At 35.5% G+C, this 70,976-nt stretch overlaps 7 protein-coding genes and 1 non-coding gene across 12 annotated transcripts; 3 read left to right on the top strand and 5 right to left on the bottom strand.

Moving 5' to 3' along the window:
• Positions 1-2,812: 2,812 nt before the first annotated feature.
• On the bottom strand, positions 2,813-4,216 carry LOC125807559 (U4/U6 small nuclear ribonucleoprotein Prp31 homolog). The gene has a single exon (XM_049487297.1). The coding sequence runs from the start codon at positions 4,214-4,216 to the stop codon at positions 2,813-2,815; it is 1,404 nt and encodes a 467-aa protein (XP_049343254.1).
• Positions 4,217-7,932: 3,716 nt separating this feature from the next.
• On the top strand, positions 7,933-16,162 carry LOC125808471 (autophagy-related protein 18f). The gene is made up of 8 exons (XM_049488178.1): positions 7,933-8,768; positions 12,279-12,743; positions 12,821-13,249; positions 13,451-13,687; positions 13,780-14,598; positions 14,699-14,865; positions 15,409-15,735; positions 15,925-16,162. Exons 1-7 carry the CDS (start codon positions 8,532-8,534, stop codon positions 15,731-15,733), a joined length of 2,679 nt encoding a protein of 892 aa, XP_049344135.1. The 5' UTR covers positions 7,933-8,531; the 3' UTR covers positions 15,734-15,735; positions 15,925-16,162.
• A 2,013-nt stretch (positions 16,163-18,175) lies between these two features.
• LOC125808489 (probable galacturonosyltransferase 12) lies at positions 18,176-21,153 on the top strand. Its single transcript, XM_049488192.1, has 6 exons — positions 18,176-18,516; positions 18,787-18,842; positions 18,997-19,152; positions 19,587-20,177; positions 20,420-20,722; positions 20,811-21,153. The coding sequence occupies exons 1-6, from the start codon at positions 18,294-18,296 to the stop codon at positions 21,093-21,095; spliced, it is 1,614 nt and encodes a 537-aa protein (XP_049344149.1). The 5' UTR covers positions 18,176-18,293; the 3' UTR covers positions 21,096-21,153.
• Positions 21,154-24,158: 3,005 nt separating this feature from the next.
• On the bottom strand, positions 24,159-27,864 carry LOC125808511 (transcription factor ILR3). The gene is made up of 5 exons (XM_049488201.1): positions 27,560-27,864; positions 25,732-25,794; positions 25,055-25,132; positions 24,816-24,978; positions 24,159-24,634 (listed from the first exon to the last, which is right to left on the bottom strand). Exons 1-5 carry the CDS (start codon positions 27,694-27,696, stop codon positions 24,374-24,376), a joined length of 702 nt encoding a protein of 233 aa, XP_049344158.1. The 5' UTR covers positions 27,697-27,864; the 3' UTR covers positions 24,159-24,373.
• A 2,201-nt stretch (positions 27,865-30,065) lies between these two features.
• On the bottom strand, positions 30,066-35,727 carry LOC125808480 (kinesin-like protein KIN-14N). Its single transcript, XM_049488185.1, has 17 exons — positions 35,391-35,727; positions 34,817-35,071; positions 34,583-34,727; positions 34,392-34,501; positions 34,165-34,284; positions 33,877-34,080; positions 33,183-33,392; positions 33,021-33,095; positions 32,738-32,884; positions 32,532-32,670; positions 32,318-32,427; positions 31,743-31,904; positions 31,453-31,652; positions 31,171-31,252; positions 30,973-31,077; positions 30,786-30,890; positions 30,066-30,534 (listed from the first exon to the last, which is right to left on the bottom strand). Exons 1-17 carry the CDS (start codon positions 35,442-35,444, stop codon positions 30,355-30,357), a joined length of 2,403 nt encoding a protein of 800 aa, XP_049344142.1. The 5' UTR covers positions 35,445-35,727; the 3' UTR covers positions 30,066-30,354.
• A 5,632-nt stretch (positions 35,728-41,359) lies between these two features.
• Positions 41,360-41,432, bottom strand: TRNAA-AGC (transfer RNA alanine (anticodon AGC)). Its single transcript has one exon. It is a non-coding gene; the product is annotated as a tRNA-Ala (tRNA).
• A 722-nt stretch (positions 41,433-42,154) lies between these two features.
• On the bottom strand, positions 42,155-43,414 carry LOC125808523 (21.7 kDa class VI heat shock protein). Its single transcript, XM_049488207.1, has 2 exons — positions 43,081-43,414; positions 42,155-42,440 (listed from the first exon to the last, which is right to left on the bottom strand). Exons 1-2 carry the CDS (start codon positions 43,391-43,393, stop codon positions 42,181-42,183), a joined length of 573 nt encoding a protein of 190 aa, XP_049344164.1. The 5' UTR covers positions 43,394-43,414; the 3' UTR covers positions 42,155-42,180.
• A 2,052-nt stretch (positions 43,415-45,466) lies between these two features.
• LOC125808434 (formin-like protein 5) lies at positions 45,467-50,990 on the top strand. 5 transcript variants are annotated; one of them, XM_049488153.1, is made up of 7 exons: positions 45,467-45,793; positions 46,562-47,643; positions 47,730-47,929; positions 49,248-49,483; positions 49,713-50,630; positions 50,685-50,781; positions 50,900-50,990. In XM_049488153.1, exons 1-6 carry the CDS (start codon positions 45,638-45,640, stop codon positions 50,754-50,756), a joined length of 2,664 nt encoding a protein of 887 aa, XP_049344110.1. In that variant the 5' UTR covers positions 45,467-45,637; the 3' UTR covers positions 50,757-50,781; positions 50,900-50,990. The 5 variants fall into 5 exon arrangements, with proteins under 5 accessions (XP_049344110.1, XP_049344102.1, XP_049344124.1 ...); XM_049488145.1 differs by having other exon boundaries at positions 50,685-50,774; XM_049488167.1 differs by having other exon boundaries at positions 49,713-50,568; positions 50,677-50,774.
• The last annotated feature ends 19,986 nt before the right edge of the window (positions 50,991-70,976 follow it).

A 70,976-nucleotide genomic window follows, 5' to 3' on the forward strand; every position in this document is an offset into this window, starting at 1 on the left:
CGAGTTGAGCACCTCCGTGAGTCTTAAATAGAAGATTAACCGTATGGACTTGTAAGGTCATGCCATCTGCAATCTAACAATAAAAGACCAACATACAAGATCACTCATCCTGAAAGGTCACCCAAACCTAATCTATTTCATTTAAACACAAAAACAAATGAAATAAGAAGAGTAGTGATGAATGTAGTACATAGAGAAATCAGTTAAATAGTATCTATTAACTCAAACACTCTTACATAACATCAAAAACCAAGTGAGCTGATACTATTATGTTGCTCACCTTGTCAGCAAATCCATATCCACTTCCCTTCGAGGAGCTACCAGATGACACCGGACTGATGGAAAGCAGTACAATACCAAGTGAGAATAACAATAATCAAATCAAGCTTGGCCATAAATTTTATCTTCAAATATGTGCTTAAACTTTCATTCTAAAAACTTCAAACAATGTTGAGCCTCTCTAATACCTGCTGGGACTATCAATATCATCTCTTTCTTCCAGAACTAAATCGAGCCTATCAATTCGCACAACTATTGGCTCTGTTTGCATATTGAATACTGACGGAACCTTGAGTTGAAAAACCAAAAAAAAAAGGGCAATTAGAACATAATAGACATCAAATTTCTGATTTTTCATTCCGTAAATTATGAATCTAGCAATTCAAACATCAATAAAGCGAAAAACCACTAACAATGATCTTCAATTTTCCAACTTTTGCCGTTGTAACATTCAATCTCCGTGGTAATCCCGTGCACGCATGCATAGCATCCCCATTTATATCTACCAAACAAATCAATCACCAATTTTTCAGCTCTATAATTAACCAACAACCTTCAAATAACATACTCTCTCTGTCCAGCTCGAATTTTACACATGGATAGCATGATTTGAAATCATAAATTGAAGTTTTATTTGGTTATCTTATATATTTTCTCTCTACAATAATACAAAATAAAGCAAATATACTATCACTAAGTTATTCTAATAAAATACAATATTTATTTATCAAACTCTAATTCAATAAAAAAAAAAAGTTGAACATAGTTTTTAATATAATCCTCCCATAAAATACCTACAGTCTTTCACATTGAATTTGCATATCTCGATCATATGATTGATAAGGCGAACCAACATTGTTACTTAGGACTATTTGTTGCAAAATAATGAATTTGGTGAATATAAATAGAAAATTAAAAATTAATTTGAATAATGACAAATTTTATATATGTTGGTGGAAATAATAGTTACATAATAAATAAATAAATAAATGGTTAGTATTTTTTTTTTTTACAAAATATAAACTTGTGCATCGATTTTTATATTTAAAATTTCCAAATCATGTTTTTTAGAAAATTTGAAATTTAATGTCATGATTTTATATATGACATGTCGAAACGCCTACTTAGTAACTACAAGTTATATAATTGAGAATTAAAACATGTTAAATCTCGAAATTGGAAGGGAATAAGTATCAATTAGAAGAAAAATTCAACCTAAATTGAAAAGTTGCGCCGTATGTCCCTTCAATTTGAACTGATCTCGGGTAACCAGTAGTTCAATGTATACTTCAACGCTCTTGCCAGTATCGACTCCATCTCTCACCAGATATAACACACCTTTAACAGAACGGGGAAGTTCACCGGCACCGGAAAAAGACGGCGGCGTCCTGGTGGTGTGAATGTGATCTCTCTCTCTTCAGACGGAGAAATGGATATATGAATTAGTGAACGGAGGAGTCGGTGGCACGTAGGAATCACATGCGATAGAGATTCGGAGGGAGGAGACGTGACTGTAGTATTATTCCTTCCCGTTCCTATTTATATGTTGTCTAGATAAATATATTTGTCATTTTATAAAATTCAAATTATTCTTTCCGTCTAAAGTTATTAGCTTTCAGAATATGAATTTAAGGAAAACTAAATGATTAATTCAAATTCATTGTCAATTTAATTAATTAAAATAAATTAATTTTGTACATTTATTAAAAATTTGACGCAAAGATGAACATCACCTTGTAAAAAGCTTAGTAGATGCAACTTGCAAGACTATAAAGCTATAGTCTATAGTCTTTACTTCTTGCTTTGATAACAATGGTATATAAACTCGAGTTCATTTAAACTATGCATATATGATAAGTATGTTTTTTTTATAATTGTGGTGTGTGGTAATTTTCTATCTACAAAAGCAAATATCGTCTTCCTTCTCATTTTACCTTATGTTTACTTGCACCAGTAACAATTGATATAACATCAATTAAAAGAAAAGAAATGTCCACTAGGACCCCTATCATCACCATTTACATGCTCGTAGGCAAAAGAGACCTTTCTTTGTTTCTATTGGCGGGATCAGAGACCAATGTCTCTATATGTAAGACCCTTTCCTGAAAGATATCAAATAGGTCAAGTGATTTGAATCCACATCAACATAACATCAAAGGAGGAAATGCGGTATAAGAAAATTGATCACCTCATCAGGCTAATAATGAACCTGAAGATTGCAGCTTCGATACTATACTCACATAATCAAAGGAACATTGCTCTCTGGGATAAACTCGTCAATCTACTTTTTTAGTCTAGAGAGCAACATCTAATAGAACATCTCTGAATTGGCCAAATAATCAAAGTCAGGAATCAAATAGTGTTTAATCGGATTGAACGTGAGAAGATAAAACTGGAAAAACAGTAGTATTAGATGTTAAAACAGTAATTTCACAGTAAACATAAAGCTATAAAGTAACTCATTGCTAGTTTTAGTTATAGGCTAATGTCAACAACATTGTCTACCAAATGAAACATGATTGAGCTTGCAATCTCAAACACCAAAAAGGGACTTTTGTCTCTTAATCTTCGAAAATGTTCCTGTCTCAGAAAAATAGGTGCTTTGAGTTCCGTCTGAATATGCCTGAGGATTCGATAGCTCAATCCCTTGTACTGGAGTGAAGGCAAAACTCGAACTCATCAGGCCTGATATGGCTGCTGCACCACTGCTTCCATAACTCTTCACCTTGGAAATCTTCGCTATTTTCTTGTTCTGACGAGCTGATACACGCAACTTGCCACTTCCAGTCTGACCAAGCATACCATAGCCCACCCCTAATCCATCCCCTAACGAGCTTTCTTCAGGTACCCCGAACTTCACCCTATTCCTCAGCTTCTGCGCGTCTGTAACCTGATATCTATCTTTCCTCTTACTATGCCGAATACCACCTCTCTGCTTCTTAGACCTAAAATCAGGAACTGGAAGAGGCTTTGGCAGCCTTGCAGGAGGTAGCTCTTGCAATTTCTCTATCGTTTTACAAATCTCTTCCTTAAAATTGAATATTCCTGCTTTGTTCAAGTCCATACGTGCTGCTAGAATAGCTTTATTCGCCAGCATTCTACAAACTTTCACCCTTAACGAAGGAGGTGTACTCTGAAATATATCTGTTTCCTCAATATAACAAAATCGCGAAGCACTAGCTGTGGAAAACCCTGCTAAATTCTTCCTTTTACCACCTAGATTCCTCACATTATCAGCAGGCATATTCGCCAACAACGATAAACCACCAGCAGAACACATAAGCTTCGCAGCAACTGCACTCCCAACAACACCAGACAGATTAGGAGCAATATCATTCATTCGACTCTCAACAAAATCAACAACCTTCTTCTTCGACGAATCAAGAGCTAGGGTTCTATCACATGCTTCCAATGTCCTCTGTAAAACATCCTCCGGCAACGGCTTGCCACTAGTAGTTGACGCCGTAACAGAAACAACCATGATAATAGCTGAAGGTAACAATTCCTGCAAATCAACAAGAGTCAGATCCGTTTCGTTCCCAATTTTTTTAACAACCCTAGCATAATCAATTGGATTATTAACAAGTAAATCTAACTCAGGAAACTTCAACCGATACTTATCACGAATAAAATTGTGGATTATAGCAATTTCATCCTCAATTTCAACAGATAATGCGTTACAATCTACTATCAACTTATATTCGTGATCATCTTCTTCAACAATAACATCACCTTTATTCGCTGAAATTATAGCATCTTCAACTTTCTGCATTATATCAACGTATTTACGTGACTTTTGCAGCATCGAAACATTATCTAGATCGTAATTGAACGCCTTTCCATGAACATCATGCGTATTACCGGACAATTCGTCTAATTCCTCCAAATCTGCCATGAACGAATCAGCAAGAGTTGTCATTATTCGACGAGTTGTCATTATTCGATTTGTTACTGCAAATTAAACACAATCTGTTCTGATTATCACTCAAAATCGCAAAAACATTAAACCTAAAAGCTATTGATTAATTTTGGTTATTGGGCTTTTTATAGGAATATTTTGTTTCCGAGTTTGTATAGGAATAGTGTTTTTTCCGAATTTAGTTAGGATTTTAGAATAATTTGTGTATCTTGTTTGTAATCTTAATTAGCCTCTTTTAAGTATTATGTTAGCAGTTTGGTCCTTTAAGTTTGTCAAAATTTAACATTTTTGATCCCTGTCAAACATTTACCAAAATTTAATAACATTAACCAGAATTGTGGGGGAATATAAACACTAGAAATCTCCGTCAAAGTCTCAAAAACTACATCAGTCACAAAAAATAACATACTCAATATATATTTTTTATATGTCTTAATTAGTGAGTAATTATTTTCAATTGATCGATTAAATATGTAACTTATCTGGATGAGAACTCTTTGAAAATTTACATCATCAGATGATTACCTAATAATTGATATTACATCATTAAAGATTGAACTAAACGGATAAGACAAGTTTACAAAGACGTATGGAAATAAATGTTACGTATACTTAATTTCAAACTAGAAATTTATAGAGCATTGACATGTATATGTTGCTAAAAACATTTTTTCATGCCCTTTTGTCCACCCTTTTGTATATCATTGACATTATGAATGTCCTAGATAGAAGTAGATTCACGTGAAAACATGTGGTGCACGTGTATTTATTAGCTTCAGGAAAAAATGTGTATATATAAAATAAAGTATATACAACGTGATGAGCTAGTTGAATTAGTAATTTTAGATACCAAATAGTTAATATATACTATGACAAGATACTTCATCCGTGACCGTCATAAAAAACTTATTATATTTCGTTTCTCAATAGTTAAACTACATGCTAAGAGCAATATTTTAAGATGCATTTTTCACCCTATTAATATGAGAAGAATCGTAACTTATAGTAATACTTTTCGCATAATTTTAATATATATATATATATATATATATATATATATATATATATATATATATATATATATTATGAGTAATAGTCATAGTATATCTAATTTGGGTAAAAATCCATTGCATTGTCTTTGATAGTTGAAAATTGGAACTAGTTAATTACTAGGTACAAAAATAAATTATGTTAGTTGGGTCATGGGTACTAGAAAACTCAATTTGATATTTGCATATATTTAGACTATAAAATATAATGGAATTATTACATTTTTTATGAGTTGATGTGTAGACATGTAGTCATTAAATTAATACAAATTACTTGTATAATTTGACAACCACGTGTGAGTCAAATTAGTTTTGCTTTGAACAAAGTCTTAAATCTCCCTCTTTGTTTGAAATTTCAACAATATTCATCCAATTGATTAACAATATACTCCAATAGATCATTTATTTTGGTTTGCACCAATTTATTCGATGCAAAAAAGAAGTAGAGTAGTTGTAGCAGTATAACTTTATTTTTTTGGTTTGCTATTCTATGTTTGAAATCTGCATTGAGATTTGACTAAATTCAAATCCCCGCGATCAATTTTTTAGAAGCGACACTCCCAACATAATATTTTTCTTTATCAAAAAGTTCAACCCTGCTAATTAGAGTACTGATTTATACAAAATACTATAACCAATATTTTATTGAATTACCAACTTTATCCCAATTACCACTTAAGGTTTATTTAGGAATAATCCAGCATATTCTTATGAGTATTAAATCTAGATCCCGATCTTACACATTATTTGTAACACATTTTTTTTATTTTACCAAAAAGATGATTTTACATTAGAATATATTAGTATTGAAATTTTATGGCACATGCACCCGGAAAAATGACAGATTTACAGATCCAAATTAAATTACTTTAAAATTTAATTTTGAAAATTTTAATAATATACCAATAATAATAATAATACAAGTTACTTCTTTTAATATTAATATATGATTAAAAAAAGTACATTGTAAAATATTAATCTAGAAGGACTATGTTTTTTTTTTAAATCCTATGTTTTACATTTATTTTAAATCGAAATACATTTTAAAAATTAATTTAGAAGGAGTATGTTTTCTGTTTTTAATTCTATGTTTGGTATCTATTTTAAAACGTAATGACGTTATTTTAAGTGATTTCTATTTTAAATAAAGAGATATTTACCATGCATCACAACATCGCCTTTAAGGGCAAAAATAAATATATTTACTTCACTTATCTTATTATCATTGGTATTATATATATATATATATATAAAAAATTTTTTCTTTTATATATATATTTTTTTTATGTTTAACATATATTTTAAAATCTAATAACGTCATATTGAATAAGAATATTTTTTTTATGATAAATGAAAAGATACTTACTATCACAACGATGGCCTTTTAAATGTGTGTGTAAATATATTTACTTCTCTTGTTTTATTGTCATTGGCATTATGTAATTAATTTGGATGACTTCGGGGTAAAAATGCTTTCCCTCAAGGTCAAGGATGGTAAGATATTTATTTTCAAGACAATCACTTTCCTTAAGGATGGTAGGATATTTATTTGATGGTGCTAGTAAATATTTACCTTTCTTGTCTTATTATTGTGTTATTATAATATATTAATTTAAAATAAAATAATTTTTATCAGTCCACTTTAATATATTAAAATATTATTTTAATCTTTTTACTTTTTATATTAACTACCAATTTTCTAAATCATTTTCCAATTCTATTAAAATGTCAATATCATGAATATTACAATAGAATATGCTCTTCAATGTTAATTAATCTCTTTATTTTAATTTAATATATAATTTTAATGAATAAATAATCTTAAACTAAAAATATGCTTGTATTTTTAACCTCATGATCTAAACACATCATGTGAAAAAAATGAATCAAAAAGTTGTAAAAAGTAATTTTTTTTCTTTTATTTTTTAAATAGTTAAAAAAATAAACAAATTGAAAGAAGAGAAGCAATAACATCTTCATGTTTAAACTGATATTCATAATTGTGGTAAGTGGCGAAGCCAAAATTTTCAATAAGGAGGTTCAAAATCTGAAGAAATAGACATATGAAATAGCCGAAAGGAATTCAACATCTATTATATATACCTAAAAAATTATTTAAATCATGCATAAATAATATAATTTTTTGCCGAAAAATCCTAACAATAAGGTGCCTCCGCCACTGCGGCAACTAAATGAAAGGAAAACATTGATATAACTAATATGTGACTAATATATCACGAATTCAAGCTATGAAAATAATTTCTTTATCGAACTATCGAATAAAGCTAATACAATAAACTTTGTAATTTGTTCTTTCTTTGAATTCTGTATGATAAAATCTTAGTACATCGAACTGTCTCTTCAATCAATGACTTATATTATCTTGAGCTAAGTCAAACCAAGGAAAATGGAAGGACTTTCTGCAAATTTACGTTTTCCCCAAGTCACCGTCTCCGTTATCTTTTTCTAAACGTTTAACTTTTTACTGTTTACAGCGGCCACCGGCGGTGAAAAGACCGACGGACGAAACGTGAAGGGAGGTTCCTTCTGTTGAACAACAAATAAAAAAGGAAATATAATAATTAAAATAAATAAATAGCATTTATTAGTAAATAAAATAAAATATATGTAAATCTGTATATATATATGTAAAATTTTATAGAGAGAGAAAGAGAGACGTATTATTTCTTCAATCATCTTTGTTCATTATCCGATCCTTCAAAAATCATTTCTTCATTCTCCAGAAAAAATTACTATTATTATTAGCTTAATTTGTTTTTAATTTTTAAAAAAATTAATTTGGGAATCTATTTCTCTTTCTGTTGAAGTATTGAAAACCCTTTACGATTCAATTTTTTCAGAATCATTTGATCTAGATTTGTACATATTCTTTGTGAATTCTTTATACCCTTTGTAAAAAATAAACAAAAACAAAGTTTATTTGATTGATGAATTTGATGTACAGGTAGATAAAGATTGCAACAAAAGAGGTTTTTGATAAATTTGTTGTGTTTTGAAGTTAAAGTTTGGATTTTTACTTGTGGGGTTTGGTAGTTGTGTTGATAGTGGAAGTTTTGGAAGAATACAGATTTGGGGTTCAATTACTGTTTTGCTATTCTGTTGTAACTTGGAAGGAGAGGAAGCGGTGTGTTTTATGCAGCTTTGGGTTTTGGATTTTTGCGATGTTGGAAGCAAAAGGTATGGACAGGTGTGAGATGTAACGTTTTCTTCTACCTAGGGGTTATCAAGAACAGTGATATATAGGTGTGAAGAAAGCTAAGGTTATGATCAGAAGAATAGAGAATAGGAGTTTTAAGAATCAGAAAATGAGGAATGATGAGCAAAAACCACCTCTTGAAGGTGGGAATGTTGCGTTAGGAAGGAGCAAAAATGGTGTTTTTCCGGCTTCGTTTCGAGCTTTATCAAAGATTGTGTCATCTGGTGCTTCTACTGTTGCTTCCACAGTTAAATCAGCTGCTTCAGCTATTGCGGAGAGGGATAACGAGTCGAGCCATGATCAGGTGCTGTTTTGATGTTCTTTTTGCCTTTATGTAGTTTGTTGGTGTTAGATATCAGGGTTTATAGCTTTTTTTGTAGAGAAAGATTGAAGCTTTATACTTGTTAAGATGGGTTTGCTACTTGTATATTTATAGTTGAATGTCATGAATAGAAATGCAGTTGGTTTATGCAGTTTTGAGTTCAAATCCTTAATGCTGTGAATGTTATGCTAGTTTTACCCTAGGCAAGTAACTGGTGAGAATAACTAGATCCAGTATATACCTGTTGTGGTGTCTTCCTACTCTTTTTAAGTTAGTTTTCTTTTCACAAAATTTAGCTCCAAGTTGAACTACAATCTCTACGAAGTAGGGGTAAGGTGTGCGTATACTCTACCGTCCCCAAATCCCGGGATTACATAGGGTATGTTGTTGTTAGCTCCAAGTAGAACTTATGTGGGTTAAGTTTCTTGGGTTGCATATCATGTGCATTTTTTCTTTTTGCCACAACAAAGGGAATATAATTAGAAATGTATCATGATTATATCCTTATATGGATCAGTAGGGGAATGAGATCTGAAAGTCCATATTCACTGATCTGCTATGTATTTTGTTTGTTTTTTCATGACTCAGTCTTTCTCGTATGACCAATACAATTTTTTGTTTTTATTGATAACCGTGGTGTCCAGGCCAGCTTGCTTGCACCTCAATTAATTCCACGGGTAATTGTCACCTCCCACCATCAACAAGTACTAGGTAACTCTGTCCACCTAGGTTAGGAGCCTAGGACAAATGAGAAGAAATCACCTAGTTATTTTTGTTTACTTAAATCTATGTTGGCTTCGAACCTAAGACCTCCAGATTCTCAACCCACTTCATTGACCACTAGGCCACAACCTTAAGTGCAAATATAATTAGCACTGCATCATGATTATATCATTATATGGATCAGCAGGGGAAATGGGATCAACTTGAATGCTGTATATGGTGTATATATGCATATTTGGTGGCCCCTTTCCTTAGTAGAAAAGAAAAGATATGCATATCCCAACTGGTCTATGTGTAGCATTAGGGTCTTTGTGGGAGGCCTGTTTGAGCATGCATGCTTATTGAACTAGAAATACAATTTTCTGGATGCATTTGTGATCAGGGAATATGAGTAATTTCAAAATGACCTTTTCCTCAATTTAGTATCATAGGTCCATAGGAGTTGGTCGTTGGGACACACAAATAAGTTTGTCTGGTTCTTCTTATCTCGTTTTGAAAAGCATGTTAATGCTACAAGAGGTTTTGTTCTTGTAGTGTTTCCGGCTTTCAAGCTATGTGACGACATATAATCTTTTTATTTAATGTGGTGTTTGGCTCTTTCGTACAGCTTGTTAAGGTTGCTAACTTTTTACTTTATTTGTGGAATTCTAACTTCGGTTTTGTCGTGTTTGTCTAAGATCCCGCCTGTGTTTTGTCTGGTTGTTGTTCCTGAATGAATGATCCTTATGCATAATTGGACCTTTTTCTTTTTGTTTTTTTTTGTTGTTGTCGTATATCCAGATTCCTCGAATCATATTGTTTTTTTTCGTCGTTGTCGTATCCAGATTCCTCGAATCATATTGTTTTTTTTCGTCGTTGTCGTATATCCAGATTCATCGAATCATATTTTCTTTTCGTTGTTGTCGTTTATCCAGATTCCTCAAATCATATTTTCTTTCGTCGTTGTCGTATATCCAGATTGCTCGAATCATATTGTTTTTTCGTTGTTGTCACATATCCAGATTCCTCGAATTATACCATATGTGGCATACTTCTGTTGCAGTTAGGAATTTAAAATGAATTTTCTTCACTGTCTTTTTCCTGATAAAAAAAAAAGGAACTTAAAATGCATATCACATGTCGCTTGAGCTTTATTACTACAAATACAAGTACTAATCATATAAAATGAGGATGGGAGTCTGAAGATGGATGGCACAAAATCATGTTGCCATGTCCTTGTAATTTGGGTGGGTTTGAGTGTGGGGGTTGCATGAGGGGTCAAATAAAGGTAGTCAAAGTTTGACCGACCTTAAAGAAGTTTTTGGGCACCAGGAGGGTGAAAAAGAAGCGCGAAAGAGACATGGTATTAATGAAAGGAAGTGTGAGCTTTTGAGATCTATGACCTTAATGATATGAGATCTTCACAGAATTTAAGATGTTAACGTGCTTTTATGAAAAGATTTAACCAAAAATAATGCAAAGATTTAACCAATTCCCCTCACCCCATGCACAAAAAAGGTAAGTTTTTGCTATCTGGAGCAACCAGAAGTTTGAATTGATGTAGGTTTAATGCTTTATTTCATTGACAAGTAATGTAGGTTTAGTTTCCGAAGAGGATAAAGCAAGTTGCCTGTGATCATGTAATTTGCTTTTTAAGTAACATGTGACTATGTAATCAAATGCATTACAACCTAGGGAACTTGTGTTTTGGTGCTTGTAGCTTGTGAATTTCCATCGAGGCAAATGTTTACCTTCCCACCACTCAATTCAAATTACAAAGATCCTTCTGTGCGTAGAACAAAAAGAAAAATAGAAAGAGGTATTTGTGGGCAATAAAATAAATTGTATAAAGGTTCTTTGACGCAGATGCCAAACTTTAGAAACCAGTCGTAGGGTTGGAAATTGAGTATTTGATGGTGCTGTTGGAAAAGCTTTTGGGTCTGATTTCCGATGGGAAGGTAGAGTGTTATGTGCCAGTTGTCCCTCATCTGATAAAAATAGAAATGTTAATGGATTTATAGGCTAAATGGGCTCTCCCACCAGTCAGGCTAGTCTTTTGGGTTGGGCTCTTCTGTTTTTGGTATCAGAGCCGATCGATCCATGAATGTGGCCACGACTCGGAGTGGTGGTCTGGACCCAAGAGGGGTGCCAGCGGTGATCACTGGGTTGGACAAAATGAGTTTATAAGCTAATGAGATCTCCCACCTATAGGACTAGTCTTTTGGGTTGGACTCTCCTATTTGGTCTATAACATAGAGCCATGACGCTCCGGAAAGGACCAGTAGTGGCTTTTACAATGTGGAATCTTTTATGGAACTTCGGTTGATAGCAGCAAGAGTAACTTTAGCTCAAGGAAATTTAATTAAAATCAGGGGGCCCTTGGGGATATCCTCTCTGGTGATAACCTTGGAGAATATTAATGCTGTTGTATTAAGTGTAGATTAACTTGATGCCTTGATAAGATGAGGAGTTAACAATAATTGTGACTCTCTTTTTCCGCAATTTTAACTGTGGAGTCTGGTTTCAAAGATATGGCTAAGATGCCATGAGAGTTCTAGAGCAATTGTCGTAAGGAGCCTAATGCATAATACCCATCTAATATACGTATGAAATAGGTTGTTGGATATCAAAATTTTAGATCCATAGAAATTTATGGGTTATTTAAAATATTTATATTGCTAGTGCTTAGAGATGATGTTCGTTGCATTGCTATGTGAATGAGGTCAACACTTTGATGCTCTTTCAAAGGGAAAGGTAGCGTATCTCATATTCCTCTTCTGCAACACACAGGTTCTCTGGGCTGGGTTTGACAAGTTGGAATGTGAGAGAGGCACAACAAGACAAATTTTGCTCCTGGGGTGTCGTTATGGCTTCCAGGTTTGGGATGTTGAAGATGGTGATAATGTGTACAACTTGGTTTCCCGGCATGACGGCCCTGTTTCTTTCATTCAAGTGTTACCAAAACTAATAGCATCAAAGAATTGTGATGACAAATTTTCTGTTAATCGCCCAATGTTGATACTTTGTGCCGATGTATCTTTTTCTGGTGGTAGTAGCAGTGGGGAGAGCACAGAAACTCCTTGTAATGGAACGTTCCAACATTATCATAACCAAGCAAGAACCACGTTTGTGCCAACTGTTGTTTGGTTTTATTCCATGAGATCTCACTCTTACGTGCATCAATTGAGGTTCAGAACAGTTGTTCACTTGGTGAGGTGCAGCTCACGAGTGATTGCAATCTTACAAGCAGCTCAGGTATGTGACATGATATTACAAAGTTGTACTCAGGTTTATCTGGATAGACATAAGAGTTAAGTTGCTTTTATTTACAGATACACTGTTTTGATGCTGCAACTCTAGAGAGGGAATATACTATTGTCACTAATCCTGTTGTCACGGGGTTTCCTGCGTCTGGAAACATAGGTGTGGGACCTCTTGCAGTAGGTCCCAGGTGGATAGCCTATAGTGGAAGTCCAGTTTCAGTTTCGAATTCTGGTCGAGTTAATCCACAGCACCTTACTCCTCCTGCTAGTTTCCCAAATCCAGCGCCAAATGGGAGCCTTGTCGCTCATTATGCAAAGGAATCAAGCAGGCAAATTGCTGCTGGTATTGTGACTTTAGGGGACATGGGGTACAAGAAGCTGTCGAGGTACTATTCTGAGTTGCGACCAGATGGTAATTGTTCTCAGCCTGGGAATGTTTCTGTAAAGTTATCAGGAGCTCCTAACGGTCATTTTCAAGATGTAGACAGTGTTGGAATGGTATGAGTTACTCTCATCAACTTTCTTTCAAAGATGTTGGTTTAAATACTCGTGGCCATTTTAAGGCTCTCATGCCGTGTCTACTGTTCTGTGGACATTTATGTATGCCCATAATTTCCCCTTTGTATTTTATTATATATAGTGCTGGCTTTGACCAGCATTGGACTCTAATCTAACTTGTCTGATCTTTTGCATCTGTAGGTCATAGTCAGGGACATTGTCAGCAAAACTCTTATTGCTCAGTTTAGGGCACATAAAAGTCCTATTGCAGCTTTGTGCTTTGATCCTAGCACTACTCTTCTGGTGACTGCTTCAGTTCAAGGTCATAACATCAATGTATTTCGGATAATGCCTGGACTATCTGAAAGTACTTGTGCTACTGATCCTGGATCTTCTTATGTCCATCTTTATAGGCTGCAGCGTGGACTGACTAACGCGGTAAGTATGCCCATGTTACTTTCCCTTCTTTCTTGAGTTTGTTGCTTTTTGAGGATTGAAGTCAATTATAATTTCCTTTTTAAACATCTCAGGTCATACAAGACATAAGTTTTAGTAATGATAGCCGGTGGATTATGATAAGTTCTTCCAGAGGAACTAGCCATCTTTTTGCGGTATCTCCTTCAGGTGGATCAGTTGATTTTCACACATCTGATGCACGTCGTAGTGCTTGCGCTAATAGCTCTGGGGTGATGGCAAAGCCTGCAGTTCAGAGGGCTGTAAATTCTCAACAAAGCATTGGTGGATCTGGTTCACCTGTGACACTTTCTGCTGTTGGCCGAATAAGGAGTGGAGGTAATGGTTGGAAAAATACTCTAAGTGGTGCTGCTGCTGCTGCAACTGGAAACGTGAGCTCTCTATCTGGGTCCATTGCTTCAGCTTTTCAGTACTACAACAAAAACCATAACCAATATACAGATCCAGCCTTTCTAAAATCAAATTATCACCTGCTGGTTTTTTCTTCCCCTGGCTGCGTGATACAATATTCTTTACGTATGTGTTCTGGCCTAGATTCTTTTACAACCACCACTCCTGTGGTGGCTACAACATATGAGTCAGGTGTTGAAGTTGATACAAGATTAGTCGTAGATGCAATACAGAAGTGGAATATTTGCCAGAAACAGAATCGCAAAGAGCGAGGTGGTAATATTGATATATATGGTGAATTTGGAGACTCTGATAACAGTAAAATATTTCCTGAACGAATGAAGGTAGAAAATGGTCTCTATTCCAAGATTAGCAATACAACCACAGAAGAAAAGAGAAGTTCTGATGAAAGACATCATATGTATATATCCGAAGTGGAGCTTGAAATGCATAAACGTCAGATTTCATTGTGGGCAAAACCAGAGGTACTTGCAAGTATTTGTATGGTATCACAATCTTTCAGTAAATCTCATGCTGCCTTTGCGTAATGGTTGATATCTACTTTGTGGTTTTGTTGTTCTGCAGATCTATTTTCAATCATTTGTTGCAGATGTGGTTAAGATAGGCGATGTTTATGCTTTTGGAGGAGAGACTGAGATAGAAGAATTTCCAACTCATTTAGTCGAGGCGAGATCAAAAGATTTAGTTCCAGTTTTTGATTTCAGTCAAGCTTCCAAGACCCAACAAGGGAGGTAATCAATCTTTTTTTTTTTTATGTGAATGAGTCGCCCTTGTTATAGAAAGTTGCCCAACAGTTTGGGTTTCTTTGCAACAACAACATACCCAGGGCATGGGGAGGGTAGAGTGTATGCAGACCTTACCCTACCTTGTAGAGATAAAGAGGATGTTCTCAATAGACCCTCGGCTCTCAAAGTAGTTTGAAAAAAGGAATACGGATATGTAAGCAGTAACAACAACAAAAGAAAGTGCTAGGGGAACATATTGCAAATCGAAACAATGAAAACAACAGTCAGTTAATACTAGAATTGAAGAATACGATAGCAGGAGAGTAATAATAGCAAATACTGATCAGGGGACTTGAAGTTTGGGTCTGCTTGATGGTCTTTAAATTGTTTTGTAACATGCATAAGCTGATTTTATGCCTTCTGGCAGGGCAATGACTGTTTTGTTGGTTAGCCATTAGTTGTTTACTGCTTCATTTTGTAATGTTTTGCCTGTACTTGTTGGAAATCGGAATATGGTTACTGTTTCTGAAGTTAGATGTTTGTTATTAGGGTATCTGTTAACAGTGACAATAGCCAACAGTCACTTCCTAGGCTGGAGGTCTCCGAGAACTGCAATCTTATGGCTAATGGTGTTAATGAATTGCATCATTCCATGAATGGTCCCAGGAGCGAAGTTCACTGTGGCCGAGAAGTAAATGGGTTGGATGGTCTTCCAATGACAAGTCAAACTGCTAATGGCTTTGTAAATAGTAGTGAGAGCCCTAAAGCGGATGCCGAGCTAGATTTTGTAAATAACATGAAGTTTGTAAATAATAACCTAGATGGCACAGAAATGGAGGATCATTTCGACGATGAAGTTGACTGCGTTGATTGAAGGTAACCGATTTTGCTTTTTACTTGTTTTCATCAACGTCCTGCTTGCATTTTCAAGTTCTACCACACTCTCCTTTTCTTGTATTTAAGAGAGAAAGAGAGTGCCAAACCTGAGTTCAAATTACACATTGCTCGTCTCCCTTTTACATCTTCTTGCCAGTTGATTAATTCATTGTCTTCTTATTTTCTCAGGTGTTCGTTATTCGTTTATTACGCGGAAGGTTTCTGTAAGTGTTGATATTGTGGGGGGTGGAAAATGTAGAGAAGAAAGAGGTTTTAGGCTCCTTCATTGACCCAATGAACAAAATGTGGATGCTTTAACTTTGTATTGTAAATATTTAGATACTGAAACTTATCCAATAAATTAGCTGTAATATGTAAATAATTGCCTGGATCTTGCAACTTGTTGCTTTTGTTTTATTATATCCTCCTTCACCTTATCTCCAGTCCATTGTTTACTAAGTATATATATCTCGAGATGGATTTAAGTTATATACACTGTTGGATAGGTTGTGTGCTGCATTGCAATTCTACCTCATCGCGAGCTGAGTAGTTTTGTCTTTTTGGTTTAGCATGAATATAAACTAGAAACTTTTTCCGTTAAAGGAAGATAGAGATCAGACTTTCTAAATGAGATTGAGTTTCGTGAATATGTAGTGTTTCTTACAGTTAAAGAGCCTGAAATACTACTATTATCAAGTGCTTGATGTTTTTAAAAACAAGATTTATTATTTTGATCATAAAATCACTTATCAATGAATCTAGAGCATTGAAGATTTACTATTTTGTAGTTGCTATACACTTGTTTTTTTCCATATTCTTTACTTGATTCGGAGGTCTATTGGGAACACTCACATTACTTTCGCAAGATAGGGGTAAGATTGAGTACACTACCCTCTCCAAACTTTACATGTGAGATTACGTTGGATTTGTTGGTACAGACTACAGACCAATTCACAAAAAAAGTTATCTTAAATTAAAGGTCCAGACCAAATGATTGATGAATTGACAAAACCTCCAAAAAAAGAAAATGGATTGATAATTCCTTTTGGTTTTATAATAATATTTCAATTTTGATCAAAGTCGTTAAAATACATTAACTAATAAAAAAAAATGTTCTTTTTCTTTTAAAACTATTAAAAATTAGCTAAACATGTCTGAAAGAACTAAGAGGTCGATATAGTTTATTAATTCTTTGGTGAAACTGTTTTTTGTCATAGGAAACTGATTTGAAAAGAATTGAACTAATAATAAATCTCAAGTTGATTCACCTTTTAGTATAAGTCAAGTTTTATTAAGCCCTTAAATGAATACATTGTTCATACAACTTTCCAAACATTCCCGGAGTGTGACGTAGACATGTCTAATTCGTGACCTAGAGGTCATATGGATATAACTTTATTGTTATTTTAAGTATAATCGAATTAATTAACTAACCAAATAATATTATTAAAATAGTCTAATGTTTTCCAAATTAAGTTTAGCTCCAACAAACCAACTACTACTAAGGCTGTCCCCACCAGTATTTAGAATTTAGAGTAACAATAAGAAAAACAAAAAGAAGAAAGACAGTGTGTCATTTTCCAATTTAGAAACTCTGTTCAAATCAAATGTGCCTAAACTTTCACATTGTGAAAAATAAGCTTCTATTCTTTAACAACTTACATGTGGAGGCAAAGTGAAGCAACACCAAACTCTTCTCTTCTTTTATTCAAATATATAAAATAATAATATATCTTCATTTATTATAACTTTTTTCCTACTTACAGTCTAGTAATATCGTAAATGGTCACTCAGCTTTCATTTTATTGTATTGATAAAGTTACATATCACGATAGTTATCAAATTATGTTTTGTAACTGGAAAGTCATTCAATTTTGTCCGAGTAATACAATGTCATTAGGAAGAGATAAAAGATGCATTTTATATGGTACTTAGACAAAGTTGGATGACTTATTGTGATTCTTAGGTAACGTTGAATGATTATTTTTTTAATAACAAAAAATAGTTTCGTGACTTTTGTGATACTTGAGTACTTTGGTATGACAAAAAGTTAAGTGAACATCTACGAAATCAACTCTTGGAAAGATCTCTTCATACGAGGGATACGAGTTAAATTCTTGCTAATGGTCTCATCGAAAGGAGTAGTAGGTGCTTGTAGCTCGCTCGCAAGTTTACTATTAGTAAAAGGTAGTGTTATGTCTCTTTCCTTCAAACAACTAAAATTCTTGAGTTTTCTTCACTATGAAAAATCAATATAAACTTTGGTAAAAAAAGAAAGGCTGCAAGACTGTTATGTAACCTTCATGCTAAGCAAGGTTAGGTGATTGAAAACAACACTATCCCCCCCCCCCCCCTCCCCCACCCCTCCTAGTACTTCCTTTTACATCATATCTCTACAGGGGTATTCTGCATTCTACTCAACTTCTTCTCTGAGTTATTACTTGCCTAATTAATCATTAGGCCAAAAGTACTAACATTTTTGTTAATAGCAAAATTTCAAGAACTTTTCTTTCTGCCTATTTTTGGGCAGATTGATCAATTTTTGACTTTGTTATTGAATGTTAAAAGCAATGCAGCTTCACATATCACCAAGTTTAAGGCATGTTACTGTTGTGCCCGCTAAAGGTTTCAAAGAGTTCATTAAAGTTAAAGTTGGCTCCAAAAGATTATCGTATCGTATGGTGTTCTACTGCCTTCTGTTCCTTACATTCCTTCTCCGGTTTGTCTTCGTGTTAACAGCTATAGATACTATTGATGGAGAACGAAAATGTTCGACCTTAGGTACTTCTCTGTCTCTCTAATTCTGTATACAGGATTTGGAACATATATGTTAAGTTTGTATTCTACTAAGTACTATCTCTTACAACATATAGTAGAAGTAATGCTAAGTTTATCGCGTGAAATGTACGTGTTACAATGGAAAGAAATAGCAAACACATAGTAAGTTTAGAGAGTTAAAGATGATCAGAACAATGCTGCTCAATATTGTTCCTCCCTTTGTTAACTTTAATGAACAGAAAGGCTGAAAATTGTTCTGCAATTTGGATTCAGGTTGCTTGGGAAAAAAAATTGGACCAAGGATTTTGGGGAAACGTCTTGAATCAACTGTACGCTTCTGAGCCGTGTATCTTTTCCCTTGTGCATAATACTGTGACATTCCCCTATCGAATAGTGACTATATTTCCTTAGTGATGTGCTTGTTTTAGTATCAAATATTGGAATTGTATAGTCTTGTTTCTTATATTATTCTGCATTTGTTAGGTTCCTGAGGTGATATACCGAGTATTGGAGGAACCTTCAGACCAAACTGATACACAAACAAGGCCTGAATCTCCTCAAACATTAGAAGAATTTATTGCAGAAATGAAGGATGGAAGACCAGATGCGAAAACCTTTGCTGTCAAGCTTAAAGCTATGGTATATTTACTCTTATCATGCCTTCTACATCATATATAGGAATAATATGTATAATTTAAAGTGGCACATTATGTCATAGGCAACAAACTTCTGTTGACAAAGAACTAGTAGTGAAGAAAAAGGCAATAAGATATCCATATTTAGGTACTATAGGCCAGAGGCGGATCTAGGATTTGAGGTTTATGAGTTCCTAAAACGACCTCAAGTTAATAACACAGTACTAACTGTTGTCAGAGTCAAATATTAATGGATAATTGGTAACCTTCTAAATATATATACAGAATTTGGGCAAAAGCTGTTGGGATCACGTAAACCCGTAACAAGGCCTTTAGATCCACAAAAGGGAATCCTACAAGAAATCTTAGTTTAAACAGTTTCTCATAATGTGCCTTGTGTCCAGGTCAAGGCCTGATTTTTGTCTATTCTTTTTGCAGGTCACTCAGCTAGAAGAGAGGACAAGAACTGCCAAAATCCAAGAATATTTGTATCGGCATGTGGCATCTAGTAGCATCCCGAAACAGCTGCACTGCCTTGCTCTCAAGCTAGCACATGAGCATTCAACCAATTCCAACGCCCGTCTTCAGTTACCATCGCCTGAGCTTGTCCCCGCCCTTGTTGATAACTCGTACTTCCATTTCGTCCTTGCTTCTGACAACATTCTTGCTGCTTCTGTCGTTGCATCATCACTCGTGAGGAATTTCATCCGCCCTGAAAAAATAGTTCTTCACATTATCACAGATAGGAAAACATACGCACCTATGCAAGCTTGGTTTTCGTTGCATCCTTTAACACCTGCTGTCATAGAGGTTAAAGGGTTGCATCATTTCGATTGGTTCACGAAGGGGAGAGTCCCGGTTATGGAAGCTATGGAGAAAGACCAAAAAGCCAGGTCACTGTTCAGAGGAGGGTCATCTGCAATTGTAGCAAACAAAACTGAGAAGCCTAAAATCATTGCAGCAAAATTGCAAGCCCTCAGTCCCAAATATAACTCACTGATGAACCACATAAGGATACATTTGCCCGAGGTAAGCCCTGAATTCTACTACATATATATACATGTAACATCCATGTATCCGACCCCAACTTGTTTGAGATTGAGGCATAATTGTTATTGTATGTATACAAGTACCATCTATATATCCAATCCCAACTTGTTTGAGACTGAGACGTAGTAATTGTTATTGTATATATAAATGTAACATCCGTCCCTGATTTCCTGATGACTAGTAATGATTGATTATACTGAGAAGTATGACTTTCTTTTCAGCTATTTCCCAGTCTCGATAAGATAGTTTTCCTGGATGATGACATCGTGATTCAAACGGATCTTTCACCTCTATGGGACATTGACATGAATGGAAAGGTGAACGGGGCAGTTGAGACGTGCAGGGGAGAGGACAAGTATGTCATGTCAAAGCGATTCAAAAGCTATTTAAACTTTTCTCATCCATTGATAGCAGAACACTTTGATCCAAGTGAATGCGCGTGGGCCTATGGCATGAACATTTTCGATCTAGAAGAATGGAGGAAAACAAATATAAGTCGCACATACTACTACTGGCTCCAACAGGTAAACTACAACTAACATAAACAAAAAAAACTCTGTTAGTTCGAAAAAATCCCAAATTTGTTATCTGATACAACTTTTTTTTATTCAGAACTTGAAATCAGACCTAAGTTTGTGGCAACTAGGGACATTACCTCCTGGTCTAATCGCATTTCATGGACACGTACACACCATTGATCCTTTCTGGCACATGCTAGGACTCGGGTACCAAGACAATACAACCTTAGCAGAAGCTCAAAGTGCTGGTGTGATTCACTTCAATGGTCGAGCTAAGCCTTGGCTAGACATAGCATTCCCACAACTTCGACCATTGTGGACCAAATACGTTAACTTCTCCGATAAACTTATCAAAAGTTGTCATATTAGAGCGTCTTGAAATGAGCTGGCAAAAAATCGAGTATTGTTGATAAATGAGAGGACTAAGTAAGGGGAGAGTTCACGAGAATGGTAAGGCGTCCAATTCCTGATGAGAAATGGCAGTAGGCCTGATCTTAACACACTGGAACTCTTCACGATTACTTGAATTTCTTGTTCTCTGATGTATTTTATTTTGCAGTTTAGATTCTATACAGTATTATCCATTCTTTCAACCAAAAATGCTTAAACAGATAGCATAAAAAGACACTATATTTTCCAGTTTTACGGGTGTTTTCCAGGTATATCATGCAGAATTTGTTCGACAATTATGTGAAATCAAAAAAAATCATTCAAGAAATTACAACCTACTTAGTACATATGTTAATGCTCCCTAGCTCTAATTGGTAAAATTATTTCTCTAATTATATTTAGGTAATTGGAACATTGTTCTTAATCAACAATCGTGATATCAAAATTTCATATATTCAAGAAATTGAATTAAAAACATTACTAGTAATTTTGCTCCAAAAAACCTACATAACCTATATAACATCAATCAAACATGGCTAAAATTACTAAGTTGCTTGTCTTGTATAGTCAAAAAAATATTATTTCTACAAATATCAAAACATATCCAATTTTTAGGAATAGAAATACATATGACTAGTAGAGTTCAACAAAACTCATCAATGCTTCTAATTATACATGGAAAAAATGGAACTTCTACTAAAATTACACTCGTTCTAAATCTTCGAGTTAATATCTTAAAAGGTCATTGAACTATAGGAAATTATCGAGCAAAGTCATTGAACTTTTTTTTATATCAATAAAATCACTAAACTTAAGACTTTTATCTTTAAAAATCATCAATGTACATTTTTCATTAAAACAAATTTTAGATGACAAATTAAATTATTTTTTATGTCATATAATTATAATTATGAACTCTACAAATAAACAAAATCAGAAAATTTATTAATTTTGAAAGGATAAGTCTCTAACTCTATGAGACGAGAAAGGAACGGTAAATCAGATCCCATAATACACAGGATGCTTGGCATCAATTAGCTGCCTGAGTAATTAGGATCAGCCACTGCATATAAAATAATAATAAACAACAAAGTACGAAAATAAAGATGCCAAGAAAGTTAGCAAAAGTCTGGGCAATTCATTATCTTTGAACAAGACGTCGATTCAGATCGAATTTGTTTGAAAATTCGGCCGATGCGTTCAAACTGATGGCATAGAGCGAGAGAGGAAAAAAACTCGGTATAAAAATAAATACAGTAGATTTTATAATTTTTGTATGGGTAGAGTCCATGATTACATGACATAAAAATAATTTGATTTGCTATTTAAAATTTATTTTATTGATAAATGTAATTGAGTGATTTTCTAAAATAAAAGCCTTAAGTTGAGTGATTTTATTGAAACAAAACAAAGTTTAATGATTTTGCTAGATAATTTTCCATAGTTCAGTGACCTTTTAAGATATTAACTCTAAATCTTCTGACTCTGTTTCTCGTTCAAAGCATCAACGAACTGCTAGAGACAACCTTTGATGATCTTGTTGCTTCCGGTGCAAGTAAGATTTAGCACCAAGTTTATGACTAGAGGACGATGAATTCGATCTTGGATCGAATTTCTTGCCACAACCAATGCACATAATGATAGTTGTACTTGTTGTAGCATAATATTTGCACCATCTGCTACATCTTGGACATTGTTTCTTATCAACTTTTGAATTAGCTCCACGTCCAACACGAACACGGCCGTCATGAGAACAGTGGTTGCGACGAATACTTGATCTTTCACTTTGATTCAACCCTGAATCTGGCAAATTATCCCATGACGATATTTCACTAATTTTATTATAATGCATAAAGTCAAGTTGTTGAATTTTAGTGGCACTTTCTTCTACTTCCTTCTGATCAGATTCTTCCAACAACAGAGAATTATGGCACGGAAGAAAATACAACAATTTTTCCATCAATGACATTGTTGATACGTAGAAATTAAAATCTCTTGACGTTCTTCAACCTTCACGTTTTGGAAATTGGTAGAGTTATTATGAAAAAGTGAATTAATATTTGCATTAAGGGATGCAATATATAAGAAGATATTTATTTTAAATGCTTTCCGTTTAGTTTCGGATTAGGAATAATTTTGGAAACTTGTTCCATAACTTAATTACTAGAATTAAGAAAAGTTACCTTAATTAAGTTTAAGTAATCTTTAGGAATTCGGACAACTACCATAAATTTTTCTTTCAATACTTTTTTTTTCACAGGGGCAATTGCACTTTTTGATTTGGTAATAATTCTTGTTGGCGGCTAAGCATATGTTTAATCTTTGATTAATTAAAAACTACCAAATAACACTAATAGTTCTATCATATTATTAATTCTCTTTATACTTTAAAATAATTACTCCATCCGTCTCTAATTACTTGTCCACTTTCTTTTTTTAGTTATTCCTAATTATTTGTCTATTTTGACAAATCAAGAAAGGATAAATATTTTTACCTATTATATCCTCAATTAATTACTTAGAAAAATGTAGAACTTCTTGACAATCTTAAATTTTTAATTCATCCACTTCACAATTAATAGGGGCAAAATGATAATTTCACTATGTCAATAATTGATTTCTTAATAGGTATGTCAATTCAAAAGTGGACAAGTAATTAGAGACCGGGAAGTATGAATAGCCCACTAAAATTACATATACATATCCAATTCCGCATTACATATACAAGACAAATTAAAACTTCCACTAAAATTACACTCGTTTGAATCCTCTGATTATGTTTCTCGTTCAAAGCATCAACGAACTGCTAGAGACAACCTTTGATGATCTTGTTGGTTAATGACCCGAGGACGATCGAATTTCTTTCCACAACCGATGCACATAATGTATTATAAGTCACAATAATTGATAATTCAAAACATTTAAAACATCTATGAAAAATTTACGATAAAAAATACACTTATTTGAATCTCGAAATCCGAAAAATGTCACATAAAATGGGACGAAGGGAGTAATTCTTATTTGTTGGGTGATATTTAGCTAATCGAACAGAGAAAATGTAGATACAATTTATAGTTAAATTTATTTAATTTTACACATAAAGCAAGCATTAAACCGTTATAAGTTTCAAAGTCACAAGTTATCTATCATCCACCAAATACAGTAAGGGTTGTTGAGCCAAAACTAATACAACCGAAGGACATTGACTAGACGATTAATTTAACGGGACAGTGAAGGCAACCTTTGTAGGCTTTAAGCTGCAACAAGTTAAGCAACTGGAGGACGGAGGACATGGTCCTGTGAAGTATCAACAGCAGCAGGAGGCATGAATTGCCACATCGCGACACCAGGGTAACTCATGATTGGCACCAGCTTGCTTCCTGGAAATTGACCATGAGCAGCAAATGCAGAAGGTATAGCAGGAGGCAAGAAACTAGGTTGCGCACTTGTAGTCTTTAGTTGTTGCTCTAGCTTCTCCTTTTCAGCTTTCAGCCTCTGTTTTTCATCTCGAAGCTCGGTTTTCTCAACCTACACAAGTTAACACATGCTCGAAGTTCAGGAGCAGAAGAGTGAAGTGATGTTTTAGCTTGTCTTGTCCCCATTACAAAATGGAAAAGCCTTGGTACCCTTAAACAAATGGAATGGCAGATGCAAGATTAAGAAAAAGTGAATTTTCTACTAGGAGCATTGCGAGGGAATTAATACTAGCCTTTAACTCCTTGATCTTTTCTTGCAGATTCAAGTTTGAGTCTTTCAACTTTTGAGCTTCATCACGTAACTGGGTCACCATGCGAACAGCATCAACAAGAATAGCGGATTTGTCTGTTTTGGGGGGCCTGCCAGGCTCAAGGAGTGCACCCAATTCCATGAACCTAATAAGTAGATCAATTTTAGCAATTTAGGATGAAATAAACGGAGAAGGTTTTATGGAATGGGTTGTGAGATCACTTGTCATTCAGCTTATCTCTTCGCAGTTTCTCTCTGCAAGCTTTGGAACTTGTTGGAGCACATGATTCAACCCTTGCCCTGTAACAATTACCTAAATGGTGAGAGAAAATAGTGAACAGATATAGGTCAAGACATCTGACTTTCCTTTCAACAGTAAGATTGAGGTCCCAGAGCTAAAAGGAATACTTCAACCAACAAATTAGTTCAACTTGGATTGTAATTATAGGATTAGGAATATATCAGTGGGACGTCATGTAACCTGTTAAATCACACGATGTTGAAGCCTTAATGAACTTGTAGAATGCCAGAGCATAGTGAATTCTTTCCAATAGAACCTTAAGAATATGTCTTGAGTAATGCAGATATATCTAATGCAGGCTCTTAAAACAAGAAATTAATCGGTTCAATGGATTCAACATTCTCAAACCTTGCCAGTTAAAAGCAGAATACAACAGATTTTTCAAGATGATAAATCACAGAAATAAAAAAGGATAAAAAAACTCAGAACTTAAAAAGAGAGTGGGAAATGTGTCACCTCACAGATTTAAATAATAATTATTTGAAGCAGAAGCTAATCAATTAAACTATATCCAACAATTGAGTGCAGCACCACATATTTATTCAACATCAATAATGGAGATCGGCACAAAATGTCCAGAAAAGGCAAAAGTTCTTACCGTTTCTTAGAACCACTTTCCTTTGGGTAATCTGATTCACCAATCGACCCATCAATTTCAGAACTAAAAACAAGCACAAAAAAGAAGGAAAAACCGAAGTCAACACAAATACTAGAAAGAAGATCTCCTTTGATTGCTAACATTAAATAGAAGAATTAGGCACATGAAAGAACGAAAATTATGTTTATGGAAAACCTAGCAAAATGCACACCTTGAACTAAAAAGCACAGAAAACTCCTAGATGTATCCATCCTACTCACCCCTACTGTTCTATTTTAAAAATTCATATAGAAGCAGCTACATCATTTTCCAGCTTACAATCAAGGAAAATTTTAGTCATTCTACTGGATACTAGAAACAATGAACCCCCCCCCCCCCCTCCCCTCCCCCCAAACACACACAAAGCATGCTTCAAGTTTAGCCAAGATAACAACATTTTTCTATTTCGTGCTTAAGTAACAGTTCTAGTAGTTTTAGGTAAACATCCATACAGGCAACACCAACTAGTCTAGGTCACACCCTTGGATGTTTGTCTTTAAAAACCTATTATTGAATATTGTAATAAAATGGGTCAAAACAGATCAGAATTGATATAGAGGATTATTAGCTGACGCAACTAGTAAGAGACTGAGGCATAATTGTTCTTGTGGTGGTTGTAGAAGCAGCACTAGTTGTTATTCTCCTGTTCCTTTCCTCGATATTTAGCTTCCTCCTCTATTCTTCCTTCTTTTTTTCAGTCCATCTTCAAATATCCACACACATCTTTTTTCTTATCTTCCTCCTCCATATCTGTTCCTCTTTCTACTCTACACCTTGCATTTCCCCCTTCTGTTCTCAATAATTTAAGTAGTAATATCTTTCTCTATTAACTGTTGTCAAGATTCTGCACACTAGACTAAGCTTTTCCAGTTCTCTACTTCCCAAAACGATGTTTAACGATAGATTGCCCATTCCTTTTAAACCATGTTATCATTTCTGGGCTAATATCTGTTGAACTCTTTCTGCACACTAGATGCTCTGTCCTAAGTATTTTCCTATCCTCCATCCTCAGTACATCCTCCTTTGTATTGTTTCTTATCCAATCTCTGCCACTACTACCAGGTTCTGATGATGCCCATCAGTAGGCTAAACGCAAGATTCCAATGGAAAGTTGGCAGCACGCGAGGGAAGACAGTAAAATATGCAGCGATATTATATCTTCAACCTGCTCCTCCACTAAAGACTGGATGTTAGGCACCTTATGCTAGGTTGCACTCAAAACCATTAACGTTCTATCTCTATAACTCGGATAAAGAGAAAACTTCCAGTAATTTAATACTTTAAGCATTTGCCTCCGTTCTATAGTTGAAGTCAAGACTCTAAATAAAATATAGGACTAAAGTTATACAAGATACTATTTTCCATCATATATAGTGCTACATTTAAACTTATATTTTCTGTGCAGGTAGATAGTCCAACTCCATCACTTCCAAAAGTTGTAATTTTTCATCTGGAAAATGAAAAAAATGAAATGCTTCCATAATCCTAGACTTAGACACAAGTAATACAGTGGCATCAAATCACAATAAGAGAAAGTAGAGCTAGATGGATACAACTCTAAATACCACAAATAATAACAGAAACCATGCCAAATTAAACTGTCTTTGGGCTCAAATCAACTCCAAATGTGCATAAAAAACCTTAAAGTTGTAAACTTCACAGCATATAGAGGAAAAACACAGTTATTTCCTAAATAATAAACACATCACAGATTCATAAATCAGCTAAAAAGGATCCAAACTTTACTGAGTCACAAAAAGTAATTCAAGAAATTGAGAACTCAACATACCTAACATTCCTTGAACCATTCAAATTCTGCACAGGCCAGTTAAACCCAGATGCAGAAGGTGAGAAATTCGAATCAGGGACGGAACTATCTTCAAATCCATAATCATAAAGCCAGTTGGTGTTCTCCGGTGAAACCATCTCCGATCAATCGCCGGGCAGAAGATGAAAAAAATAATTCTCCCGGAAAATTCTCCGATGAGGGTTTCCAATTGCTGTTTGGATTGGAAAATGAATTTGGGTAAAATTCAGATTTTTTTTTCTTTTTATTATTTCTTCATATTGGCATTTTTTAAAATTAAAATTTAAAAAAATTAATGGGCTTCCACGATGTTGGCACATGATTGGGCTTTGGGCTTTGGGCCTGTCATTGTCGCGACGAAAACTTTGATAATGACTGGTTAACAACTTACATACACACGGTAAAAAAGGGGAAGTGCTCGTACACCCAATTTTTCGTGTCACATTTAAGTTATGTCCTAAGTTTATCAATTTTTGTACGTCCATTCATTTTAGAATAGAAATATTTAAAGTTTCGATACTTTCTGTCAAACCTAATTTCAGTCTCTTTATTCGATTTTAGTTTTTTTTTCTTGAAGTTCATGCACATATAATTGAATTTGATTATTTTTACTTGAAGTTTAATTAATCGTAAGAAACTATAAACATCACATGTCCAAATAAGATGCTGATCTAGTTTATTAGTGAAGGAGTGAAGTATAGGTTGTATAATGGAGATAGAAACTATGCTTAGTTGTAACCCTGTGATTGGTTAATAGTAATCTATATGAAGAAAAGGATTGAAAATAAGTGGCCTAAAATGCCCTTATGTAGTATCGCTATCATAAAATGTCCAAATCCTAGGAGATGATGTAGACCATAGCAACCTACAAGTACATAAATTGGGTATAAATAAATATAACTTTTGGGAAATTTTCAATTAAAAGTAGGGGTTATACTTTAATAAATTTTGATGTTATGTATTTAGTTCATTGAAAAATATTAGTAAAGTCAATTTTTTAATAAGTCTGAGCAATATAGCTAGTGAATGACATTAAGTACGCAAAAATTGGTGAGCTTGAGTGGTTATCATTAAGTGAAACCATATTATATTATACACATTATAAAAACTTGGATAAATTGCAGTCATACAATATGCGATTAGCCACTAAACAAGAATAATTGAGGTTTTTTTCCTACTGTATATGATAAGCTTTTGTATGATGATGATATCATATTATTCCTCTTGGACTATTAACTATAAAAAAATAATTGTTAGAATCCAATTGGAGTTTAGAGGTAATGATGTGTTAGAGGTAATGAGCGTCAAGCGGATGACTAAGATAACTTTTTCAATGTCGACGATAGTTTAATCCTAAATAATTATGAATTCAAGACAGATCGCTTATGATGAAATTGATAAATATGTTACTCTTAGCAATCCACGCTCTTTGGAGAATTGAGCTGAGTTCGGGGCTTGGATCATGAAGATGGGAGTGGGTGGCTAAAATAGCTTCCTCAATTTCGACAATTACTTATTCATAGGTTATTATAAATTAAACTTATGTTACTTTATATTGCTTATAATTCATGCTAATGCTTATGTAATGTGGAGTACAACGTCAGCATCAACTTAGTAGTTTGAATAAAATAATATTTGGTTAGTATTATAATATATGATTGCTATTAGGTAAAGTGCAATGCCAGTAAAGCATACATTTGATTAATGAAATATGCTGTTTCTGTGGCAGAACAAACTTTTCAATAATTTGTCCCTCTGAATAATAAAATATTTTTTCTACATTTGAGACATAGTAGAAAAATATCCGATATAAGTATCAATGACTAATTCTACGTCTCGGGAAAATCAGAACATACATTTAAAATTATAATTTTGTCTTGCATTAAGACTAGTTATGGATAAAGAAGTGAATTTGAACCGTGTATTCCAAACTTATAATCTAATGATTTTCGTGTAGAGTTCAATTTAATAAGTGAGTCCAAATTTTACGATCTCCATCCATCCTCTTCCCCAAATCTAGATTTACTTGTCGTTTTACTGCAATTCTACAATGCGTTTCTCGGAAACGAGAAAGTGAAACTACTTGACATTGCATATTAGAACAAATTAAAACTCGATTCGCATCAGTATATTTGATAAAAAAGAATAAGAGAAGTTCTATTAGAAAAAGCCCATTTGTCATTTCTATTACAGGCCCATGCATTAATGGACAGTGTCTAGCAATAAGCCCATTTGTCATTTCTATTACAATTAAGGTTAGTTTCCAATGTTTGAACAACATTCAACCTATGATATAGACATAAAAACAAGGAGACTTGAAATCCTTCCATAAGAAACGAATCTAAACAACAACCACGTCTCAGTTCCAAACAAGTCAGATGAACTATATGAGCTACAACGTAACACCGGAACAAACGTTTAATCAAATGAACTTTGGATCACAGATCTTATTTCTATTTGTTTTATACTAAAAAAAAAAGATGTAATATAAAGTTACAACAAAAGGAGAATAAGTTGTAAAAATGGAAAGTTACAACACTTAGGTAACTTCGTGAAAGAACATCAGGAGATAAATGTTTCAAAGGGAAAGGCCCTTTGCTATTACAGATACATAAGGCAGTATTCTTCTCTCTCCACACTATACAAATCGAAGGTGGATTCGGTTAGAGGGTGTGTTTTACTTCTGTTAAAATCATATGCCAATCATATAGAATAATACAGACCACACGCGGTTCCTAAAACTAGAACGAGTGTTCTATTAACACAAAAATGAAAAATTAGCCAATGCTCAAGCGAGAATCTGATGAACGCATGCTTGTTTGACGTCTTGGAATCCCAATCTCACACGCGTTAACCCTTGCTGCAAATCGGAGTGAACATAGGGACTCACCAGTAGAAGAAGGATCTGGTGCTACATTGACAAACATCAACGTCTTTGAGTCACCACCTAGACAGGGCTGATTAAACATGCAACAGTCAGAAATACAGGTACCAACAATCTGCATTAGTAATGCCATTGGATTTGACATATCTCAAAATAACTTGATGACAACCTACTCAGTTTTGGAAACAGATACAACAGTCCATTGGTATTTTCTATCTTTCGTTTAGTTAGCTCAAAACGCATACTAATTCGACACATCATAGGACTCAAAATAAGATAAAAGAGCCAATCCTTGTTTTTAAATTGGAGTAAAAGCAATTTTACCTGGAGAAGGTATGTAAGTTTTGAGTTCCTAAATGGTACATGCTCCTCTTTCTTTGCAAGCGCAAATATAACATCACTTAAAGACGATAAACTCTTGTTGATAGCCTGAATGAAAGTCAGAGATAGGTTTAGCGTAAATTTCTAAAAATCGGAATCTCTTGTAAAGAGAATGAGTAACTCAAATAACCTGAGTTTCTTTCAACCGATCTCCAGTAGACCCACTCTTAGATAGGCGCTCACTGCCAGCAAGATCAATCAAATTGAGTATGCCTTGTACTTGTTGTTCTGTGCTCTACATACATAGACATGAAACTATTAGTCCATTCAAAAATCTAGTTCTGAAATAGACGATCCAAATGGCGTGCTACATACAATATATTCTCACCTCATTAACACCCGAAATTCTTAAAGTGAAAACAAAATGACTTCTTGAAGAATTTTCATTCATCTGAGTCTTGCCGACAGACCTGCATGCATAATTCAGTAAGATGAAAATTTCGAAATTAAAATCTTTTTGGGTTCCACCAAATAAAGGAACCAAGAAGCATTAAAATAAAATAAGTTCCTCACTAAATCATCCTATTTTATGCAAAGACTGATGAAAAAATATAAAACTAAATTTAAGAAAAGAAATGCTAAGAAAAAAAGAGAAGCTGTATTTTTGTACCTGCTTTGTGCAGCCCGCCTTAGAAGAGAAGAAACCTTGCTACTACTTTGAACATCTACAACTGTCAGATCTGAGACATGGGTGTGGCCATTTGCATCATGTTTGATTGTATATTGCTTTCCGCCATTTTCTAGTCTTGAAGCATCGAAACCTGACAAAAGGTCCCGAATAGTCTCGTTGTATATTTCAAGCATTGAGACCTAAAGATAATGTGGAAAACCAATGTCAGAAAAGACAAACATAAAGAAAAACAGACTAATTACTGATCAAGAAGAGTTACAATTTCTCACCTGCATTTCATATTTCCACCCTTGTGCTTGAAGAGACTGCCGGGTCTCAAATACCTGTTCTAAAGTGCGGGGTATTAGTCCTTTATTTTCTGCACTTTCTGGGTTGCCCATCATTGTATGTGTCTTGCCAGAACCAGTTTGTCCATAAGCAAATATGCAAACCTGAAAAAATAGATGAGAATCAGCTATGGATGAGGCTTTTTGTGTTTCTAAATTGAATGATTTGACATATCAAAAGAAAAACGAATACGGCGGCATTTGTCTGGACATAGAGTTTTAAGAAAGAAAGAAAGCTTTTTGACACATACCAAAAGTATCCTTGGAACATAAGACCTTAGACACTATGACATTTCCATGGTCTTAAGAGCATTTCATTGAGAGTAACATTTGCTTTTACTTACTAACGCGAGACTACTGACTTGCATTCATACACAAAGTTTAAAAATATATCACCTTATAACCATCACACGACAGCAAGCATCAATTGCTTTTCTTTATTAACATGAGACTTGCAGAGAATGAGTAACTCAAATAACCATCAAGAGCACTCTGTACAATGTTTAAAAATACATCACCTTATAACCATCAAGAGCACTCTGTACAAGCTGGGATATCTCAACAAAAACATCTTCTTGTGAAGCTTCGGGAGTGAAAACTTTGTCAAATGTGAAGGAATGCTTTTGTCCTTGGTAATAGAAATATTAAATCAATGTTAACAGATAACCATCAAGAGCACTCTACTGAAATACAATTAATATCTGGTTAAATGTGATAGAAACACATACTCACCATTTTGTGCCAAGTCAATGCCTCTCCCTTGTGCTTCCATTGAAGATGGAAAAGAGACGACATTTGCTTCTGCACCAACACCATCTTCAGATAATAAAGGTCTCACTCTACAGAAAACCCGTATGTTGCCTTTCAGTTCCTGTATAAGAAACATTCATAAGTGAACTTTTAAGATATTAGTTGCGTATCATGTATGTGAACTTTACCAGTATAGTATTGTGCAATTTTTTCCGAAGTTTCTCTCCTTCCACAACTTTTGTTTCTGCATCAACAAGACGCTGACGCAAATCAAAAATTACTTTCTTTTGCTCCTCATATTCTGATCTGGTTTCGAGTGCTGACATGTCGGACATCTGACAAAGTGATAAAATATTTAAGAGAAATATCTTTACAGCTTATGAGGTATATGGACTATAGAAATCCCAGAAAGGAAAAAGGAATCTCAATATACACAGCGAAAGTGTGTTTTCATGCCATATTGTAACGCACCTCTAATCTCTTCTCTGCAAAAGTAAGTTTTTCTTGCAATCTGTTAATTTGTTCAGATTGAGACAGACAACTTGCCTGAGGAAAAAACCAAGAAAGAAGGCCGTTTACTACAAATATATATTGCTTTGTGAAGTTCAGACAAACAAATAAAACAAGACGGACCTCCAGCTCGTTTGCCCTTACTGTCATGTTCTCTAACTCAGCAACAGATTTCCCATTACATTCCTTATATTTTAGTAATTCAGCATTTAGAACCTGGACTTGATACAACTGTTGATCACGATCATCCCTCATCTTTTGTAAATCTCCCCGCAAACATCCAACTTCACTTGCTAAAGTTTCTTTTTGTTTGACAGCCTCATCTTGAACAGCCTTTTTAAGCAAGAAGGAAGAATAAGAAAATGACTCAGTAGTTGACAAACACAAGAGCCATTCTTCAGCTTATACAGCCTACCAAGTCCAGATATTTAGAAATAATCCATGAGAAAGTTAGATACTTAAAGACATCAACAGACCAAGCAGATAATACTTTGGAGAAAAACACCATACCAAGAAAACCCCAAGAATCAGAAACGTTATCTAGAAATCTGAATAGTGCCATAATGCCGTCAAATTTAGCTACCGGACCATAAAGTTAGTTGTCGCTACAGGTTGCAGAAAGCAACAGAAAGCTTCAAGTAAGAAAAAGCAGTTCTTTAATTCCTAAAATGAAGCAGACATTTACATTGCTGCAGAGTATAAGTTAACTTGACCAGATGCTACATATAAGTATTCAAATAGTGGAGATGGAAACAAATAAGCTGCATTGATGCTAACAACAGGAGACAAGGAACCAACATGAAAATCTAAAACTTACTCTAGAAGAAGAGAGCTGTTCCTGCAAAGAAGTATAGTGACCTCTGAGAGTGCTGAGATTTTCAAAAACAGCAGCTTTCTCCTTCTCCACTCGCTTCAATGTTTCATTTGTTGAAGCAAGTTCGGACTGGAGCTTACTGTTGTACTGCTGTAAACTTGTATTATACTCCTGTAACCGCTTGTACATTTCATTTAGTGATTGAATCTGCAGATATAAGCAAGACATAAATCCAACCAAGCAATTCACTACTATAATCAAACCAAAACAATACCTTGTACATCTCCTTACCTTTTGAGTTGCACTTGAATTGTCTTGTTGAGATCTCTTGAGCTCTTCAGAAACTGAAGCTTGCAGTTTCTCTGCTGCATCTCTAGCCTCTTTCTCTCTACTAAAGGAATCCATCGCTTCCTGATCAAAATGTCAAGTAATTCAGAGACAAAGCTATTATTTGCCACAGGGGAAGCTCCAACAAAAATCCCAAATTTATGAAACACGATATTTGCCCAGCCTCTTACCAATTTGGCTGACTCCTCTTTTGCACATTTTTCTTGCAGAGCTTCAATGGTTTTCCTTAACTCCATTATGATTGAATTCAACTCTTCCTCTTTGGCTTTCATTAACACCTCTAAGAAAAATGCAAAAGAGCTAAAGTAAGTTGATTATTCATTGGACAGCACTAACTTGTACAAGAGGAACACAATCATACCCATCTCGTTGCATTTCTTTTCTGCTGACTCTAACAAGCTTTTAAGTGATGCTTGTTGTGTGACATTGTTTTCTTCAAGCTGTTGGAACCACTTAATGCAAAGCTTAAGTCTTCTTATGTATTCTGACATGAGATCACACTTTTCCTGATAGGAACAATATAAATCAAATTAACATTTCTATAACTTAGCAAGTAAATGGTAAATTAACCAGAAGAATCAATTCAACATCTCACCTTAGTGTTAAACTTGTTCTTAGTTTTCAATTTCTCCGCGAGTAAAGCTTCAACATCCTCTTTTGTAAACTCAAAGACAGGGCCATCTGAACCAGCAGTACTTGGTGGTCCACTGGCTGGAGCCAGATCTGGAGCCGCATTTACCACTGCAAATGCTTGCCTAATTGGTCTACCACCAGTAGCTGCAGTCGGCATTCTCGGATTCACAATTTTCCTCTTCTTCTCTACTGTTATGTCATCTGTCGCATACTTACTCTGCAAAACCCAAAAAATCGGTAACTCCCAGAAATCAAACTTAAGAAACACCCAGAAATCAAAACCCAGAAACAAAACATGGGATTCTTCAATCAATCAAAAACAAGCCGAAAAAAAACAAAAATTCGAAAACACCCGCAACTTAAAATCCAAGAACAAAACATGGGGTTCTTCAATCAATCAAAAAAACCCGAAAAACCAAAAATTCCGAAACACCCACAAATTAAAACCCAAAATCAAAACATGGGGTTCTTCAATCTTCCAAAAATAAGCCAAAAACAAACACAAAACAATACACAGAGAAGAAATGATTGCTTACATTGGAAGGACTAGAAGGAAGAGGCGCTCTGTTCTGGTTCCTGGTAGGAGCCATTCTGAAAAAAGATTCGTAATTATGAAATGATAAAGAAGAGAGAGAAAAGACAAAGAAGTTACAATCAACGATTTGATTTGGGGATTTTTGAACTTTGAAGAAGTGGGTCCGTGGATTGTAATCGAAGCTATATCCCCAAATACTATCACTGCCGTTGCTTTGAATTGCAGTAAACTGAAAAACCCACACTGATGAATTTGAGAAAAAAAAAGATTAATTATCTTCTACTGTCTTCTCTCTCTCACTCGCTCTGCAACCCTAATTGGAATTTGGTTTTGATCTGTCTGAATCGACGGAAGCTTGGGTAAAACGACGAAGTTTTGGAGAATTTGAATTTTTTTGAAATGGAAGCAGGCGCTAGGGACTTTTTGGATTCGTTGAAATACGGACTACCGATTATACCCCTAACGGTCCAATTTAATACTTATAATTACTAGCACTTCTATTATGTACTCTTTTTTTTTTTACCTAAATTTTTATTCTCGATTCCACTTTACATGACACTATTTTCTTATAGTTTTGATAAAACAAAACATTACTATATTTTGATATTTACTTGTTATTGTTTTTCCTTTTTGCTTATTCTTGAGTTGTGGGTCATTCGAAAATAATCGAGAGATAATGTATGTGTATGTATTTAACGTCCTCCTACAGTTATGAAATTATACTAAATTTGTTGTTGTGTTATTTATATAGTTTTAATTTTTCTTAAGATATCCTTTGTTGTTGGTAGGAGAAGTCGATTCGTGATTTAAGCTTTGAAAGTGTTATATTATTAAAATTATTGTTTCATATATTCAATAATTCACTAATTAGAATTCACTATTATTCTATTAAAGTTTCTTTAGTGGCTATTCGTACAAATATTTGATCGGATCGATTCTGTTTTTCACTATTTTAGTGAGAATATTTTTTCCACCATGCATTTTTACAGTGAACTAGTTCGATAGGGAATGATTGGAAATTTCTCACTGATTCATAATGCAAAAAAAACCACCTGCTTCTAGTAGGTGACTGACAATTTTAGTAATTTTTTAAACTTAAATTTACCTATGCATCAAAATTATTAAGATTCAAATGAACTCGATGTTGTAATACTATATTTGTCTCTATTTAATATAAATGTTTTTATTAAGTCGTAAAGATTCCACGAATACGTATAAAATCACAAATTTGTAAAAGAATTTATTAAACTATATATCTATCTAATCAAATATTATTAGATAAATTATTACGAGTTACATTTTCTTCCATTTACATTTCGCCGGTCGAGGATTTAAATATTTGGGTGGGGGAATTGGGGTCCTCCAACGAGGCTCCATATGGCGCTTAGAAATCGTTGGTGTAGCTTTTAATAAACTTATCTAACATATTTAAATTTCAATATTACTTTACATATTCTTTTTCTATTCTTTATTTTTATCATTTTAAAATTGTGCACCATTAGTAAATATAATCCAATACTTATCCAAAGATATGATAATTAAGTTGAAAGGATAATATCGTGCTAAAAGCAAGTGAAAAAAGAAGAAGCTTTTGGAGCTTATTTCCGTTCATAAATTTTTATCAATCGATTTGGATCATCTAGGATCAAAGAGGCTGTCATTTATAAATAATTCAGATATAATCAAACACCTAGCTAGTATTTTCAACTTGACATACATTTCAATAATTTTAAGAAAATATATAATGTCTATATATGCTTAGGTAACTTGAGTTAAAAAACAAATGGAATCGATCTTTTGCCTTATCTTGCTTCCTATGTATGTCAAGAATACAATTCTAACCTTTTACCTTTTTCCCCCATTGGATATAAATTATAATATAATGTTTTTCTAGTGCTCTCAATATGCCAATAATGTCATTAAAGATAGCATTGGTAATATATCTTTTCACTTATTGGTGTTGTGTACTAATCCGTATAGTCCTTTTCAACACACCTTTCCTTAATCTTCTTCATTAGCCTAACATATTCATGTGTTATTTTCACAATTAGATAGTCTTTTACTATTAAAAAAAAAATCTCAACACTTTGAATTTATGCCTAACGTGTTTAGTTAACATGACAAAATGTGTAAAAGACTGTCATGTACATAGGCTTTTTAATTATTTAAAGTTTTCATCACATATTATTTCTAGTTGTCACCTAAGATTAAAAGAGCACAACCACGAGGGACCTTTTTTCAAAGGTGTGATGTTAACTTCTTGCCTTTTTAGGTGTCACCATTTCATCCACCTTATTATAGTTTTATCTTTTTTTCTTGTTGGTGAGCGGAGGTCAAAATAGTATTTAATTAATTAATTAATTAATTATAGTCTGGAAATTATGTTATTGATAGAGGGGTGGTAAAATTAGCCCAAAATAACATAATCGGCCAAATTTATTTAAGTTTGATTAGATTATTGACCTGTTTATTTATTAAATCAATCTATTTTAATCCACATAATTAAGCTCATATCTAATCGATGGGGTAATTTGGACTAAATATGTATAGCCTAGATTGGCACACGAGAAATCTTATTAATATTATTTTGATATGTGGTATATATAATCATACTAACAAAAAGAAAAAGGATATAATGTTCATTAATTTTGTATGGTAATTAAAAAACTTAAAACTTTGAGCTATTGAATTATGACTCATATATAACTCAGTCATCTTTACTCGGTCTATCTCAACCTAAATAACCTTAAGTTGAGTTGATGGCTCGCGATTTATTAACTCAACATATTTTGTCATATTAAAATTTTGTTCAACCCGTCTGTTTAACAACCCTATTGGTGAACTCTTTCTTTTCATATTCATTAAATTTTTCTATGCTTAGCTTGTTACCAAAATGGAGCATTGAGCAATCGTTTGGTATAGTGCGTGGCTAGAGACTAAAATGTCGACTAGGGAGTTAATTAACTAAATAATATATGAAGTGGAAATATATTTTGTTTGTATATAATATAGGCTTATATTAGTTCATTGCTTCTTGAACAGGCAATATTAAATTTATGTAGTTGCCTAATTAGGATATATAATATCAAATATGGAACTTGAAAGCGTAAAGAATAATACATGCTATTGGCCATGTTCTTTTAACAAAAAAACTCCTGATACTATAACTACTTCTCCATATAATATGGCTTTGGCATATAGTCAGTGGCGGAGTCAGTATTAGGAGTTTGGGGTTTTAAAATTTCTTTTCCTTCCTTATCAGTGACCTGTCAATTAGTTTTTTTAGGGGTTCACAAGTTATTACTTAATTTTCTAGTACAAATATAGGGTCTACGAAAAAACTACTGGGTTCGTTCGAACCCATGAACGGCCCCACCTAGCTTCGCCCCTGCATATAATATATACGAATCGGGCACCGACTAGTTCAGATTCATGTCAAGAAGTTTCATTTTAGGGCTCGATAAAGAGCTTTCTAGCTATCAAAGGTGGTTTCATACATATATGACTCGAATTCGAAATTACTTATTAAAATTGGAGAAATATTATTTATCACTCGACCACAACCTTTAGTGGTGATCATCAAACAAATAGTTGTTATGATACTATAACTACTCCTCCATATATTATGGCTTTTTTGGTAAATATATATGACAGTCCTTTCACGCTAATGTAACAGTACATAATACTGTAGTCTAACATATATTGGCAAGGTTTTGCATGTATGTCATTTTACGCTTGCTTGTCAAGTTAAAGGTCGCTTTCAAGTCAAGAAACTAATTTAAAATACATTAAATTAATGAAGTGAGTTTAGAATCGTAAGGTCTCACGCATGTTTAAATCCTAGTAAAGACAAGAAAAAAAGAACAACTATTAGTTGAGAGCATAGACAAAAATTACTACTTTTATTCTCATCTATTTTAGCTCCGTTGGGAGGTGACAAGTATCTATGAAAGCAATTAGTCGAGGTGTGCGTAAATTAAATGTGGCACTATTGTGTGTTACATTAATTGTGGACTGCCAGCTGCATGCAGTATTATTATTATTTATAGGTTCTTTCTTGTTATCCTTGTAATATCTTTGAAAAATTTATAAGTACTCCCATTTTCCCAAATGTGAATGACTATTTTAATTTGTGAAAATTAAAAAGGAAATTAGAGGACAATTTTTTTTAGATGGCATTGACTCTTGTATTTTTTTTTTTTGGAAAACTATTGTAAATGGATGTAGATACCCTCCGTCATACTTTTGGGACATTGGTGTCTCTGCCGTTCAAAAACTAGAGCATATATACCCTTTATACTAATGGACATACACGTGTCATAATCTTATCCACTGACCTGACATTTATTAAATACGGATCGACGAATAAGATTTTGCCATGTGTCCCTATTTAGTCTTCCGTTAGAGGGAATGACATAACCACTCTACTTTTTGGATGGCAGGGGCACCAATGGCCCAAAAGTATGATGGAGGGTATCTGCATATCATTTACGATAATTTGGGGTATATTTATCTTTTTTCCTTTTTTTTGAAGGCCAAATGGCAAATAATTGAAGTTACACGTGGCAAATCTTTAATTTGTTTAGTCGGACATGAATGTGAATTATTTGTTGGAGAATGAGATTGTTGACTTAAAATAATATCTTCTCAACTAATTAATTAACAAGAGAAGAAACTGAATAAGACATAGAAGCAGAACGTCCAAATTAAAGTTGGTGGCCTGCAAGAAATCACTAGATTCAAATCCAAGATGGTAATTTCTTCTTAGTCTTGATGAACTAAAATTAATTGAGATAGACACAAATTAACCGACAAACAACATTATAAAAAAGAAACGATCACTAAATTATAAGTTATCAATTTTCAACACGACTTTTAATTTGATCATAAATAGGCATAGTAAAGTAGTAGTTGTATATACATATCCATTAAACAAGAGCACATCAAAGGACAATATTTGATCAAAAGTTGCTTTAGATGGCAAGTTGAATTTTTTCGAATCTCCTTAATAAAATTTCTGATCGTGTCATTGATTGTGTACATATTACACTAATTCAAAGTTATGAAGTTGGCGAGTTTCACAATTTAAGATCGGAAGTAAAATTGTGCATAATTTTGTCACTGATTTTGGATGAGTCATATTTTTATGAGCTAATTTTATCACCTTTAATTTACGTGTGCATTTCGATAGAACTTTGAAAGTAGTTGAAAAATCACTATGTGGCCTTGAATTTTTTGCAACTTGGTACGTTTGGTCGTTGTATTTAAATTCTCAGTTTTACAAATACTTTATGCTTTTTAGTTGTGACTTGACAAGAAACTACCAATTTTATGAGGTTGTTTTTGACCAACTATTTAAACTTTTGAAAGGAAATTTTGAAGTTAAGATTTATAAGCTATCCTTCCAGAAAATTAAGGCATAAATAAAGAAAAATTTGCGTGAATTGATTAATTAAAGAATGAAATCATTGCTTAATTAACCCCTTTCTTCTCTTCTAGTTTAATCTTTGATTAAGTATTTGCGTTAAAAAAGTAACTTCTAATAAAGAAAAAAAGTTGTGAAGTAGATAAGAAAGTTTATCAATTTGGGTTCCATTGACATAAGAATGGTCCTATTGAGTTTGTTTCATAACAATAAAAACGTATTCGCACTTGCTGTTTATATCAAATCATACAAATTTATTCTAGCTAAGTGATTTGATTAGGTGAGTATGCATATTAATGAGGTATGGTCAAGTACTAAAACTCTATAAACTACAAACACATGTCATATATTTATTGATTTGATGTAAGCACTCGATATAAATAAGTTTTTTATTATTATTATGAACTAAATTGGGTAAGATTTTTCCAATTTTATTGCAAATTTTCATGCTTCATCAACAATATAATAATTATATTAGTATGTCTAAGCATATGAAAAAAAAAACAAGAGTTGATAAACTAAAGTTGGACTAATTAAGAAAAAGATGGAGATGCGGGGTATCGATCCCCGTACCTCTCGCATGCTAAGCGAGCGCTCTACCATCTGAGCTACATCCCCATGTGTGAACAGTGTTTGCAGAGAAAAACTATATCTAATCATAGGTTGCTGCTGCTCTTTTGAGTAGGGAACTTTCCCGCAACTCCTTATTACTATTTCGCTTTTTATAAACATAATAATGTCGAGATCCATTACTTCATAGGGTAGGAGAAGATATTTCAAAGCATTTTATCAAAGAATCGAAGTAGAATTAGGTTTCGAATTCCCTCCTATATTCACATTCTTTTTCCTTTAATACGAGTGAATAAATACATACTAGAATTTGAATACTCTTTTATCATGCATGTGAATTACTTAATCGATTACCTAATTTCACTAGTCTCATAGCCAACTCTTTAGCGTCCTACCATTCTTGTTATCAACAATTCAATTATTTTTACTCAAGGAACAAATGACAAGTTGGTATCATAGTGATATGACATATCAATTGACTCCTTGTGGTACTTATTCAGTATCTGGGAGTTGTATTGCTTTGTTGAGCCAATTACCTACATTAACAAAATATTCGTAAGAAGAATGTTCTTGACACGCCTTAAACTATGAAAATTTTAGTAAAACGAATTAATCCTACATATTAATATGTCAAGCATGTTCCTATATATATCTTCCCAAATGATACATTATATTTAACTATTTAGTTTCTTTTGTTGATCAATATATAATCCTCCAAAATATCAATTACATTTTATACATCTCTGTTAGAAAAGCTAGAAATAATCTTTATTTGCCCCTTTTTAATTTGGTTCCCTCAAGGTACATCACAAATATTTGGAGGGATCTTTGGAATTTTAACTTCTAAGAATTTGTGATCACCATTACTCATTAGTGCCTCTGTTTTCTTCCAGTCTGCATTTTCAGGCAGCTCAATCCTCCGAACACAGCCGTGTTCCCACCAGTTCCCCGCTCTCCAGTCCTTCGTCCCTGTCTCTACTTTCAGCCTCAATTGGGCACTTACCTCTAAAACTTTTCCATCCTCAACGGAGACACAAATGATACCTTTACCAACACCTGTTGCAACAGATGTCAATAGTGTTAATCGAGTTAATATTGCAAATCAGGGGCAGCGCTATAAGAAGTCTTACAATAAGAGTATATACATTTTGACATTTTTTTCATATGTACACAATACTTTTAGTTGAGAGCAATGAGTTCAGTTGAATACGTTAAATCCATCATAGATACGCCTCTAGAATGGGAACTTGAACCAATCCTACATGAAGCTCTACCCCTGCTTATGGCCCGCCAAGAGAACTACAACATGTTGCAGCTCCGCGGGACATTAGCCAATGGAGTTGTAGGTATATTTCCTTGTAGGCCGTTGAATTGTTCACGAGGGCAATTCAACAGCCTACATGGTCTAGTGTGTAGGGTACTAACTACTAGAAGCATCCTATATGTAGTTCTACTTATATTAATATCGAACTTTTCAAAAATATTGTCAGATACATGTTGGATCTTTCAAAAATATAACATTTTTACTATCAATATATTTTCAAATTAAATCCTACAATACTATAGTTACACTAAATGACATTCAAGTAAAATAAAAAACCTAGAATTCAGAATCCATAAAATTCAAATCTTGAATCAGCGTTTATATAAAACAATATAAAATTCAGGTAAATTAAATAAATCTCTCTTTGCTCACCTGGAATTTCTGCTTTCAACACATAATCTGTCTCAGTTTGAATCCAATCAACTTTGTACTGATTATTATTGGAACTTTTTGCATTGGATAATAACACATCTGAATCAAATTCCCATAGTGGAAATGCATCAGAAGGATCAAAAAATTTGCCAAACAATAGTGGACTAAAAAGTGAACCTTCACACAAAGCCTTATGTGTTATAAAATTCCCTTTGTTCATGAATTTCACAAACACATCTTCTTTTAATGGAACACACCATTTTTTTGGATTTGGTTCTTCAAATTGAACTTCAAGTTGTTTGTAACTAGTCATTGAATTAAATTTCAAGGATGAAAAAATCGAAAATAGGAAATTTGAATAATGGTGGATGAGAATTTGTGACTTGAATTTCTCTAATACTAATTCTAGTGGTACAAATAATCAAAGAAGAGAATAAATTCTTATGGAATATTTGAAAAAATGTTCTGTAAAGATAAGAGAATATATTTCTTTTCTAGATTTTTTTCTCTTTTATATACAAAAAAAAAAAAAGTATGAGAAAATTACTTGTGGAACACCACAATAAATCAACGGTTGTCGTTGAATTGAGACGCAGGTCAGAGTCAGATAGGACTGGAGGGGGGTTCGGAGCTGAAAATTATACCGTTGAACTCCTTTGGGCTTCTTCCTCATTTTACCGCAACCAACTACTTCATATTTTAAATTTTTTAGTGAAAATTCTGACTCAACCACTTGCGATAACCAACTGTTTGTCATATAAGGCGTCGTTTGATTCGAAATAAGTTTATCTTAGAATTATAACCTCACATTCTATATGAAATAGGTAATTTCATATATTATTTTGATATAAATGTAATTCTAGTAATGAAGAGAAGTGTGAAAGGAATACTTAAAAGTGCATTATCTGCTGATGATGACGATGATTAGTGTCACCAATTTTTTCTTTCTACTTTTTTTTTTTTTTTTATATTTCTTCATTTGTGGAATTAAATTAGCTTTTACCAAATGGCATTATTTCTGCATATCCACTAAAGGCAAAAAAATAAGCAGATGGAATCTGTCAGATTCATATTGAAAAAATTCATGGCCATAGCAGGTTGGAATCCAGTACTCCTTTTGAATACTGAAAACAAAAAGGCACTTCTATAAATTACTCTCAATTTTCAAATTAGTTAACCTCATGTAACAACACAATTCTCTTAAACCTTAATGATAATATTGTTCGCTTTGTGCCTATGCTGATACGACTTTAACACACGTCAATAAGGTTGAAGGCTTCTTTTCTTATATTTATCATCATCTCTCATGTATTTTGTCGACATGAGATTTAGCTAAGTTGTTACTTACACCCTTAAAGACAATCTACTTAAGAAGGTGGAATTTGCTTAAACTCAGGTGAACGTTGAGGTTTACCCATCATTGCCCAAAATTGCATGTTCATGAGTAACTCTACCTTCTCTAATAGCTCATTCCAACACTATTAATATTGTCTGCTTTAAGCCTAGTCTAACACCATTTTAATGGTGTGTTACTGAAATTTATGATTTTTTTTTTTTGTATACCAAACACATCTATCATGTTGTGTGGATGTAGATTTGGCCAGTGTGTCACAATTGAGTTATAAAAAACCTATGTATATATTATTCTGGCGAGATATATAAACATGTTCTTAACTTAGAGATTTTAGTTAATATTTCTGTCCTTCAATTTTGAGTCTGTATAATAAATTTAAAATTGAATAAGTGAACATATACATCCTACGTGACATAATACATATAAGACGTCACGTAGGATGCAAATTACCATATATAATACCATATAAAATAAAAAATGAACCACCCCTGAGATGCCATGCATGTATCTCTTCAGCGCCATTTTCGGTTTCTATTGTATGGGAAATTCAAAGAAATGGATTAAACAAAATTATGTAGAATTACAGAGAGCAACAAAAATGCCATAAACGATTGGTAGATTTTGCTAGCTATCCATACACACACAGCAAAAACAAATTCACTTTCTGCTCAAAGATTTATTTCGGGTCAATTTCATGCCCCTCCTTGACCCGCACTCAATCCTTGTATGATTATTTGTATTTGAGCATTTTTTTGCTCGATCTCGTTGCATACAAAAACCCCAACTGAAAAAGAATTTATATAATTTTTTTTTAATTTTTTCTGCGTGCGGGGCCTAGGTTTTGATTTTTGAATGACATTGTAGATTGTGATTCATTGATTTTACAATTTTGGGAGGTGGGTTTGATTTGTCGAGTTTTTGATTCGATTATTGCCGAAGAAGAGTTTTTTTTTTTTTTTTTGATTTATGGTGTTTGATGTCACTGTAATTAAGTTTTTTTGCATGAAATTTGGAGGTGGGTTTCAAAGATTCGTTGTGAGTAAGGCATTTGGAAGTGGAAATATTGTTTTTTTTTGAAGACCCATTTAGAGTTGGGAGGTTAAATGCAGAAAAAAAATTGATCTTTATGTGTGCCCTTTGTGGATTTGAGGCATAAAGGGGTTTGTGGGGTTTATCTAATGAAAAACATTTTCTACTTCTTTGATGCTGATTCAAGGGCAAATGGGTGTGAGAGGAGTAGTAGTTCATTTCTTTGTGTTCTTCTTTATGCTTTTGGTAGCAGTACTTGGAAGCAAGAAGGACTCAGATAATCATTTACTTGACAATCTCATCAACTCTCCTGAGATTAACAGGGACATGGTACCGCACTTTTCTATTGTCTTTTTCAAATGTTTGTTTGAAGAATTTTGAGTTACTTAATTGAACATTACTTGTTCCCTTGTCTTCGACGAATATGTAGTCGTTGGGGTTTGTGATAAAGGGGGAGTATATGTTTCTTAATCGCCATATCAGTTTCTTTTGTTGTGGAATGATTTTATGCTGTTGTGGAGTTAGTGTCGATTAATCAGAGACAACAACTCTTTGCTTGTGCTAGAATAGAGGGGGTGCATGTGCATCCGCTAACTTCCGAAAAAATCATATGTATATATGTATATCTATTTTGAAAAAACTGGTAGAAATTAGGATATAGTTAACAGTGCACCCATGTAAAGCATAGAAGTGCCCTTGTGCTACTGGAACAAGCTAGAGATACCACCCTTGAGTTTGCATTATTGATTGGGCCTGAATATTTACGCACTAATTGATATCTTCAATACCAAAGCAGAAACACTTCATGACAAGTGCCATAACGAAAAATAATTCATCTCCACCCTATGATTTATAATTGAGAAAGAGAACCCCAAGTAAAGCCTTTAAAGATGAAGTCAAAATCAATCAGGCTGAACAGTTCCATATCACTCTAGCCTTTTCAATTGCGTTTTTTCACGGCTTTGCTTTCTTAAAAAAAAGAAGCCCGACCTATGACTCTCCTGGAATTAATTATTGTGAGATGTTAATACTGATTTGATTTGAACATGTTTGAGAATGAGCATTCATGAGAAAGTTTGATAAAATCTTCTCTTGCAGGTTGAGCTATTGTGGTTGAACTGTAGGATAGAGTTAACACGTGCTAATGAAGCTGTTGAAGATCTCAAGTATTATGTCGCGGAGGAAGTTTTAACTGTGAGAGACGAAGTCCTTCATAAAAGTATCTCAGAAAAACATAAGCACATCGGTGACTTGCATCCGCTGGTTAAGCAAGCTCTTCTAGGTTGTTTGAGGGAAAATAATCTCTTGTTTCTTATATGTGGAGAGGGGAAGGGCTCGCCAAACTGGTATGCCAGGTGTGTAGAGTTTCTCTCCTCCTGGCACAGAGCTCCTAAACGACGCATATTGAAAGCAGCACCTAATCCTCCTCCTGCCCCTCCTAAGTCAAAGCCAGCTAAATCACGAGACGACAAAAACTCAAAAAAGAAATCCGCAGCTAAAGACAGTAAGAAAACAAACACTGTTGGAGTTCCTATTATAGCCGCTGCTGCCGCCATATCCTTTCTCATAGCACTTCTATGCATATGCTGTTGTTGTAAGTGCTGTAGGAGATCCAAAAAGGGGTTGAATGATGAGAGACCTCTTCTTAGCTTAAGCTCGAGTGACTATTCATCACATAAGTCATCTGCTTTAGGATCTTCATTCAATAATGCTGGAAATCATTCATTCAATAACAATCCCAATGATGATTCTAAAATTGAGATTCGAAGGGCGGGACCAGCTGGAATGCCTCCACTGAAACCTCCCCCTGGTAGGGTGGTTCATTCTGAAGCTCCTGCCCCACCTGCACCTCCGCCTCCTGCAAAGCCAACAACTCCTGCACCTGCTACACCACCTCCACCACCAGGAAAGCCTTCGTCTGTTGGCCCAAGTCCTCCTAAAGCTGGACCTCCTCCACCACCACCTATGAAGCCTGGTCCTCGAGCACCACCTCGGCCACCTTCCACGGGCTTGAAGCCACCTCGAATTTCACCTCTTGGACCAAATGCATCCACAAGTGCTTCAACTGAGGAAGAAGATACCGATCCCAAAACTAAGCTTAAGCCTTTCTTTTGGGATAAGGTTCAAGCCAACACTGACCAATCAATGGTTTGGCATCATGTCAAGGCAGGATCTTTCCAGTAAGTCCATCATTTCTTGCTTTATGCAGCTTTAAATCATTTTAATTTAGGAAGGAGTTCAATAGACAGTGAATATCCTTTAACAGGTTCGATGAAGAGCAGATAGAGACTCTATTTGGATTTGCCTCTGCTGAAAAAAAGAAGAATGGGTCAAAGAAGGACTCCTCCCAAGATCCTTCCAATCTATATATTCAAATCATTGACCAGAAGAAGGCCCAAAATTTATCTATTCTTCTTAAAGCCTTAAACGTGACAACTGAAGAAGTTTGTGATGCACTGAAAGAAGGTGATCATCTGCACATTCACCTTTCAAGTGTTTTAAGTTATTGGGCAATATTTCTGTTTTTGTTCTTGCTGGTTATCTTGTTATTCAACGAAAGAATTGTGCTTTACTGATTGTCGATTTTCCATCTCCTTCCTGCTAATCATTTAAAATTTTTGAATGTCCTAAAAGATTTAGTTGTAGCTGTACTCTATGCTTCTGTGGTGAACTATTTACATGCCTTCATTCCTCGAGCCAATCTTAGCTCTCGGCAGTAGGTGCAGGCACAACCAGGTATATAGACTGCACCAACTCTGAACCTATTGAGGGTAAATCTTGTATTGACCTCTGCTTCATTGTTGATCTTTAAAGATTTACTTGCTTTTGTATTCTATTTGTCCGTTCTGAAATTGATCATGGAAGTTGTTGTTACAAATGCCTAATTATAGTAGATTATTCTTCCTTATTACATAAGTTTCTGCTCTGTTGTACTGCCTCTTAATCTAGAATGTCTTAATTCACTACTGCAGAGATAACTTGAAAATATTCTAAATGGGATCATCACATTAATAATCGACATGAAAGTGTATCCAAATGTGAAACTGAAATAGTTGAAACAGTTTCTCATTAGTAGTTACGAATGTAACTAGTGTTAGTTTATTAGATCATATCATCGAGGAGGAAACTTTCTCAAACGTAGGTAAGTTACTTGTGAAGGAAGGAGTTCTAGCATTGATCGATGTTGGTCGAGTTTGGCTTCTTTCTTTTTTCCCCCACATAAGTGGCTCTTTGCTTTATTAACTCAGCTAGAAGTGTGATATTGCCTTTTCACCTGAAGTCTATGAAATGCTCGACTTCTGATGACTCCCTTCGGAAGTGAAGTTATGAAATGCATTCAAGTGAAACTATATCTAGACTGATGTATTTGTGCATTTTATCTAGTTAGAGGCCCGGTGTTTGTTTATGTGAGTAATTGTCCTTGAGACACCCTTTAACCTTTCTCTGCACGTACATGTTCTTTAGGAGCAGCTTCACTACTGCAGTGAGCAGTATTTATCTGCAATATCACTTTTTTATTTTTGAGACTTTTGCTGAGAGCCTTACCTTGCAATGGTTACATATTCAAAATTTGATGTCAGAATATATAAGCAATAGCAGTTTCGCTTAGGGTAGCATGATCACAATGATAATACTGTCAACATACGGTTGCTATTTGCTGTCAATTGGTAAAGCATTGATGTACTTGTATGTTAATTAGAGTGATATTTCTTGGAAATGGAATTTCCCGTGTTCTTAGACTTTGCAGCTATCAAAGCGTGACTAGTGGTTTAAATTTACTCAGGAAATGAACTTCCTGCTGAACTCATTCAAACTTTGATAAAGATGGCACCAACTGCTGAGGAAGAACTGAAGCTGAGGATCTACAATGGGGAACTTTCTCGGCTTGGGCAGGCAGAGAGGTTCCTGAAAGCTTTGGTTGAGGTTCCATTTGCATTCAAAAGGCTAGAGACATTGCTTTTCATGTGCACTCTTCAGGATGAGGCGTCACTGATCAAAGAATCATTTGCTACCTTGGAGGTGAGATTGTTTTCTTGATAACTATCCACTTGGGTTGTAAAGAGTGAAAATCTCCAAACTTATTTTTGGTTTTCATATTGGAAGAAATACTCTGAAATATTCTGGAATTTGTGCTTCCAATATTAATCTAAGTGGACTTCATGCATGAGCACTAGGCAGAAGCTTCTATCTTTTCGGCATCCAAATTCCTTTGTCATTGGTGTTTCATGCATGCTCTTTTGTTGTCCAGGCTGCTAGCGTAGAACTCCGGAATAGCAGGCTGTTTCTCAAGCTCCTTGAGGCTGTTTTAAAAACTGGCAATCGGATGAATGATGGAACGTTTCGTGGTGGTGCACAAGCATTTAAGCTTGACACGCTTCTGAAATTATCAGATGTAAAAGGAATAGACGGGAAAACTACATTGTTGCATTTTGTTGTTCAGGAGATAATCCGCTCAGAAGGTATACGAGCTGCTCGTGCTGCCAGGGATCAACGGAGCTTGTCTAGCATCAAGTCTGATGATCTACTCGAGGATTTGCCTCAGGATCAAGAAGATCAGTATCGAAATACCGGTTTACAAGTTGTCTCTGGTTTGAGTAGTGATCTTGGAAATGTGAAAAAAGCTGCAATTCTGGACGCAGATAACTTAACAGGCATAGTGTCCAAACTTGGCCATGCACTTATAAAAGCACGCGAGTTCCTGAATTCAGAGATGAAGAATATGGATGACGAAGATGGGTTTCACCAGACCATGAAGAACTTTGTGCAGAATGCTGAGGGTGATGTCATGTCATTACTTGAGGAAGAAAAGCGAATAATGGCTCTGGTTAAGAGCACAGGTGATTATTTCCACGGAAATGCTAAGAGGGATGAAGGTTTGCGATTATTTGTGATCGTTAGAGATTTTCTAGTTATTTTGGATAAGGTATGCAGAGAGGTAAAAAATGCTCCAAGAAAGATAAATAGCACACCAAGGAGAGAAAATGTAACTCTTACAACTTCAGAATCCACCCTTTCACGGCGACCTGATCAATCCATCCCTTCAGCACGACCTGATCAATCCGTCCCTTCAGCACGACCTGATCAATCCATCCCTTCAGCACGACCTGAACAAGCCATCCCTTCAGTACGACCCGATCAAGCCATCCTTTCAGCACGACCCGATCAAGTCATCCCTTCAGCACGACCCGATAAAGCCATCTCTTCAGCACGACCCGATCAGCGTCAGAAGCTTTTCCCGGCTATTGCAGACAGGCGAATTGATGATTTTAGTTCAGACGATGACAGTCCTTAAATACATTTTTCTCACCAAGTACAAGGTACCTAGCTCTTATTTGTTTGTTTTCCTTTTGCTTCCTTCTAGGATGTTGAGGTTACGATATTTGCCACCTAGAGTAACTTATTTAGTTCTTTGTTTTCATGTTATGTTTTGCTTAGGGATCTGAGTACAACAACAACTATGCCTCAATCCCAAGCAAGTTGGGGTCGGGTATATGGATCCTTACTGTCCATGTCGCTCCATTTATGCAGTTGATAACTGCTTAGGGGTCCTAGTGAACGAAGAAAATGGGATAAAATATTCTTTCATTTTAGAACCCAGACATGGTAGAACCCGGAAGAGATTGACTCGTTGCTTGGCAGGCTAACTTGAGCGGAGCAGAGACCTGACAAACGCTACGGTTTCAGAGATGATCTGCTACATGGTTCTGCATCAATGTGTTCCTTCTTGCAGCTCCACTTGTACTTAAAAAGTAGTAGCTAGGATCATTCTTTTTGTTCTTGTAATTATTTTTTGTCGATTTTGCTGATAATTCTTTGTTCGAATGGAAGTAGCCCTGTGCATTATTTATTCGCGGTGTTAACAAGAAAGAAAACTTAGATAGTTTGTTGCGTCACAGAAAATTGTTTGAATTCGTCTTTTAAAACGTTCCCCAAATTATTCCTGCCCACTTTTCTCGTAAGCTCACTATATAAATATGATCGGGCATGGATTTGTTGGAAAACTATATGAAGCATACCAAAATTATACTACTTACATGAATAATAGATAACCAATAACGTTTATGTTAGAACACATATAATCATATGCTAAAACACATATACTTGCTGAAATGTAATTCAAGAATTACCTCTTGACGCGTGAGCAGATATTTTCAAGCGAATCCACACGTTAGATAGACCTTCGAACGAATCTACAAGATAGACAACAACTTTGCAGTCTTCTTGATCCCAAGTTCACATTCAAACTCTCTCAATACTTGAGTGGGTTATTTCATTTTTAGGTAAATAAATTAAAATCGGATGAATGCTAGGATGATGCCACATGTCCCTCCGTTTGGGTTGAGGGTATACACAACCTAAAAAATTGACGGCAAGGGTATATACATGCATAAAGTAAAACGAAGGGTATACACATACCATTTATGATAGTTCGGCGATATATTTGTCCTTTTTCCCAAGAATCATCATATTATTCATATTCCAGTTCTTGAATCATTTACAGAATTTGAAAGTAAAACTTGAAGATATCCCAATTTCTACAAGCCCCTAATCAATCGATACAAGCCTATTTATTGAATCACCAGTCTTAGAAAGTAACATGAGAATAAATGCTGGTAATCTTGGATCCCAAAATAGTGCAATTTCATCACCAACATCTAATCCGCTATCATTGAACAATTCTACAATGCGTTAGAGAATAGACATTATTAGGCAGCTTCCTAAAACTAACAGTTTCACCTTCATACTTCTTAGGGTAATTCGTCCCCATTATATTCAATACACTAACTGCTCCACGTACCCGTTCACCAAACTTTTGGCCTTGTTCAACTTCCAATATGGAAGGATGTACTCAGACGTCTCGAAAGATGAAATCCCCAGTTTTCCTTGAACGATATTTTCAGGGGTAATGTATTTCCTGATGTGCCTTACGTTACTCAGATCAAATATCATGGCAGGGCCTGTCTCTATTAGCTCTCGAGTCATTACCCCTGGTGTGTTAGAGAATGTCTTCTTCCTACAAACCTTAGAAATTAATTTGAATATGAACTTTGAAATAATAGGGTTCCAACATTGCCCAATTTCATCACCAACACCCAATCCGCGATCATTGATCAATGTCATGCACGATAGAGAATACGTAGTCATCACTACAGCTTCCTAAAAGTAAAACTTCCATCTTCATACCTATAAGGTCTGTCATTCTGCTCTGTTACATCCCACAAGCCAACACGCACCATGCTCCCGTCCACCAAACTTCTTGCCAGCTCCAACTTCCAGTATGGAAGAATGCAGTCAAACGTCGCGAAAAATGGAATCCGCAGCTCTCCAAAAGTGAGATCTTGACTGGTAATCTTTTTAGTCGTGTGCCTCATGTTATTCGAATGGAATGTCCAGGCAGGGCCTGTCTCTATTAGCTCTAGAGTCACTACCGATGGTGTGTTGTTAACTTTGTAAGAGAATGTCTTCTTCATACAAACCTTAGAAGTAATTTGAACATAAACCATTTGAAACCTAGGATCCCAATATAGCCCAATTTCATCACCAACACCCAAATCGTAAACGTTGAACAATCTCAAAACCCATAGAGAATAGTCATCATGATTAGGCAGCTTCCAAAAAATAAAACCTGCATATTCATTCGTTACATCCCACATAGAAACACCCGTATACACAGCCCCGTTCACGAATTGTTTGGCATTGTCCAAGTTCCAGTATGGAAGAATGTAGTCAAACGTCTCGGAAAATGAAATCACCAGATTTCCTTGATGGAGAACTTGAGGGGTAATGATTTTCTTGATCTTCCATGGGTTATTCAGATCGAATATGAGGGGAGGGCCTATCTCTATTAGCTCTATTACTTCTTCTTCAGAATTTGATCGTATGGAATTGAAAAATATTTGCTTCTTCCTCCAAATGGGATATGCCATTTGACGATCAAGAATTGGAAATTCGGGAGAGTATTTTAGCGGGAAACAGAGACAAATATATCTTTTTCTTCTGGAAACTCATTTCTCAACTTTAGGTGTATACTGCCTATTTATATATCAAAATGACATGTGTATTAGCAACAAAGTATATATTTATTTTGGTGCACAATTATTTATCTCATCTATTATGCTGAATTAAGCTAATAGATTGCCATCTATGAAAAACTTACATAAAAAATAAATTTATTTGAATCTCGAAATTCAAGAAGTATCACATAAAATGGGATGAATGGAGTATTTATTTTGGTGGACAACACGCACCAGGATAACTTTAGGTGTATACTGACACAAAGTCAAAGAAAAAATCTACAACTTTTCAAAATGAAGGGGTCTTTTATTTCTCTTATAACACATGTAACCTTGGAACTTTTTATTTCACTCATTATTCTACCTCTTTATTCTTGTAACTTATGTAACATCTAAGTCATTTACCTACCCAATTAACTACCTCCTTAACTTTCTATTTATTGTAAGGAATAATTTATCACCTATGAATAATGTTCGAATTCGGGATCGATTCTCCCACCTCCTTGCTTTTATGAACTTCATAGCCTGGTGTAATGAACTTGACAGTGGCATATCCTGTAGGAAGGAGACGGCCTTCGATGGCGGATGTGACTGTGTAGTAACAAGCTTTGTAGATGAAATAGAAATCGCAAGTTCCGATTACTTTTTGGAGGAAGTACTTTGTGCCGGTCATTGGATCGATGAGGTTATTTCCGGGTATAGGACGGTAGGCTATTATGCAGTCTCTGCCGGCGCATGTAGCCATTTTTTCCAGTGAGTTTTTTTCTTTGAAGGGAGAATTATGAAGAAGAAGAACAAGAAGAAGAAGAAGAAGAAGAGGAGGAGGAAGTTTACAGAGTATTTATATGATGAATAGAGTTAAAAGAAATTGGGGCAAATAAGCAGTTAGAAATGACGCGCATAACCATTTTCAGTTATCTGTTTTTTTTTTTTTTGGGTGTTGACACCCAATTTCGACCCTCCCCGATAATAATTAATTTCAGAGCTTCTTAATTTTAAACGATTTAGAATAATTAGCTGTACAAAATTTAAATAGTTTCAAGGTTAGTTTAAATAATTTCAATCGACTTTTATAGCATTTTGAATGATAAATATATTTCATGTAATTATATATATGATTAGTATATTTTATAAATATTTTGAAAATTATATCAAAAATATTTTATTTCTTTTAGCTAAGTGTTTTACCAATTTAGTTTAATTTAAATCATAATTACGATTTTTTTTGAATTAATTAGTTCGTGTTTAAATTAATTATTTTATAATTAAGCTAATTATTTTATTTCGTTAAGATTAAAAAGCTCATTAATTAATAGTAATTCATCTTATTTGATCTTGACCGAATTCATCAACTAATTTCAATTCGGCTGAGTTTTAACCTTAACCGGCAATAATTTCGATTGCAATTATAGCCATCAATTCCTTTAAGACCCAACTTTGGGTCATTTGGTCAAATTCCAATTCATACCCAGTAGCCCACAACCTCATATTCTTTACCAATTCTCCAACTATACAACAACATACATACAATACCAAAGTGCCCAGCTGACAGTTGCATTTTTCAATTAACTCCGACCCACTTCCAATTCCTGCTCCCACTCAAATTATCCAGCCCAAGCTCCTTTAATTTCCCCTTTGACCCGGCCTATTCCTTTCCCAGCTAAAATACCCAGAACTCCAACGTACATCCCAGCAAAACAGAGGCAACGATACACGGTGATTCACGGAAAACCAGCAGCAAGAAAGGCGTGCAGCAGTATGCAGTACGATCCTTGTCTTCTTCCCAACGCCCCTGTCCATATTAATATCGCAGCAGGCACGCGTTTCCCCCTTTTTCCCCTTTCGGAATGAGTCAAAATCTCAAGGAAAAGGTGTTAGCCGGAAGGATGAAAGGTTTTGGAGTTTTGAATTTTGAATCTTGGCCTTTTGAATTCGATTTTGGCCCCTTTTTTTCGGATTCGAAACCCTTTACCTGCTATATATATGGTTCATTATTCATTGTTAAAGGGAAAAAAAAAAAAAAAAAGAAAGAAAAAGAAAAATTTTGGGAGTTGAAAATTTTTAAACCGACACTAAAAACTCCGGCTATACTATATATATAGCTATTTAGATTAGTCTCAAAAAGGGGATTTTTGGGCTTAGTCTTTAGTTCTCGCTGCTTCCTCCTGCTCATTGGATTTTTGGGAATTGTATTTTGGTGGTGAATGATTGTTTCCGCTCAGTTCGTCCTGTCCCAGTTCCTGCTCGACCAAAAGGTAAACTTCTTTCTCTTTTACACTCTTTTTCCGTCTCTGAAATGAGACTCCCCTGTATCGTATGCTTAATGTTGGTTGTTAATGTGTTAGTTGTATTGTTTGGCTCCTTCATCGTTTGTTCTTGTTTTTTTTTTTGTGTCAACACAATATAAAGATCTTTGTTGTCTTGATGGCCTGATTTTGTCCTTCCTCTTGTCTATAATGTCTTGTTAGGCGATAGTTTAATTTAGCATAATAGATGTTCCTAATCTTAGTTTCATAAGGTCTGAGTGACAATCCATGCTTATTTTTTTTTTTTGAATATTTCTAAGTCGGTTTGCTTATGTCCATGTCCATTTCTTTATAGATTTTATTTTAGTATATGTCTGGGAATGTGTCTACAGCTGGAGTTTTAATAGTTTAGTGTTCAATTTCCGTATTTTTTTTTAGCTCTATTTCATTTTCTCTTTGTTCACCCCTTTCTTTTTTTTTAGTCCTAAGTGTTCGTTTGCTGATATATATGTATATATATATAGTTAGTTCATTTTGCCTTCTTAATGTCATGTGTCGCCCAGAACAGTGACTTTGGTAGCCCCCCTTTAAATTTTGAGTCACTTAAATTATTCTTGTTTTAATTAGAATCATGTTTCATTTGTTTGTCTTTCTTCATTTCAAAATACTAATTTTTTTGCTTTTTGTCGTGTGGTGTATGAACCCCTTTGAGTCCGTGATGGACATCTCTTCCTTGCATTTCCAAGTTGAGTCGTAAATGCTCTATTTTATCGCTTGAGCCAGTCGATCCCTTTGAAACTGATGGACAGGTTTGTAATGACCCTCTTGGTCATTTCTATGTCTTGCCTTCTGTGTGTCGTTTAGAGTGTTCCTATAGCGACCCCAAGTCATTTATGACTTGCTGGGACTGACAGTTCGGTCACCTGGTCGTTCGTTTGGTCTTGGTGCGAGTTTTTGTGTTTTGGAGCTTATGAACCTTGAACGATCATTTTCGATCAAAAGTTCAAGAAGATGACATCGGAATCCAATTCTGACGATTCCATCAGCTCCGGAAGGGTCATTTTAGGCTAGTAGCATGGTCGACATGACTCCCGAGGTTTTCAGTGTGAGTCGGTGCGATTAGGCGTTTTAACTTTAAGTTTAAGCCTAAGTTTGACTTTGGTCAACATTCTGAGTAAACGCGCTCAGATGAGAATTTCGTCAGCGTGGTTAGCTCCGGAATGTCGAGTTTGGTCTAGATTGACTCTTCTTTTGTGTCTGGAGGTTTTCGATATCTATCCGAGCCCTTTTGTGGGTTTTGACTTAAAATGACTTTTGGAAGTGGGACCCACTTTTTATCGAAATAACCTCTGATGAAAATTTCAACTGCGCCGTTGAGTCTGGAATATCTAATTTGGTATGGTTGCATATCTCGTTTGCGTGCACGGAGTTACGAACGAGATCGGAGCACCCCATTGGAATTTTAAGTTTTGGAAATGTTGCAGATTTTCTGCAATAAATTGTAGAAAATCTGCAACATTTCCCAAATTTCAAACCCTCATAACTCTCTCATCTCTCAACCGATTTGGGCGATTCAAAAGGCAAAATTGTGAGATTTTTCGAGGACAACGTGTTGGTGAGCTCGGATAGTAATTTGGAGTCCCCGTTTGAGGTAATATTCATAAAATACCTGCTGCCTCACCCTTTTTGTGAGCTTAATTTTGGAAATATTTGAGACTTATTTTCTTAGCCATTTTAGATCCGATTTTGGTGATTTTTGAGGCTATCTTGAGTGGTTTTTCGAGGAGAACATTGTGGTGTTGTCAGATTTTACTGTAGACCGCTCGTTTTTGGTAAATTCACTGCTGTCCCATTTCTAATTTTTGAGAAAATTTGGGTTTTAGTTGCATGTTGATATTGTGTTGTTCCCGAGCCCCGAATTGTGTCCCATTTTGGGACATGAGCTGGGAAAACTGGTTAGGACCCACTTTTGGGGTTAATTTCGGAATTTCCTGCGCGGGTCCCACTTTCCCCGTTTTGACTCCAAAATTGACCCGTCTCCGTTTGTTGTGATTTTAGTGTCTAAACGACCGTATTAACGTTGTGACTCTATTTTTGATAGCGGGACAGCGTTTCGAGACCGTTCGGAAAGGGAAAGCTCCGAAGGAGTGATTTTGGAGCGCGTGTGATCGGCCTACTGGTAGGCTACGGTTTCCCTCTCTTAGATTGAGCTCGAGAATGTGAATGCATGTTTATTAGTTGGGATTTGGGTTGGGTAGTTATTGAATCCTACATAGGTGTTAAGAAATCATGTTTTTAGCCTATTTCGGGAATTATCGGGTAACTGTGAGCATGCTTTGTGTTATTAACGGACCCTCCTCGCTATGTGGAGTGCTTGCATGCTTAATTATTGTTTATTTGAAGAATGTTGGGCCTTAGTTTAGGCTTGACTAGGGCTTGCCTTAGAAATACATTATTCGGATCCAATAGGCCTTAGTTTTGCCCTGACGTTGCTCGGCCGACTTAGATCCCTGTAGACTGGTGTAGAAGACTTGAGTCTGATAGTTTGGGCCTTAGTTAGGCAATACTCTTTCTCCGACTTTAGTTATCCTTATTTCCCCGATGTTACGGCTTCACGAGTTACATCGGCGACACTAGTTCTACTTCGATTTGGTTCCAAGGACTTACATTGATTGGCTAAGTATGGACGGCGTTCCACAGACATTTATGAGTGTGGATCGATTAGGACTCTTTCAGCAACTACATTGGCACCTTTATAGAGCATCCGGTTTAATGTCCGGCCTCTATTGCCCAAATACTTATATAGAGCATCCGGTTAGAGTTCCGGCCTCTATTGCCCAGATACTTATATAGAGCATCCGGTTAGAGTTCCGGTCTCATTTACTTGATACTTGTGATTGGTTACTTGGGTACTTCTGCTGAGCATCCGGTTCGAGGTCCGGCCTCTGTACTGTCAGATTTTACTAATTAGGGTTGAGGTTCTGATTCATGTTCTTCGTTCTTGGGTTCTTTTATGCAATTCTCTTTAGTTATAGTTATTTTGTGTTCTCGTCGGGCTTATGGGAGTCCGTTCGGGTTTTTATTTAACTTGCGCACGAGTGTACCTTCTGGGCTTATGGGGGCCAGTTAGGTGTAGTTAGCTTATAGATTACTTTAGTTAGTTCTTTGTACACTCATGTGCATTCCCTTTTTAGTTAGATTTTAGTTCTTGACTTCGGTTTGTGTTATTCCTTCTTTTCATATTGCCTTTACTTTTCAAGTTCAGTCGGCCTAATACGCCTACGGGGTATCGGTTGTTTTGGTACTCATGCTACGCTCTGCATCTATTTCGTGATGCAGGTCCGGGCACTAGTAGCCAGCGTTGATCGAGCTTGGCGCAGACTGATTCGGAGACGGGAGTGAGCACACGACGTTTTGTACTATTTCAGTCTCCATCTGTATATATAGACTTGTCTGTTACCTTTCGAGACAGTCCAGTCCCTGTTGTCCACTTTTGGGACTTGTACTCATTTTGTTAGTAGCTCTGTACTAGTGACTTCCAGGTTCTGGGAGGGATCTTTATTTGTATATATGTTTTAGGTTTGCTTCCGCCTGTTTATATTGTTATTTGCCTACTCTTGTTTAGTTTCTACCCTCAGATCCATTACTTGTTGTTCCGGGTTACGGGGTGGCTTACCTACTGGTGGGTTATAGTAGGTGCCATCATGACTTGAGAAATCGAGTCGTGACAAGGTTGAAGCCAGGTTCTGGAGAGTTGAAATACGGGGCTGGAAATCGAGTTTGAGGTCTCGAAACACTGAAAATAGACTGATACACTTGCTGTATACAGCCGTATACACTGATATACATGGCAGAAATAGCGATATACAGGTCCAAAAAAAATAAATGCAGGTTGCAGGGGTCAAAATAGACTGTATACGTTGGACATACAGTCCGATATACACATAAAGGGGTCAAAATACATCCCATATACAACGATATACCTTTGCTGTATACACAAGTGTTTGGGAGGGAAAAATGGGCTGAAGGAGGCCCAAAAACGCAGCAAAGACCCAAATTCAATTTTCTTGCCTACGCTTTGTTTTATTCGTTCGACTAACGCTTTCATTTCTTATGGTTAAATTTAATTAAACCCCAAAGGTAGTCATTTCTCTTTTATATTTTTAAAAATAAATATTCATTCATATAATTTGTTTACTTAGCTTTTATTTAATTTTGGTCTTGTTATCTCCTCAAGTCATTTCCCTTAGAAAAATTGCCCTTTAGTTCATCCCCCCTTAAGATAATAATAATAAAAATGATAATAAATAAAAAATAAAAAATAGTCATAAATGAGTTCTTTTACTTATTTAAAATCTCAAAAAATTAGTTAAAATAAATGAGTTCTTTTACTTATTTATAATTTCGAAAAATAAAATAAAAAATTAGTTAAAATAAATTGAGTTCTTTTACTTAGTTAAAATTTTAAAATTAGTCAAAGTCGTTAGGAGTTCTTTTACTTAGTTGAAATTTCAAAAATTAGTCAAAATCATTTTGGTCAAATCACCGGTCAACCGCGAGTTAGCGGATATTCCGAGGGCCTAACACCTTCTCGGAATGTACATTTGAACTCGAACCCTTTTTTTTTTTTCAATTGATTTTATCTGTTTAAGTCTTTTGAAAAATCTTATATTTTTTCTTGATTTTTTACTAAAAATTAAGTGGCGACTCTGTCCTTTTGGAAACCCGATTTCTCTTAAACTATAAGTTTAATCGGTTTTTCGAAAACTCAGTCATTTTCCCTTTACATATCTTTTAAGTAAAACATGGGGTAATTGAACTTTGTATTAATTATTGAACTCGTAAAACATCAAGCTATGGCTAAACTATCCAACTATATGACGAGTTTAAAATAAGTAGCTCTGAACTAAGGTTCTAATTCGAAGGGTTGCTCTCGCGTTGCATATATAGACTACTTTGTTTGCTATGTCTTCTCAATATTTAGTTTTCTTCTTGAATATCCTTTTCATTCATTTAATTTATAAACAGTGAGTGAACTCTTTTAGAAGCATTTTAAAAATCTGAGCAGGTTGCGATCTCCCTTTTGAGTTGCAAATAGTATAGTGCATGAATTGGTCTCTTATCAGTTCCTACTTGTGTAACCATTTGAGGAGTCTTAACCAGATAATTCTAGAAAAGAGCATTCTTGAAGAGATGATTTTGGACTTATTTGTTTGTTGGCCGAGGATACATTTCAGTCCCCATAATAAGAATTCATCGACTGTATAACCGCGTTCAAATTACTTGCATTATTATTACTAATCGACAGATTTAACACTATATAAGAAGAACTTGTGCCGTCACTGCAAGTGTAGCACATGTATCAGATACATCAACAAGAATACACGTCAAAGTTGTATTTCTTCCACTAATACACACTCTAGTATCTCTATTCCTCTTTGTTCTGTCTAAAATGGGACACAATTTCTATAGCACAACAATGCATCAGCAAATTAACAGAAATCACATACCTTTCGATTAAAAATGAAATCTACTTTTTAGTCATATGCAGACAGTCGCATGAAATTGGTTTTCTATATGATGTGCACCGCCCGATGGCCACTCATATAGCCCATCTCGATTCTGCCCACGAAACAGAGGCTCCCCCGTACTCAGATCCTTCACACAATAAGCAAAAGGAAAGAATTCAATGGTTGTACGGTTATCACGGCAAAATTTGGAAACAGAAAGAAGATTATTTTTTATAGAATGAGAACATAAAGATTTGAGAAGCTTAAATTGCTGATTCGATGCAGTTAAGATAGTGTTACCGGTATGAGATATTGGAATAGTGTTACCGTCCCCCATTGCTATCTCCTCTGGACCGTGATAGGTGTGCACATCAGTGAAGTTTTGCGCATTAGAGGCCATATAATGAGTGGCGCCTGTATCAACAATCCAAGGAGCCTGTTGAGTTGGAGATCGAGCAGCATAGTTTGCCCGGACTTGTATGTGATCGTGTGATTGATCTGCAAACCTTAGCAGAATGACCAGGACGGTCACACAACTGGCACTTCAGAGTGTGGTCATAACACTGCTGTTGGTTATTGTTGCCAGCACGCCGTGACTGGGCACGCCTTGACTGGTTGGTGTTGGGGTAATTTGCATTTGAACGCCTATTAGAGGTGTTTCCTTGGCGAGGATGCATGTTTGTTTGTTGTGCAATAGTAGCAGTAATGGGTGTTGAGAGTGGCTTATTTGATTCTTCATGCTTGACGAAAAGTTCATGGTCAAGTAACTTCTCATAAAGTTCTGTATAAGAGATAGTAGAATCTTTTGCACGAATAGTAGCTGATACTTCACGGAATGCAGGTCCAAGTCCAGTGAGGATTTTGACAATCAGTTCCTCATTGGACACAGGAGCTCCAGCAATGGCAAGTTCATCACAGAGAGATCGAACCTGGTGCAGATAATCAGCGACAGGAAGGGTTTCTTTTGCGAGGCGAGCCAGACGATCGCGCAAACTAAAGATCCTTGTTTGCGATTTGTTGGCATACGCAATGTGCAAAGCATCCCAAGCAGCCTGGGAAGTGGATGCAACGAAAACTGTAGCAGCAAGAGTTGGATCAACTGATGCCAATATGGCGTTTTGAATTAGTTGATCTTGGCGATACCATGAAACAAATGCAAGATTTTCAACGTCCTGATTATTTTGAGACACTGTACGAGCAGGGGTTGGGCGAGAACCGTCGAGATGGCCAAAAAGATTGTGACATGGACACTTGTGCTTTCCAAAGGGAAAAATTATGGCTGCCAGCTAATTTGATTGGTAACTGGTGACAGGATTAAACTGAACAATCGTTATATTGGCATCGGAGTTGGTTACTGTGATGTTTGGGGCCATTTTTCTGGGAAGGGTGGAAAGGTTTCTCGATAGAAATTTACTCGTGAGAGTTAATTGGCTCTTGATACCATATAAAGTATAAAGTTGCCAGTAGAATGAAAGGAACGATGTGTTTTATTGATTGTAAACTAAGTATTTATAGATTCTGTACAACTTCTACAACAAAGAGATAAACTAAGGAAAAGGTAAGACTTATCTATAACCTATATACAAGGAGGAAGTTATAACAGAGTCCTAAAGAGAAGACACTACTAAATCTAATGCGTTATTACTTTGATGCACAAGATCTTTCATATGGAGCTAACGGATGAATTGAAACTCATCGAATAACAGAAATGTCAGCCAATCTTTTCTTGCAAATACACAAAAGCAAATTAACAAGACAGATTCTTGAATCATTTACAGAATTTCAACATAAAACTTGGAAAAATTGTTATCACAAGACATTCAAGATTGTATAACATTTACTCCCAATACAACATTCACTCCCTCTTTTTCTTCGTCTGGCTGTTTTCTTTCTATTAGAGAAAAGGTTACTTAGCAAATATTGGGACTAAGTTGTAATTAATGAAAGTTAGAAGTATTAATTTGTAAGTTGTAGAAACTGTTAGAAAGTTAGTTAGGAAAAGTTAGTTACATAATAGTATATATAAACACATGTATGATGATAGCAAAAGTTAGTTCAAGTTGAATGAAAATAGTGCTTAATAAACTTCATCTTCTTCTCTCTTAGCTTGAATAGAAACATCTTCAATGGTAAAATCTCACACTTTCACTTTGTTGAACAGTTTCTCCCAATGGATTACCTTCCTCTTTTTCCTCTTTTCTTCTTAGACTAGGTCTATTCATTCCATCTGCATACTGTTTCACAGTCGCTTCATACGACTCTTTACTTTTTCAAAATGATTCTTGCTGGGCCTTAGAAAGGTTCGCCCAACTGACATAGAATACGGTATAGAAACCGACAACAACTCCATTTGCAACGTATTCCAACAATCTCTCGGCTATGTGATCACTAGTTGTATTGGCGATCTTTTCAGAAATCATCCGGTGACTATTGGAAATAAGCCATTGTCTGCAATCACGAACATCAATCACGAACTTCTGGTCGCTGTAAAAAAAATTACGTTTAGACATCAATCCGATATTAACAAACAATAAGAAGAAAACAGTGAATTACCTCACTGAAGTTAGAGCAACCTCTTTTGACGTATGGAAAAATCAATTTGTCCAAATGAGGGAATTAGTAGCTATGGGTAAATCTAGAAAAGATACATCATACAAATATAATCGAGAAGTATCACTCATTAATTTAATGTATACCCACTGAATAATATAAATGGACTTGAGCACTTCCTAGATTTCATACACTGAATTCAGTGTGTATACATTAAATTATATTCTTAAAAGACATTAATTATTACACTTTACATAATAATATTATTATTTATAAAAGTGAGGATTAGTTCTAGTTAATAAGAGGCTAGACATTTGTTTGCAATAGATCACGTTGGATGTTCATGTAAAAAAATTATTTAATAATATAAAATTTTGAATTGTTTAATTCAAAGTTGTAAAATATTTTTCATAACAGTAGATGGTTCTTCTTTCTTTCTTTTTTTTCTTTTTTCTTTTTATAATGTTTAATATAAAATGACTTTCTCTTTTTTTATAAGTACAACAAGATATATATATACTATTCTTCACTTGATATAAAAATGGGGAAAATGCATAAGTACCCCCCCAGCCTATACCCAAAATACCAGAGACACACCTAACCTTTACTAAGGTCCTATTACCCCCCGAACTTATTTTATATGTAATATTCTATCCCTTTTTGGCCTACGTGGCACTGTCTTGTGGGCCCAGCGCATGTTGATATTTTTTTCGAGGATAGTGCCACGTAGGCCGAAAAGGGGTAGAATATTATAGATAAATTAAGTTCGGGGGGTAATAGGACCTTAGTAAAGGTTAGGTGTATCTCTGGGATTTCGGGCATAGGTTGGGGGGGTACTTATGCATTTTCCCATAAAAATGGAATAACGGAGAATTTGGGTTCACTATATATGTTGACAACGTGACGTTGTGAAGATTTATGGAAGAGACTCGAGTATACATAGAGAGCCCTAAAATTCGATGGTTGTGTAGAAACAAAACAAAAAAAAGTTTAAATTGATGATGGAACCTCCTCCTCAGGAAGCAAGAGACAAATCCGGCGAAACTTTAAACCCACCCGTGCTGCCGGACAAAAGCGAAAGATCACAAAAAAAATCTACAACAAAGGAGAGGATAGAGGGGAGCCACAATATAGAAATGATAGATAAGAATGTCTCCTTCAAAGACATGCTTGTCAGCCCTTACTCAAGGGCGAGCGGACTAGAGACAATACCGGTGGATCGAGATGAGTATATGATGATCGACACTGTAACATCCGAGAATTTGAAATAACTATGAATAGGCTTAGAATTGGAAATAGTCAATTTTGGAAGGAATTCAAAATCTGGAAAATTTGGTTAGGTATGGGAAAAAGTGAGTTTTTGGCCAACTTTGAGAAGTCATAACTCCTAGATCAGGATGATTTAGGTGTATTTACAGTTATGGTTGCGAAGCTCGTGGAATGATCTTTCCAAAGCCGCTGAGTTTGCCCGATTCCGAGTTTGTATGAGGGAGTTATGCCCTTTGGAAGTTGGGAAGTTGGCAGGGAAATTAGTCCGAAAATTTTTAAGGGTATTTTGGTCTTTTCCCTAACCAATTCTTTTGGTTATATTGTTGTGTTAGACTGATTTTTAGATTAGTTTGTCTCATTTTAAAGAGTGAAAGTAAGGGTTTGAGAGTGAAGAGGAGAAGAAGAGGAGAAAGAGAAGATCAAGCAAGGTTTCGTCAAGGATCGTCGTGGATATCGTCGGGGGTGATCCCTATTAGGTATGTGAGTTCATAGTGTTGGGGTTGGTCCTTTTCCCCACACGCCAAACTCGTTTTATTTTCAAGAAAAGATTGGTTGTGTTGTTGAAGTTGTTGGTTGTGTTGTTGAAGTTCTTGTTGATTTGGGACATCATTTGGTTGTGTTTTGAGTTGAATCTCTTGTATGTTGAGGGATTTTACGATCCTTAGTGTTTGGGGTTGAAACCTTTGAAGTTAGGGTGGTTTAGAGTTGGGAAAAAGAGGGAGAAAAGTCGGATTTTCTGGGGAAGGGGCTGGCGCGTCGCGCCTGCCAGTGCGCCCTAAAAGGGACTCTGAAGTCCAACCTTTGGGGCGGTGCGCCTAGCAGAGCGCCAGCAGGCCCCTTCTGAGCTTCTAGGGCTGGCGCTCCGCGCCTTGCAGAGCGCCAAGGACACCAAGTTTCCCCTTTCTTTTCATACTTTCTCATATATGTTCTTTGGTATTGTACCTATGTTTCCTAGTTGTTTCCAACACTCCAAGGTACGTTTAAACGTCAAGAACTTATCCATAAACGTGTGATCATATACCTTGAATCCACAATCCAATTCAAGGCGAGTTAGGATCAAGTCAAAGTGAAGTTAAGGGTCAAGTCTAGAAGTTAAAGAAGTGAGTCAAAGCAAGTCTTTAAAGTTGTTCAAGAGTCTTTATTGAATGTTTTAACTTCATTTTAAGGCTCAAGTTTCAAGTCAAGTAAAGAATAAAGAGTTTCAAGTTAAGTCAAGAGTTTAAAGTTGAGTTCATTTCTCAAAAGTTATTAGGGAACTATGCATTCCCAAAGAAGTTTCTAAATGTTTTTTTTTACATTTGAGTAAGAAAGGAACTATGATTTCAAAAGAGCCTTTGAGCTAAGTTTTGAGTAATTATCTCAACTAAAGAAAGATGTGTTTAAAACACTTAAGAGCTAAAGTATTTTTGGGAGTAGTCTTGAGCACCGAATTGGGGACACGAGTTCATATTAACTCAACTCTCCATAAGAACCATGTAGCCAACATGGGATTTAATGGGTCATACTGTTTAGATGATCACGTAAAGTTAAGCTAGTGGATCCACTTGGTAAAGTTAGCTTCCTATATCATGTCAAGGTATAGGATGGTCCTTGGGCAGCGTGAGCTAAAACATTGTATCACCACTTAGTTTCATAGTGGTGGTTGTCGGTTAAAGAATCTCCCATTAAAGTTATATAATTTTTATATAAGTAAAGTTGAGTTTGTTATTGTTTTATCATTAACGAGCTAAGTTATTTACATTGTTTTACAAGCTATATATATGTATATATATATATATTGCATATGTCTTATTGCTTTATATATTGAGTTTAGTTATTCGTGAGTCGAACAGAGCCAAGGTAAGTGTTCTCCTGTACTCCTTTCAAGCTTGAGTTGTGGTTTAGCTCTCCAGCTCGCATGCTCGTACATTCCATGTACTGATGTCAGTTGGCCTGCATCTTATTATGATGCAGACGCAGGTTCCCAGGATCAGCATCCAACACGCCGTTGATCCAGCTGAGCACTCCAGAGTCAATGGTGAGCCTCCTTGCTTTCCGGAGGACTCGGTTGTTTTGTTCTCTTAGTTTTGTTTTATTAGGATGTTGCGGGGTCTGTCCCAACATCAATCTCAGTATTATAGAGGCTTCATAGACAGTCAGTTAGTTAGGATTGAGTCTCTCATCTATGTATATATGTAAATATTCTATTTTGAGACTCGAGTTGCCTTTTTGGCCAGATTTTATCAGTTGATTGTTTTATAACCTTTCATTGCTTTGCGTTATGCTGTTGAGTTAAGTTTTCGTTGAGTTAAGAAAGCCAGGCCAAGGGTTCGCTTGGGGGCCAACAATGGTCTTCGGGTGCCGGCCACGTCCAGGGTATAGGCTCGGGGCGTGACAGACACTCCCCTAGAGGGAGCAGGGTCAATCCCAACGATACAGGGGCTGGAGAGCAAAGAATTGGACGAAAAAGATGAAATACACCTCACGGAAGAAGACAAACAAAGGATATACAAGCCATGGACCTTTTCCATTATTATAAAGGTGTTTGGGAAAAAGATTAGCCACCTATATTTGAAAAAGAAATTGGCAACGCTATGAAGAGTCTCAGAGGAAATCATTTTAATAGACTTAGGATATGACTACTACATAGTCAAATTCTATAATGAAGAAAATCTCCAAAAAACTCTACAACAGGGACCCTGGTTCATTAATGGCTTTTTCCTATCAGTTAAGAGATGGCATCCAAATTTCGTAGCTTCCGAAGCTGTGGAAACTAAGTCGGCAATATGAATAAGACTTCCTGAACTGCCTACAGAGTTTTATGATCATCTGATCCTAGCAAAGATAGGCAAAAAACTCGGAAAACTCGTCAAAACAGATGTATGTACATCGGAGGTTTTGAGGGGAAGATATGCAAGGATATGTGTGGAAGTCCCCATAGGCGTACCAATTAAAAAACACATAAGTATCGGTTACCATAAACAACCACTTGTCTACGAAGGATCGAACATTTTTGTGTTCCATTTGTGGAGTTCTTGGACATACAAATAACCTATGCGCCAAGAACACAACAGTAAATGAGGATAACAGTGGACCAGTAACAGAGGGCCCTAATACAGAGGAGAAAACACAATCTACAGCAAAACAAGTGATCGGGGAAGAGGCATGGCAAATAGTTTCATTCGCAAAAAAGCAAAATCAACGCAAAAGGACGGAGCAGGACAGAACAAGATGGGAACCAAAAGAAGGAAAAGGTATCAATGTCAATTTATTTCATGCCGACTCAGGTAAGTACCTCAAATAAAAAATCTTTAAATACAAAAAAACTATCAAAATCGCGGGAGAATCACCCAAAGAACTTTCAAATGCAAATCCAACACAAGGTAAAATCGAAAACCTTGGGAAAGCCTCCTTACTGCAAGCGATGGGGACTCTCAAAGCAAGCCATGTTGTCCTGCAACGAGCACGGGAAAAAATTAATGACAACGTCACATTGGACGATGTCATTCCCATCAGCAAACAGGGAAAAAATAATAAACAAGATAAAAATTCAATAGGGAAATTGGAAGAGCCGGTTACTGCTCGGGGTACCCCTATTTTGGCCCCCTAAAAGTACCAATAGGACTGCCACTCCGCAGCTCTTGGAACACGAAAAGCCCACAAATCCCATAAAAAAATTTAATCAACCTACGTCAACAACCCCTGACCACTTAAACTCTAAAAGTGCATTGATGGCACAAAAATTTGTCTCACACACAACACAATGCGAAATGGACGTGTTTGGGAAACCTGATACAACATCACCGACTAATACTAAAAATGGAAATAAAGAATGTTCGTTCCTCTTTAAAAGGAGATAACTATTACTACATTAACTCCAAATATTCCTAGTACAAGTGTTCTAGAATCTACTACAGTCCCTATAAGATCAACAAACACAAACATTCCTAGCATTCCAAAAAATGCCAAGAATCCCAGTTTCCTCCCAAAGGAGGAGAGCGAACCTTTGATGCTCATCTAGATCCCAGAATCCTCCAAGAATGAATCCATCCCATCCATTCCCAACCTTCCCTGTGACCTTATTAGGGGCACAAACTTTCTATGCGACCCATGCCCCGGAGCCAAACTTGGCTCCCCACTCATGGCTGGAAATGGGTTTGCAGGGACAAGCACTATCTTTCAGTGCGGAAGTAGAGGGGAGGACGGTGGCGATCCTAGTTCAAAACCCAACCTTCTTGGCACAGGTGGTCTCAGAGGGAATGAGGCTTGCTATGGAGACGTACAACAACCACATGTGGCTGTCGTCAGTCCTACAGCCCCCTCTGAGCTTCCCGTTTCCACAGATTCCCTTCTACCACTACCCCACCTGGGAGATGCCCCTCTTCAATCCCCCCACAAACATGGAACCACCACTGTTCCCCCTATTCTTCTTCCTCCACCAGGTTCCGGGAAATTTCCAAACTCCTTGGAGCAATGTAGGGACGGACCCGATCTTCACAACAGTGGTGAACAGCGAGGCGAGGGAGATCCCCCCGCAGGTAGTTCCCAACATCTCAGCTTCGACATCCCAGGTAGCTCCCAACCACATACCACCCATTTTTCCCAATACAGTCCTAAATCAAAGAGAGGAAGTAGAACAGCAGGAGGTAGAAGATGCAATAGCTCTAATGAGGGAGACACGATCGGAAATAGTAGTACTAAAAAATATAAAAATAGTAATATTCAAAGAGAGATTCGACAAAAAACTTATACTCATCTGTCCACCAAATCTGTCCAAAAGCTCAATAGACATTCGAGTACCGACAAATCCCGATATAGGGAACATTGTAGTGATAATGAATCCCTCCCTGAGGACGGAGAGGGAAGAGGACTTAGCGGAGAACACGACTACCTTAAACAGATCAATGAACATAATAGTTTGGAATTGTAGGGGATGCAACGGTGAGGACTTTTGGAGGAATTTTAAGGCCCTCATAGACTGGCATAAACCTCCATTAGTTACCCTTGTTGAGACTAAAATGCAAGACCATCAGGCTTTACTAGATAACTTTCCTTTCAATAATATGATACAAGTTTCAGCAGTGGGAAACTCAGGAGGCTAGGAATGTTATGGGACGACGACGTCCTGGAGATAGACGATGTAGCCACAACAGGTCAGGAAATCCATGCAATGGTTAAGGTACGCGCCACTAACGACTCATGGCTTTTTAGTAATATATATGCTAGTACGTATAGAAATTCTCGTAATATACTGTGGCAAAATCTAAAAACTATAAAAAATAATTTTGATGGTAACTGGCTACTGGGAGGGGACTTTAACAAACTCCTGAGTATAGCAGAAAAAAGTGGAGGTAGACCCCTAAAAAAAGGCAACACAAAAGAATTCTGGGATATGGTCAACCACTGTGAACTTATTTATAGATATGGAGTTTAAAGGGAGTAGATACATGTGGTTAAATAAGCGCTTCAAAAACAAATCTAAACTGATATATGAAAGACTTGATAGATTTTTTGCAAACGACAAATGGATCCTTAAATTCCCTGATGCCCAAGTACGACACTTACCACGTACCCACTCGGATCATTGCCCTCTACTCCTCTCTCTATTCCCAATAGGGGATAAAAAAAGGGATAAAATCTTTAGATTCGAAACCATGTGGGCCTCCCATCCGGACTTACAAAACATTATTAAAAATTCATGGGAAGGGGAAACCAATATCTTAGAAGCTATCCCAAGGTTACGTTCCAAAAAAAGGTAACAACATGGAACTATACATCTTTTGGGAATATCTTTTACAGAAAACGTAAATTAATTAGGAGGATTGAAGGTATTCAACAGGCTTATAATTACACAAAAAACTCTTTCCTTGCAAATCTTGAAAGCGAACTCATCGAAGAATACAACTATATTCTAAAAATTGAAGAGGATTTTTGGAAACTAAAG

This window comes from Solanum verrucosum, unplaced genomic scaffold (genome assembly GCF_900185275.1).
Source record: "Solanum verrucosum unplaced genomic scaffold, falcon-dt-bn FXZP01000277.1, whole genome shotgun sequence".
NCBI lineage: Eukaryota > Viridiplantae > Streptophyta > Magnoliopsida > Solanales > Solanaceae > Solanum > Solanum verrucosum.

Coding starts and splice junctions, on each gene's coding strand:
- LOC125807559 (XM_049487297.1), bottom strand. CDS start 4,216: ATGACAACTCGTCGAATAATGACAACTCTTGCTGATTCGTTCATGGCA.
- LOC125808471 (XM_049488178.1), top strand. CDS start 8,532: ATGATCAGAAGAATAGAGAATAGGAGTTTTAAGAATCAGAAAATGAGG. Junction 13,688..13,779: donor AGCGTGGACTGACTAACGCG/GTAAGTATGCCC, acceptor TAAACATCTCAG/GTCATACAAGACATAAGTTT. Junction 14,599..14,698: donor CATTGTGGGCAAAACCAGAG/GTACTTGCAAGT, acceptor GTTGTTCTGCAG/ATCTATTTTCAATCATTTGT.
- LOC125808489 (XM_049488192.1), top strand. CDS start 18,294: ATGTTAAAAGCAATGCAGCTTCACATATCACCAAGTTTAAGGCATGTT. Junction 20,178..20,419: donor TAAGGATACATTTGCCCGAG/GTAAGCCCTGAA, acceptor CTTTCTTTTCAG/CTATTTCCCAGTCTCGATAA. Junction 20,723..20,810: donor ACTACTACTGGCTCCAACAG/GTAAACTACAAC, acceptor TTTTTTATTCAG/AACTTGAAATCAGACCTAAG.
- LOC125808511 (XM_049488201.1), bottom strand. CDS start 27,696: ATGGTTTCACCGGAGAACACCAACTGGCTTTATGATTATGGATTTGAA. Junction 25,795..27,559: donor AATGGTTCAAGGAATGTTAG/GTATGTTGAGTT, acceptor GCTTGTTTTTAG/TTCTGAAATTGATGGGTCGA. Junction 24,979..25,054: donor AGAGATAAGCTGAATGACAA/GTGATCTCACAA, acceptor TCTACTTATTAG/GTTCATGGAATTGGGTGCAC.
- LOC125808480 (XM_049488185.1), bottom strand. CDS start 35,444: ATGGCTCCTACCAGGAACCAGAACAGAGCGCCTCTTCCTTCTAGTCCT. Junction 31,253..31,452: donor AGGCGGGCTGCACAAAGCAG/GTACAAAAATAC, acceptor TTATGCATGCAG/GTCTGTCGGCAAGACTCAGA. Junction 30,891..30,972: donor ATCGGTTGAAAGAAACTCAG/GTTATTTGAGTT, acceptor ACTTTCATTCAG/GCTATCAACAAGAGTTTATC.
- LOC125808523 (XM_049488207.1), bottom strand. CDS start 43,393: ATGACTAGTTACAAACAACTTGAAGTTCAATTTGAAGAACCAAATCCA. Junction 42,441..43,080: donor GTTGAAAGCAGAAATTCCAG/GTGAGCAAAGAG, acceptor CTGTTGCAACAG/GTGTTGGTAAAGGTATCATT.
- LOC125808434 (XM_049488140.1), top strand. CDS start 45,638: ATGCTGATTCAAGGGCAAATGGGTGTGAGAGGAGTAGTAGTTCATTTC. Junction 45,794..46,561: donor CTGAGATTAACAGGGACATG/GTACCGCACTTT, acceptor CTTCTCTTGCAG/GTTGAGCTATTGTGGTTGAA. Junction 47,644..47,729: donor GTCAAGGCAGGATCTTTCCA/GTAAGTCCATCA, acceptor ATCCTTTAACAG/GTTCGATGAAGAGCAGATAG.